The following is a 72,089-nucleotide window of genomic DNA, read 5'->3' on the forward strand; positions in this document are numbered from 1 at the left end:
TGTAGGACAAAGAGCAAGACTAGAAGCAAGCATGGTAGAGAGATGGCTTGTGCAAGAGTCATTAGTATATATCACAGAGTTTCTTGTATCCCACAGATCCCGATATGCCGGAAGCTTGGCACAACAAGGATGATGATCGCATCGTTGGTGAGGTTCCCCAAGGAAAAAGGATTGAAAGAAAGATGAGTGAAAAGCAAATGGAGAAATTCAATAAGTTTTTTATCCTCAATAGCAAGGATATGCAGAAGTGGATTGAGAGATATGAAGCAGCCAAAGCAGAAAGAATAAATGCAAGGATGAGATTCAGTATAATGTATAGGCGATCGCAACCATATCCACGGGATCTCGCCCTTCTCCCCACTCACATGTTACTTGATTGGCTACAACTGGCTCTACGTAAAGCCGAACATGATGGAGAGACAATAAACAAGCGTGAGCGAGAGTTATCATCTGGATGTATGATGCATGTAAGTTTCTTACCTCTTGATGTAATTGAGTAATTATTTGTGGCAATATACGCTCTAGAATAGATGCTTCTTCATTATTTTAATGATGCTCTTTTGCAGTATAAAAAGTACAGTGCATTATGGTCATATGGATGACATTTTTGTGTGGAATGCTAATTTGACATAATGAGTCATCTCACTCGTTTAGGTAGTTAATGTAAAAATGTTTAGCCTAATGTCGTACTTTCGACATATCAAGTCATTAAAAAATACTATAACTAGTAAAATAGTAGGCCATATATATGGTACCTAGTTGTCGGCCCTTTGTCATTCATTCGGCAAGATGGGTCGTTCGCATAGTTACGTTACTCTCCTTGGCACTTGGTCATCTTTTTGGCCGTGTGTGTCGTTGAGACATAACACCTTCCTTTCCAACCAATATCTAGGTACAGTTCGGCACTTAGTCATTTATTCGACTGTGTGTGTCGTTCTAAGAAGTGTGCACTACTGGGTAGAAGTGGACTCAACACTTGGTTGTTTACTCAGCCATGTGTGTCGTTCTAGGTAGTGGGGAGTAATTTAGGGTTTGTTTAAGTTATGTAGGATTTTGACACTTGGTCGTTTATTCAGCCGTATGTGTCATTACACTAGGTTCATCTCTACGTGAGAGCTTGGAACTTTGTCATTCGTTTGGCATTTGTGTCGTCTCTCCTTGCATTCTTATTCTCGTGCATGCACTATAGAGATGTCAAATGCACATTCCATCTACAATCTACATCTACATGAGCAATTTGTGCTTGATGCTCACGTGCATGCGAAATGAACTCACTTATGTTTTCTTCTTTAAAGAATGATGTGACCAACTAACTTTCTCTCTCCGCATGCTTTGTATCGTGTACATGTTTTAATTTTTATATAGTGTATGTGTATGTGTTTACCATGCTTATGTTTTGATATCCTTGTTTTCTCGCCTACAACAATCTTATTATCAACAAGAAGCATGCTCTTTGTCTCATTATCAATATGTCTTGTTTGCAGAATGGGTGATGTTAGTTACGGGAGAGATGAGAGAAGGGATGTGATGAGAGCTCTTAGATTGGAGCTAGTCAATGAGATTAGTCGCATGTTGTTGACTGCTATCGAGAGCACCATTCAGAATACCGCATCGCTAGATGACTTCACTCATGCAATATTTAGTGTGGCAAAGATGCGACTTCAAGGAGAGGGAAAAGGAAATTTGATGAAGGCAAGATTATGGCACCTAGAAGTGGTCAAACACATGTGTCTTAGTGTCATTGGAAATGTCACTAAGTGTGTCACATTGACCTAGGACTCCAACAACCAGCTGAAGATATGGAAAGAATATACTTATGGGACACTCAATGGGCAGAGGAGAATCGTAGGAGCAAGAGAGAAAAGGACATTGAGTCACAGTTGTCACTGATCAAACGTCAGTGCAAAGCATTAGATGAATCTGGTAGAGGTGGCGAGAGAGAGACTCATGTTGTAGGAGCATCATCAGGTGATAAAGGGGGGTTTGGACACTTGCAACAGATGACAAGAAACAATGAGTGTATGGTGATCATTGTAGTGCCATACGATGCTATAGTATGGCAAGAAGAGATTGGGAAAGGTGCATATGGAGCTTGTCACAAGGTCCAGTTTGCTGGTAGTCATATAACATACTGTGCAAAGAAATACTCAGCAAGGTCCATAGGGAAATAGTTTGAGGCTTTTGACATTGAACAAGGGATGCAAAGACTACACCCTTGTCTCATTCGTTGCATAGGTAAGACAGGCGAGACTCCATGGGTAACTATCTTTCTATATTTCAATGGCGGTACCCTAGGGAATATGATGATGCAATTGCCTTTTTGCAAAGGTACATATTGGCATGCACATCTCAAGGTGAAGCAAGGAGGAGTGATCAAAAACCCGAGGGAGGATCCAAAGATTAAAGCTAATGACATGGCCAGATTACAGGGGTTTCTAGACTATATTCCCTCAATTGTGTACACCCTTGTGGATGCTGTGTATGTTGCTCCAGCAAGGATCGTGCATTGCGATCTACATGCTAAAAATATTGAATTGGACTTAACGAGAGACCACTACCCCAAAGTAGGTGTCATTTATTGGGGTCTCATGCTAAAGGCCAGTGAGGCTAGACCGGCTTTTAATTTTATTACTAGGCCCCAAGGAATGCATGAGGTAGAGTTTGAGCTGAGGAAAGCTGAAGCACAATAAGGGAGGGAGAGACTGAGAGAGTGGGTGGCTCTAGAGATTTTGGATGCGACATGCTCCAATGCATACTCCAAGGCCTCCGATGTATACTCTCTTGGTTGGATCATCAAGCAAATGTTCACTTTTTGGAAAGAGTGTATGTGAAAGGAGACTACCGCTTGCATACAAATTTTGTTCGAGCGCATAGTAATTGGTTGTCATGTTAAAATAGTCTTGGCATTTAGGATATAAAGGTCCATCATCGACAAAAGTAATACACACCAGAATGGTAGAGGGTTTTCTGACACCCAGGACCACAAAATTAAGATCCAAGTTACAAACATGGCCTCTATCTTCAATATGTTAGAGTGTGGCCTATGCATCTCGTGCTTGTTAACAATATGCACTGGAGATGCGGCATTGCTCCTCGTATGCATTTTTTATGTCTTGCCTGTGTCCAAACTGCTGGAGCAATGCATTTCAGCGATTCAATTCAGCAAGGAGCCGCTCGTTCTCTCATCAGTCATCACCCATCGATATTCAAATATATAATCATGAACTATCATGTGTGGAAATGTAAAATCTTCCCTTTCTACACTTTTCAGTGTTGGTTTTGGGCCATCTTACTACAAGGCATAGGCCATTTTCTGACGGAAATACCGACGCTTTTTACATTAATTTTTTTTTCACGGGCGCAAAGGTCGCTATAAAAGTCGCTAAAAGCGTCGAAAAAGGAGCATCGCTATAAACCGTTGCTATATAGCGACGCTGTTAATCATCGCTATATAGCGACGATGCAAACGTCGCTATATAGCAACACTGTTAATCGTCGCTATATAGCGACGATGCAAACGTCGCTATATAGCGACACTGTTAATCGTCGCTATATAGCAACACTGGTAAACGTCGCTATATAGCGACAATTAACAGAAGTAAAAAAAAAGGGTTAGTGGGGCTAAACAGGGCTTCCTTTTGGCCCTGTTTAACCCCACTAATCCTTTTTTTTTTTTGTAATTACAAAAGAAAGTTTTTTATAATAAAATTTCCCTTGCTTGCAGGGTGATACAAAATTGTTCTTGTGAAATGATGAGGAAAAAATGCATATACATATACAACAGTGTTTGTAACAAAATTACCCTGTGAAAGGGCGATACAAAATTGCTCAAACGAGCGGATATACAAAATGCTACTACCACTACTCATCCAAATTTGAATCATCTTCGTCTTGTTGGCCTGTTCCTTGGTCCTCGATACCTGTGTCTTCTCCCTCGTCCTCGGCACCTGCATTCGATCCTTGCCCCTGTTGATCGCTCGCCTCCGATGATGGGACGCTTGAGCTTTGACCCTAAGAGTGAACCATATAAATCGAAAATTAGATTGGAACTTAAATTAAAAAGTGAAAGAGGAGCTTATGCGGAAAAAGAGAAGGAGCTTATGCGGAAATAGAGAATGAGAGAAGCATAAGCTTCTCTCATTCTCTATTTTTGCATAAGCTCATGCATAAGCATAAGCTTATGCAGAAACTTAAGCATAAGCTCATGCTCATGCATGAGCATAAGCATGAGCTTATGCTCATGCGGAAAAAGAGAAGGAGCTTATGCATAAAAAGAGAAAGAGGAGCTTATGCGGAAAAAGAGAAGGAGTTTATGTGCATAAGCTCATGCATAAGCATAAGCTTATGTAGAAACATAAGCTCATGCTAATGCTCATGCAGAAAAAGAGAAGGAGCTTATGCATAAAAAGAGAAAGAGGAGCTTATGCGGAAAAAGAGAAGGAGCTTATGCGCATAAGCTCATGCATAAGCATAAGCTTATGCGGAAACTTAAGCATAAGCTCATGCTCATGCATGAGCATAAGCATGAGCTTATGCTTATGCTTATGCTTAAGCATAAGCATAAGCTCATGCTTATGCTCATGCGGAAAAAGAGAAGGAGCTTATGCATAAAAAGAGAAAGAGGAGCTTATGCGGAAAAAGAGAAGGAGCTTATGCGGAAATAGAGAATGAGAGAAGCATAAGCTTCTCTCATTCTCTATTTCCGCATAAGCTCATGCATAAGCATAAGCTTATGCGGAAACTTAAGCATAAGCTCATGCTCATGTGGAAAAAAGCTTATGCGAATGAGAGAAGGGGGAAATAGAGAAGGGGGAATGAGAGAAGCATAAGCATAAGAGAATAAAAGGGAAAGGAAATAGAGAATAAGAGGGAAAGGAAAGAGAGAAGGGAAAAGAGAGGAGGGGGAAAGAGAGAAGGGGGAAAGAGAGAATAAGAGAAGAGGGAAAAAAGAGAAGGGGGAAAAAGGAGAAAAAGAGAAGGGGGAAGAAGGAAAGAGTGAGAGGGGAAGAGAGGGTTCCTACGCCCATCACTACAGCTAGCACTTAAGGCGCTAGCTGTAGGCCAATGCAAATAACAAAAATAATAAATGGAAAAAAGAGGAAGCACTTACCTATAAAAGTATGTCCCGCTCGGTGTAGTGGAGTGGCCCTACAAAAGAGAGAGTATGTCCCGCTCGGTGTAGTGGACTGGCCCTACAAAAGAGAGAAAACAACCCATTTTTTCAAATAAGATGTTAGTGGAAAGAGGAGATTACAAAAGCAACTTCTTGAAGGGAGGAGATTGAGGAGACAAGGAAAGGAGGAGATTGAGGAGACAAGGAGAAAGAGAAGGAAGAGAAATACAGAAAAAAGAGGTGAGTTTTCTTTCTTTCTTTCTTGAAATCTCGTTTTTTGTTTTAATCCTTTCAAATCAAGCATGAAAACTAGTTTACAGGTTTAGCAATACAAGAAGAAACACTCACAAAACTAAAGCTAACAAACAACCAACCTACATTGTTGAAACAAACTCACCTCTTGAAGAACTTTCTTTCAGGAAACCAAAGAGGGAAAAGGATAGAGAGGGAGTACAAGAGGTAGGAGAAGGGTGAGGAGCTCGTGAGGAGTGGAAAATAGAGTGGGAGGCTACTTGGAATAGATGGGATGTCATCGAAAATAGGTGGGAGGAGATTTTGGGTTACTTACTTGAGAGATTAGGGAATGGATTGAGCAAAACGCCGCGCGTTTCGGCGTTTCGGGTTTTAACCCACAACGTCGCTATATAGCGACGTTTTTAATTAAAAACGTCGCTATATAGCGACTAAACAGAGCGTCGCTATATAGCGATGCTTACTGTTCATTTTTTTTATATGGCCTCAAGTGAAGCTCAAACATGCTATGCTTATAATTGTCAATATCTCCTCTTACTATATAGCCTTATTATATCTCTATTATATAGGATTTTTTGTTTCAATCCTTACTATATAGCGACGTCATTCTTTTTATATGGCCTCAAGAGAAGCTCAAACATGCTATGCTTATAATTGTCAATATCTCCTCTTCGTGCTTATGTTGTGATTTTATAAGTGTAGATGGAAGGGACGAGTGGAAGCTCATCCGATGATGCGCCAATGCCTGGGAGCACGAAGTGGCTTACGGAGAGGTTATACTGTCATTGCACTCATTGCAAGCGAGAAGTACGACATCAATGTCGTATTATCATGCGCCACTTGCAGATGTATGGGGAGGAGTCGGAACCAGTACCCCCCATTGGTGTTGCACATGTTGATGGATTATCGGTAAGTTAAAGCTATTTAAGTTCGCAATCTTATTGTATATCAGAAAATAGAAGATCTTATATTTACACGAATGAGCTTATGACAAGATGAGGAGGGTGACGAGGGTACACATATGCCTTTTCACTTTCAACAAGACTATAGTCTCCCGGATGACGACGAGGGTATGGTCGACATGATGGAAAAAATGCATATACATATACAACAGTGTTTGTAACAAAATTACCCTGTGAAAGGGCGATACAAAATTGCTCAAACGAGCGGATATACAAAATGCTACTACCACTACTCATCCAAATTTGAATCATCTTCGTCTTGTTGGCCTGTTCCTTGGTCCTCGATACCTGTGTCTTCTCCCTCGTCCTCGGCACCTGCATTCGATCCTTGCCCCTGTTGATCGCTCGCCTCCGATGATGGGACGCTTGAGCTTTGACCCTAAGAGTGAACCATATAAATCGAAAATTAGATTGGAACTTAAATTAAAAAGTGAAAGAGGAGCTTATGCGGAAAAAGAGAAGGAGCTTATGCGGAAATAGAGAATGAGAGAAGCATAAGCTTCTCTCATTCTCTATTTTTGCATAAGCTCATGCATAAGCATAAGCTTATGCAGAAACTTAAGCATAAGCTCATGCTCATGCATGAGCATAAGCATGAGCTTATGCTCATGCGGAAAAAGAGAAGGAGCTTATGCATAAAAAGAGAAAGAGGAGCTTATGCGGAAAAAGAGAAGGAGTTTATGTGCATAAGCTCATGCATAAGCATAAGCTTATGTAGAAACATAAGCTCATGCTAATGCTCATGCAGAAAAAGAGAAGGAGCTTATGCATAAAAAGAGAAAGAGGAGCTTATGCGGAAAAAGAGAAGGAGCTTATGCGCATAAGCTCATGCATAAGCATAAGCTTATGCGGAAACTTAAGCATAAGCTCATGCTCATGCATGAGCATAAGCATGAGCTTATGCTTATGCTTATGCTTAAGCATAAGCATAAGCTCATGCTTATGCTCATGCGGAAAAAGAGAAGGAGCTTATGCATAAAAAGAGAAAGAGGAGCTTATGCGGAAAAAGAGAAGGAGCTTATGCGGAAATAGAGAATGAGAGAAGCATAAGCTTCTCTCATTCTCTATTTCCGCATAAGCTCATGCATAAGCATAAGCTTATGCGGAAACTTAAGCATAAGCTCATGCTCATGCTCATGCTCATGTGGAAAAAAGCTTATGCGAATGAGAGAAGGGGGAAATAGAGAAGGGGGAATGAGAGAAGCATAAGCATAAGAGAATAAAAGGGAAAGGAAATAGAGAATAAGAGGGAAAGGAAAGAGAGAAGGGAAAAGAGAGGAGGGGGAAAGAGAGAAGGGGGAAAGAGAGAATAAGAGAAGAGGGAAAAAAGAGAAGGGGGAAAAAGGAGAAAAAGAGAAGGGGGAAGAAGGAAAGAGTGAGAGGGGAAGAGAGGGTTCCTACGCCCATCACTACAGCTAGCACTTAAGGCGCTAGCTGCAGGCCAATGCAAATAACAAAAATAATAAATGGAAAAAAGAGGAAGCACTTACCTATAAAAGTATGTCCCGCTCGGTGTAGTGGAGTGGCCCTACAAAAGAGAGAGTATGTCCCGCTCGGTGTAGTGGACTGGCCCTACAAAAGAGAGAAAACAACCCATTTTTTCAAATAAGATGTTAGTGGAAAGAGGAGATTACAAAAGCAACTTCTTGAAGGGAGGAGATTGAGGAGACAAGGAAAGGAGGAGATTGAGGAGACAAGGAGAAAGAGAAGGAAGAGAAATACAGAAAAAAGAGGTGAGTTTTCTTTCTTTCTTTCTTGAAATCTCGTTTTTTGTTTTAATCCTTTCAAATCAAGCATGAAAACTAGTTTACAGGTTTAGCAATACAAGAAGAAACACTCACAAAACTAAAGCTAACAAACAACCAACCTACATTGTTGAAACAAACTCACCTCTTGAAGAACTTTCTTTCAGGAAACCAAAGAGGGAAAAGGATAGAGAGGGAGTACAAGAGGTAGGAGAAGGGTGAGGAGGAGGTGAGGAGTGGAAAATAGAGTGGGAGGCTACTTGGAATAGATGGGATGTCATCGAAAATAGGTGGGAGGAGATTTTGGGTTACTTACTTGAGAGATTAGGGAATGGATTGAGCAAAACGCCGCGCGTTTCGGCGTTTCGGGTTTTAACCCACAACGTCGCTATATAGCGACGTTTTTAATTAAAAACGTCGCTATATAGCGACTAAACAGAGCGTCGCTATATAGCGATGCTTACTGTTCATTTTTTTTATATGGCCTCAAGTGAAGCTCAAACATGCTATGCTTATAATTGTCAATATCTCCTCTTACTATATAGCCTTATTATATCTCTATTATATAGGATTTTTTGTTTCAATCCTTACTATATAGCGACGTCATTCTTTTTATATGGCCTCAAGAGAAGCTCAAACATGCTATGCTTATAATTGTCAATATCTCCTCTTCGTGCTTATGTTGTGATTTTATAAGTGTAGATGGAAGGGACGAGTGGAAGCTCATCCGATGATGCGCCAATGCCTGGGAGCACGAAGTGGCTTACGGAGAGGTTATACTATCATTGCACTCATTGCAAGCGAGAAGTACGACATCAATGTCGTATTATCATGCGCCACTTGCAGATGTATGGGGAGGAGTCGGAACCAGTACCCCCCATTGGTGTTGCACATGTTGATGGATTATCGGTAAGTTAAAGCTATTTAAGTTCGCAATCTTATTGTATATCAGAAAATAGAAGATCTTATATTTACACGAATGAGCTTATGACAAGATGAGGAGGGTGACGAGGGTACACATATGCCTTTTCACTTTCAACAAGACTATAGTCTCCCGGATGACGACGAGGGTATGGTCGACATGATGGATTCCATTTTTAGGGGCACTACATCCCACGTACACGTGATGTCAGAGTCTGAGGTCAAAATGCGAGAGTTGCAATCAACACAATTGTACGAGCGGATGTCTAAACTACGTGCTTGTCTCTCAATCTTGAATCTACAAGTACAATATGGGTGGTCAGATACAAGTGTCTCGGCCTTAATGAGGTTAGCCCTTGCATTAATTTGACTCATTATTTGGATATTGTTTGTTTTGAGAATCATCATTTGGATAGTGTCTTTGTCATAGGTTGCTCCAGAAGATGTTGCCTGCACCAAATACCATGCCCGCATCAAGAGATGAAGCGAAAAAGATGCTAACAATGGTGGGTATGGATTATGATACCATCCATGCTTGCCGTAATGATTGTATTCTCTTTCATCGTGAGCATGGAGATTTGGCTAGTTGTCCAAAGTGTGGGGAACAACGATATAGAGATGACTTGCAGGGTGAGCGGATACCAGTAAAGGTCTTAAGACACTTTCCCATCATTGCAAGAATACAACACATGTTTCGATGCAAATCCATAGCGGAGTTGATGACATGGCATGCATCTCATCGGTCCACTGATCACACATTGAGGATTCCCGCAGATTGTGCAGCTTGGAAGCACATAGATAATCAGTGGCCGGACTTTGCGAGAGAGCCACACAACTTACATCTTGGGCTAGCCATGGACGGCGTGAATCCTTTCGGGTTGAGTTCGGGTTACGCTCGACATGGCCCATAGTCGTGGTGAATTACAATATCCCACGAGTATCCCACCATGGCTAACAATAAAAAAGGGACACCTCATGCTTGCACTACTTGTGCCAGGAAAGTACAAGGCAAAAAATATGGACGTGTATATGGCACCTTTGATAGAGGAGTTACAGATATTATGGAGAGGAGTGCAGGTCTTTGATATTTCCAGAGCTCCTAGGCATACCAATGATATTTTGGTCAGGGGTATCTTGATGTGGACCATGCATGACTACCCAGGATATGGAGAGTGCGCAGGTACGTGGTTATGTCTTTACATGTACAATGAGGGATTATGCTTTTTTAACTCTCTTTTGCACGCATGTCTTGTACTAACATATTCATGCACGCGTGCAGGACTTGTTACAAGTGGGTACCATGCTTGTCCTATTTGTGGACCCGCTCTGAAATCGCTTGCACGCTACTCCAAACATATGAGGAAAAATGTTTATGAAGGTCATGCTCGATACCTTCCGCTCGACCATCTCGCACGTGGAGGTCAGCTTGATCCATCACCATCATATTTGAAAGCAAGTAATTGGATTCAAGCTTGGAGGGCGAATGGAGAGGAACCTCCTCCTAGTATGAAGAGGCTATCGATCTTTCACGAGATTCTTTATTGGGGTCAGTTACAAATCAATCATCTCTTGGATCCCATGCATATCTTCAAGAATGTGGGGGCTACCATTTGGGCACACTTGGTTGGTTCCAAGGACTCGAGAGGAGTGCGAGAAGACTTGCGTGCTATGAATAGGATGTCTCGTTTGTGGCCCCAAGTGCATGCTTCGGGAAAAGTTGTCCTCCCGAAAGCAACGTGGATCCTCTCTACGAGGGAGGAGGCAGCGATCAAGGCAGACATTGCCTCTTTTCAAACACCGACAGGGTACATGCGTTGCTTGAAAGGAGCATTTTCAAAGGACAATAAGCTTAGTAGCCTCAAGTCCCATGATTGGCACAAGGTCTTACAGGTATTCTAAGTAGAATTAGTGTACCAATAATAGTGATGCGTTAGCGTAATTATTATTATGTTATATTGTTGACATGATTTCATTGTTGCTTTGATAGTTCATCCTTCTAATTACAATAAAAGGGTGCTTACAAGAAGATGTTAGAAATCCTATATTCAAGATCTGTGGTATTGTGAGGTATGCTTACTATCAAATCGCATTATGTATTTTCTTAATGGACATGTGAAATAGGTGGATATCTCAAATATCTTACATATGCATGGACATGTGAAATAGGTGGATATCTCAAAAAGAGATCTCTATATCGAGCATCGAGAAGGCTAGGGTGGAATCCATCGAAGCCGTATGCTTGCTTGAGAAGCACTTTCCCTCAAGCATTATGACAACTCAAGTCCACTTGCTTGTGCACATAGTTGATGAGGTGGCTATAGCAGGTACCGTTCATAATCGATGGATGTTTTTTCTCGAGCGGTTTATGAAAACTTTAAAGGGGTTTGTAAGACAAAGAGCAAGACCGGAAGCAAGCATGGCAGAGGGATAGCTTGTGCAAGAGTCATTAGTATATATCACAGAGTTTCTTGCATCCACGGATCCTGATATGCCACAAGCTTGGCACAATAAGGATGATGATCGCATCATTGGCGAGGTCCCCCAAGGAAAAGGGATTGAAAGAAAGATGAGCGAAGAGCAAATGGAGAAATTCAATAAGTTTTGTATCCTCAATAGCCCTGAGATGCAGAAGTGGATTGAGAGATATGAAGTGGCCAAAGCAGAAAGAATAAATGCAAGGACGAGATTCAGAGTAATGTACAGGCGATCACAACCATATCCACGAGATCTGGCTCTTCTCCCTACTCATATGTCACTTGATTGGCTACAACTGGCTGTACGTAAAGCCGAACGTGATGGAGAGACAATAAACGAGCACGAGCGGGAGTTATCATCTGGATGTATGGTGCATGTAAGTTTCTTATCTCTTGACGTAATTAAGTAATTATTTGTGGCAATATATGCTATAAAATAGGTGCATCTTCATTGTTTTAATGATGCTCTTTTACAATACAAAAAGTACAGTGCATTATGGTCATATGGACGACATTTTCGCGTGGAATGCATCGATTCAAAGAGAGTCACGTATGATTATGGAGTCATGGCTAACTTCACACAAGATAGCCGAGCAAGTGCTTCGGATACCAATCTTCTCTCCTCACAGTTGGATTATTGTGGAACCATATGCGACATCTATGAAATTGATTTCAGACGATTTACTATTTTCATTCTTGATGTAAAATGGTTTAGAACTACTTACAACGGTTCCCATGCGACAGTGAGAAAACATAGTAGCGGTCTCTTTGCAATAGACTCCACCAAACATTGGACCGATGAAAGTGATACTTTTGTTCTTCCCGAGCACTGTGAGCAGGTGCATACTAATGATTTAATTAGTCGAAGCTTTCGTTTTTAAAGTCCATTGATGTATATATAATTGATGACATTTGGCACCCATCTTCAATATAGGCGGTTTTTCATCCGGATCGTTCTGATCCAAGATGGTGGTACGTGATCCAAGTTGCACCACAAAGTAAGCAAATTTTTGAAGATCGAGATGTGGATATGGAGATGCCACTACCAATGCCGGATCCAATTGATGAATCTAGCGAAGAAGATGTAGATCACCATATGAGGCAAGAGGAAGATGCGCATAATGACATCGCACGGGAGGAGGATGGAGATCACGATATTGATGAGGAAGACAACAATCATCAAGATCAATCACCACAGTTAAGCTTTATTGAAGAAGATGATCAAATACTTTTAGGTGAACGTACGATACTAGAGTACGATGATGATATAGGAGATCAACTCGGTATAGAGTTGGAGATAGACTTGCTTGGCGCCTTAGACTTGGCTCAAGATGAAACAGTTGATGTAAATGCTCTTATTTGATTTTTCTCATCTCAAACTTGGACATGAATATATGAGCTTCAAAGGCTTGATGTACATGCTCTCATTTTTTTATTCTCTATGAGCTCAAACATGTATGAAAATTTAAAAAATTTTGTCATTGGAAAAAACTAACTTTTAAGGCCTAAAAAAAAAAAAAAACCTCTCTGTAAAAACGTCGCTATAGTATTTTGTCTCAGTGTCGCTATATAGCGACTTTTAAAAGTCACTATATAGCGACTTTTGGCAAAAGTCGCTATATAGTGACGATTTACGAAACCCGATTTTTATACCGACAATTAACGCTAAGCGGGCGCTAAACGTCGGTATGGAAACGTCGTAATAGGATACGTGTGTAGTAGTGTCCCCCTCTATACCTTCATCTCCCTCAGCTGCACACATGTTTATAAATAGTTTGGAGCGTGTCACAAAAAGTACATAGACACAAAACATGGCTAATGAGTACATTATATACGATATAAAAACTATGAGCACAGATGGAACAAATTAGCATGTACTTTAATCAACTAAAGTTGGGATTCCCATGTTAGTGGGTGGTGATGCATCCTCGGTGATAGCAGTGGCGGCGGCTATCCTTGGCTACAATGACCATTTGTTGCGTGTCTAAGGAGAGGGGGCGAAGTCTACAGGCACATCGAGCATGAACTTTGCATATAACATCTTTGCAAAGTAGAGTGGCATGGCTCCGCTATGAGGCTTATCAGATTTGATCACACAATGAATATAATATACGTTCTCCCTCATAGCTTGGTGGCAACAATTTTTGATGGGCCACCATTTGTGTGAAGCATCGCTACAATCCCACACTACTTCTACATTGTTGTTTGAGATCACGGTGTTGATGTGTTCATAGTTCCAACCATTTCATTCATGAGACAGTCTTGCGTTAGCAATTGTGAAAGCCTCAACTTTCCTTGTTAGTAGGAGGGTAGCATCAGCCACATCCATTATATGTTTCATGGCTATCTTCACCCTCACTTTTTGGTCTTGGGACTTGTATGCATCTTGCATTGACCTTTACAATCAAAATGCCATTGTGAGTGAAGATATAATAACCATGCCAATAACGAATGAGTGACATGTTGCTGAAACATTTAATTGTAACATACTTATTCAAATTACAAGATGTGAGAATTTATCTAACTATTTTTAATTGTGGATTAAATTGAACAAATAAAACAAGCAAACTCTTGCAAATTCTTACAATCGAGTTGAAGATACATGTTATAGGAACATTTTAAATCCATATGTACAATCCAAGGATGCTACATATTTGGCAATCAAAATTGCAGTCATGTGGGTCAAGCTAAAAAAAGTTGCAACCTATGTTCAATGGCATGTCTTCATTTCCTCAATGGGTCGCATTGTCACATTCTTGTTTACATTAAAACTATGCATTTTTGTCAAATTTTCTTTCATGGTAGCTCACTCCTTTGGATCAATCTTGCATAGCAAGCTCCCACAATCAACCAAGAGTTTGATTGCAATGTCTCCTTTCATCAAGTTGTCACCGAGAGCTCCTGCAGCTTCTATGCGAAAGTTGGCAATTTCTCTAAAATGCAATTGACCCAAACCAATGTGGTTGAAAAAAAATAAACAAAAATTATGTTTCCAATAAAAATAATTGATGATTCGCCCAGTGGTTGAAATGGGTATGTTTCCTAGTAGTTAAATTACTTTATTTTACTAGTAGTTAAATTAGTTTAATTTAATTATTGTGCTAGTTTCAGTCATGCTTGGACTGTGATCGTTTTAAACCAACCCGATTATTGGAATAGTAATTGGGAACCTATTTGTGATTACCAACTACCCACATCATGGAAATATCAATTGTGCCTACCAATTGCATCTATCCAAAAAGAGAGACTATATGATGTGGCGAAAATTGCCAGGTGGGTCTACTAGGCAAAAGAAAGGGCCTTGACTAGCTTCCAAAAAGAAGGGAGACTTAAGCAAAGAAGTCCAAGCTTGAGCTTGAGGAAGAACTGGTGATACCCCCAAGAGGGGAATATGTCTAAGCTCTAGCCTCAAGAAGAAGGGATGATACCCCAAAGAAATAAACCTGAGGAAGAAGTCTCGATCCTCGAGAAGAAGGGTTGATCTCCCCATGAGGGCCGATCCTCCCATTAGGGAGCAAACATATCCCAAAGAGCTCAAAGCAACTTGATGAAGGGATCTCAAAGTAGAAAGTAAAATGGGGAACCAACCATTGAAGGAAAGGAGCAAGCAGGGACCATCCTCCAAGCAACCAAATATACCTAAAAAGACCTCCAAGCAATAGGATGTAGCTAAAAGACCTCAATGTATGAGATATATCTATCCAATTATTAATGAAACCACTCTTTAGTCACTGGAAGAGTTGTAAAATGTTTGCATCCATTCAAATACACCTTTCAACAAGTTGTTCTAGGATCGCAACCAGCACGGTGGTAGTACAACTGTAAGTGGTCTCACAATTTAGGATTGCAACTAGCAAGGTGGTAGTACACGATACCGGTGGTTGGTTACATATAATATATGGGCCCTTGAGGGTCCCCTTTAGGGTGAAGGGCCATATAAACATGACATTGGATATATAGAGAATGTCAATATGGGCCTTGTCCCTAAAGGAGACCTCTTAATGGCATATCGACAATTGCATTTATACAAGTTTTTTTAGGATCGTGGGGTTTTCTTTAAAATTATTGATAAATTATTACAAGATGAATATGGTCACTGGCTCAGTTTTCATAAGATAGGTGGCATAAATTTTATTTAATTTTTTAATACCTTTGTAAGACTAGAATACATCCAATCATTTGGGAATATTACCAAAAAAACACGGTGCATTTGCGATTACTATAAAAACCAAGTGCAATGATTTAAAATAAGCACATTGGGGAATTATTTGGGATTTACATTTAACAAGTGCAATGGTTGCAAAAAAATTGCGGTGCAGATTTACTCTTTGGGATTTACATAAAACAAGTGTAGTGGTTGCAAAGCAAGTGTGGTGGGTTTGGGATTTATCTAGTTTTCGAAATAAGTGGAATACATTTTCTTAGAATGCATTTTCTTTTACTGTTGTAGTCATCTGGACTACTCCATGACACCCCATGATGTGCTCATGTGTGTCTAAATCCATTTTGAAGATACTCTTGCCTTATTTCATCTAGGCACATCTTGCAACTAGAAACTTAATAACTCTTAGTAGATGAGAGTACACAAATGTTTGCGGATTCTTATGTATCAATTCATCATTGTGGCCTCTATTGGATGTCTTTTTGTATTGTAGAGCTCCAATGACTACCTCACCCTTCTTGTAGCTTGTTCCCCAACGAGTTTGCATCCACAAACACCGCAAATCCAAACAGATGTAGAGTGTGGTTGCGCGCACTGGGTCCATCAGATCATGCACTCATCTATGATGTGCATACAATACTTGCTGCTCACTCACTCCAATAACTCTATCTGATTCTATCAACTACTCTTGAACCTAGTGAGATTATGTAGCAACTTCTCTGTAGGCATGTTCCAAGAGATCCATGCTTTGTTAGGTTTTATACATGATAGAGGAATACTTGTCAAAACTTTCAAGAGCCATGGAAAGCCCTTGCAGAGCATATCCTTCCAAAATTGCACATTCTCATTGTCTCCCCCATCATGGATTCTCTCTGCTCAATCTGCATGATTCCTTACTTGTGACTTAAATCTCTCTCATAGCTCCTACATCAATGCTCTAGTTTTTGCATTCTACCTTTGAACAGTTCCTTTATCATTTTATGTTTATCAATGTTCAATGCATTATGCATTTTGCAAAGCCATTCGTAAAAGGCCTCCTTTTTAGCTCTTTGATCTTTTAGAAATTTTTTTATCCCTACTATCTCTTGCTCTACTTTGTCCCCATCCATTATAACATCATCAACCTACTGATGAAGTAGCTTGATGCACTTCTCTTCTTCTTCTCTTCTACTCTTTCCCATCGCCATTTTTTTAGTGAACTCAACTTACTCTTGTGCCTACAAGATCTTCGCTTATGCCTCCTCCACCTTGGCTTCAATGCCTGACATGAGAATTCTCTCACATTGTGTTGTCTTCTTTGCATTGGTGGCTTTCATATGTAGAAAATTTATCTTCCTATTATATTGCTCAAAAAATGATTTGAGAGAAGTCCCCATCAGGTGCATATAGCAACTGCGATTGACTGAGATGGCTAATTGGATTTGCCATCCTTGCAATTCTTCAAGTTAATGATCATGCTCTTGGAGATCTCCTTTGAGAAATAGACCGTACATCTGATCAATTGCTCTACTGCTACTTGAACATGCCAAAACTTCATGGTTCCTCTCGTATCAAGAAAGTACTACCTTGTCTGTTTCAACACATCTTGAACATCAATTGGCAAGCTCAAAACCTTGACTCCACTATTTGCACTAATTTAAGTGTTTCATTATAAATCTACAATATTTGATCTCTTCCATGACTTATCCAAGAATTGTGCTTGCAAATTGGCTCCAAGAATGCCTAGCATGTCTTCAATCATGCTTTTGCTAATGTTAATCTTTTGACTTTGACAGACATTGTATCCATCTTTCATGTTCACTTCATCTATCAACTTGGTGAAGTTGGAGAGAGAATACAAATTAGGCTTTCTAAGAGTGTGTGAGGAGCTCTTATATGTCACAATTTCAAGATTAGGGGAGTAATGATTGTGTGAGGATATCTCGCATGCACAATTTCAAGATTAGGGGAGGAAAGATTGTGTGAGACGCTCTCAAACTGTGCAGAGATAGAGGAGCAAGATGAAACATCTGGGAGGGATCCATTGTACGAGGGAATAGAAGTTGCACAAAGAGAGAAACATAGAAAGGCCAAAGAGAGAAATGGAGAAGGGAGTCAGAAATGGCAAAGGAGTGAATTTATCTCATGAATAAGACACAGTTATTTTCTATTTAATTTGTGAACACGCCCTTTATATGATACCTTTTTGTACATGACAAAAGTATAAAAACAATATCTAAAAAACTCTTTTTGTTCAACCCACTTTTCTACATTTTATATTAAACGAGCTAGCTTGTGAGGAGAAACAAGGACTCACCTGAAGCTTTTTGACATGAATTAAAACTAGTACACATTCCAAGAGAGTCTAAGGAGCATGAGGAGCATAGAGAGAGATGCACATATGGGGAAAAGCCAAGGTAGATATGGAGAGAAAAATAATTTTTGAAAAGAAGCAAAAAGACAAAGTGACAAGTCATAGAATGCCACAAGAATGTTTTACATAGGTTAGGCAGGACGTTGGTATGTGATGTGTACTTTATTTGGGACTTACCAATGTCAGAGAAATGACATTTTGAATGCAAAAGCAGGAGATGCCAAATTTTGAGAAAATTTGGTAGCCATGTTTTACTTGCTTCGGTTGTACATATCACCAACTCATGCCACTAAACACGTGCAAAGAGGCCCAAAATTATTGAAAAAATGAAAATATTAAATGGCTTCTAGTGGACTAAGAGGCACAAACATCTTTGGCATGCTTATAGTCTTCATTGTGAGATAGTGACTCAAAAAGAAGCCGATGCTAGATGATTGGAGTTCTCTAAAGAGCATTGCATATGTATCAATTGAGCTTTTTCTTATGTATCCATTTATGGGTGAATTAAGGTACAAATATCAACAAATATCAAAATTTAAAGATGCCCATGCAATAAATCCATAAGTATGGAGTACAATTTTTCAAAAAGATTGCCTTTCCAACTAAATTAGAAAAAATTATCCAGCATGGCCTCATATGTATGCATACAATTCCAACACGGTATTGAAGACCCTCTAAACCATAGCAAAGGTGCTCAATTGATTGCCTTGGGTAGTTTCTGGGAAGCTCAAATAGTGCAATTTTAACTGAAAAATTGTTTACATATATGCACCATGCAGAGTTTCATCTTGATTAAACATCATTAAGCCATCTTAAAATTAGCTTACCCTGTAAAAGTTTTGGCACTTTATGTATAATATGATATAGAACTAAAGGGTTTTAAATGGCTAATGAATAGCAGTGGTGCTAGGGCATTGCACGTGCCACTATTTGTGTTGTGTAATATATTTATATCAAAAAGTAGCCCATCAATGAGGCAAAAGATTAAGTCCAAACAACATGTTTAACCTATGAGGATAAAGTGACAAATGCATAACGTCACATGGAACCATAGGATAATAATTTATATGGTTCTAAATTTTCTCTATAATAATAATGGGGACGTGCTTATATTTTACTTTTCAAAAGAAGAAAACCTCTTTGCAAAAGTGGTGTATGCTCTTAGAGTACATCAGGAGTGGGAAAAGATTCTCAAAGACAATGATGAATGAATTGATCAAATCACTAAGAAACTCAAGCTAAATGTTGCTTTGCCTGTTTTATGCTTGCTCGCTATTAAAGACATTTGGAAACTACATGGAGACATTCATGTTCTATCCCAAAAGAAATATTTGAATTTTTACGTAAACAAGAATCATGTGCCTTGTTGTTGTTAGTTTTCTAGTTACTTTGATCTTCAGTTACTAGACCAAATGATTTACTATCATTGCTATATTTTAGGTTACATCTCTTGTTTCTGGAAAATCTAATTCAAGTTAGCATTGGATTTCATCAGAGTATATTATCTAGTTTTGTTTAAATTATCTCAGATCGTAGGAACCACAGATAGAAATGATCTAGACTGAATAGAAGGACGTGCGTGCAACCATTGAATTTAGTCAAATTAGAAGAGCTACTCTATTCAACCATTTTAGAAGAGCCTCTAAAATTATAGGGGCCCCTCAATTCTATTCAATATTCATGTATTGAGTGGATTATTGTACTTAGAATTGACATGTGCATGTATTGAGGATTCATTGTTTGGAGTACTTAATAGTTTGATAATTGGAAATGTATTTAGTATTCGCTTGTATGAGTCATAAATGGCATATAGTATTGGATTGTTATAATCTTTAATCTATTAACCACAGACACACAAAAAAAAAGAGGACATGTGGCAGTTTGGAGGAGAAGAGCCTACCACGTGTCACAAAGAAGGAGCACTTAGATGGAGGCTTGGAGGGGGGAGGAGGTGGAAAGACAAGAGGTAGCTTTAGGGACAAGGAGGAGATAGAAGGTCAATGGAATGGAGGAGATGGCAGGTCACCTTCAGGAGAAAGGAGGAGATGGAGAGTTAATGGAATGAAAGGAGGAGATGGAAGGTCTCAGAGCCATGGGTTAAGACTTAGACAAAATTTAAGAATCAAAGAGTGGTTGAGGATGGTCATGCATCTTTGCCTGTGCAAAGCACGAGTTCAGTACTGACGTGGAGGCTTGGAGGGGGGAGGAGGTGGAAAGACAAGAGGTAGCTTTAGGGGCAAGGAGGAGATAGAAGGTCAATGGAATAAAGGAGGAGATGGAAGGTTAATGGAATGAAAGGAGGAGATGGAAGTCTCAGAGCCATGGGTTAAGACTTAGCCAAAATTTAAGAATCAAAGATCCACCTTCAGATAGAGAGTGGTTGAGGATGGTCGAGGGATGGTCATGCATCTTTTCCTGCGCAAAGCACAGGTTCAGGACTCGTATTGAGTATTCATTGTATGGAGAAACTAAATTGTATTTAGGATTATCCTAAATTTTGGCTCGCTTGTCAAAATCCATTAATGTGTTCGCTACACTCGCCTCTTCTATTCAATATTAACATAAGCATCTCCCTATTATTAATCTACGCCCTACCTTTCCCCTCCGCCTCGCTGCCCTCTCCCTTATTTTGCCTCACTGCCCTCTTCCTCCTTCCATCTTCCATCGCTCTACCCCCTCCTCTTAGGCTCTCCCCCTTCCATCACTCTCCCCCTTCTCCAAGGCTCTCCTCCCCCTCTCTTTCTTTGCTCAGCCATATCCCCCTCCCTCCCCTCTATATACTCGCTCGAGGGACAGCCAAAACCTTTTGGATAGAGAACTTTCTAGAATCGTAGCTTCTTGATTAATGTGAATTCAAATGCATTAATCGCCTCTCACCTTACTTTATCGCCACAAATATTAATATCCATTTTTCAATATCATAGGCACCTATTTTAGGATTATCCTTGTGAGAAAACTCTCACTGAATGGGGAGAGTCTCTCTAATGTCAAGGTCCGCGGTCGGTTGGAAATAAATTCCAGCTGTCTGATCATTGGCTCTTCCTTCGAGGAAGACTTCATTTGTCGACTCTCATGTCACAATCACATTGGAAGAGGATGGATTGCTTCGTTGGCTATTGGTTAATGTACGATCATGGGTCACTATCGCGCTGGAAAATGATGGAAGTACGTTTTCTTATCGCTGTCACTGCCTCTCGCGAGACCCTCGACGTCCATGAAAATGCCTCAGGTTCGCATTTCCAAAAAGGAGATTTGGCTAGTGGCTGCCACCACTCGCCATTTTCCTTTTTGGAAATGCCTCCCTTAGGCATTTCACTAAGGACTTCTCAAAAAGGGCTACATATGAATAGTGTCTTTGGTGAAGGTCTATTAAAGAGGCACTTATGATATGAGTGATGAAAAGTGTTTTGCTCTCTCTACATACATGCCGCCATTTTTCTTTTTGGAAATGCCTCCGAGGCATTTCACTAAGGACTTCTAAAAAATGAATAGTGTCTTTGGTGAAGGTCTATTAAAGAGGCACTTATGATATGAGTGATGAAAAGTGTTTCAGTGTTTCGTTGTCTCTACATACATGCACTAAATGCATAGGGCACTTCTATTGTGCATTAATTACGAGCGGCCAACATCGTTGTAAAAATTATATGGATGATCTATGATAAAAGATGTGAACATTATATAGCCCCATACAACACCACTTGTGTCGAGCATGAAGGGGGAGGGAAACTTATTTAATGTAGAGAAAATTGCAAATGAAAACGTAGCAAAAGCTCTTATTTACTTATTAAAAATGCAACCAAATTGGAATTTATTGCCCCCCTCTCTCTCTCTCTCTCTCACTGTCTCTCACTCTATCTCTCTCTCACTCTCACACACTCACATATATTATATATATATATATATATATACGATTTTAGGAGAGTTTACTACGCGTTTGCCTTCTTAGATATTTGCCGTCGGACAGCTTTGAGTGCGTCGACAGGCTACGGTTTCCCACGTGCGACCTTTCGTATCCTCGTTTCAACTCGATTAGAATCTGAGATGCTCTGACCAAGCACTCGTTTCATCTGAGCCGAACCTCCCAGAACTAAGGACCACGAGTGGCCCGGGAATGCCATGAGTCCATGACCAACAAAACATGAACTGTCGCACAGAGGAGAATCTTGGAAGCCTAAAGATCGACACCCTTTTATTGCGGGAAAGGTCACAAGTCTTACAAAAGAATGACCCGAATAATTCCAGCATCTAAAAGACGTCTAGTATGCAGCCGGCTTACCATGGTAAATCATGAACGCAGGCATGGAATTAGTTCACAGCTTCTGTCCCCGTGAAAATATACATTCACGGTTAAACTATTTACAGTCTATATTGCTAAAATCAGAGACGGCAAAGATTTCGAGATTCCCTTCCAGAGCTGACTCTGCCAGATCGTCGGACAAGATGCGCTAGCCTTCTTCCCGTTGTATGAAGCAGGCTTGAGAATAGTGAGGACCGTGTCAAAGTATTCCCTCAGCTGAGTGAGCTTGCCACCTTTGACAGTCCAAACATGCACCCAGCATCTCCTTTCTGCAGCTTTTATATCCCCGGCCGTAGCATTGTCTCCTTGCCCCTCCACGCAAACCCTCTTGTCCACAACACGAAGGTGGACTGGTCGGAAACAAAAGCCGTTGTGCGCTACAACACCTGTGAGAGAGCGCATCAAGTGCTGTTGAGAGGGAGGACCATGAAACCACCATTCCAGGTCGGGAGCCACTAAGCTCTGAACGGTCTCGCCGTCGCCTGCTGCGAGAGCCTCGTAGAAGTCCAGCACTAGTTTGCAATCCAGCTCAGCTGTCGGGAGAGCGCTGCTGGCGTTCGCCAGCTCGACGATGCACCTATATATGCAGCAGCAAGGTATTCAGTAAGAAAATAGCCGATGGTTAAGGAAAGGAAACAATCTAATAAGAATACGATCTTATGCTGTGGGCTTGAATTTCGCACCAAGTTCATACAATCCTTTGCCATGGCAACGAGCAGACAGAAAAAGACAAAGTACTCAATTACTCTATTTACAGAACAAGCTACCAGCTAAAAGACGAAGTACTCAATTACTCTATATACAGAACCAGCTACCCAACCAAAAGCAAAACGCATTCTGCCCAATGCCAAAACTCTAGGCAGGCTTCTCACGGTAGCCTAGCGATGGATTACTGAGGCTGTTCCACGAAACAACTTGACAGCTTCGTGTAGTTACCAGAACGAAGCAGATGCACGTTTGTGAGCAACTTACGACTTACATCAAGAATGAGGAGACCAAGGCGAACGGATGTCCACCAGAACTCTGAACTGAAGGGCTGACGGAACTCTGAACTCACGAGATTGTGAGAAAGTATGATTTATCGAGCCTCAAGTGATATGTGAGTGTGGGGCAGCTAGATGAGGAAGCTGCGTGATGTGGAAGACCTAGTGTAGGGTTGTGGCTTCGTAGGCAAGCTGACAAGTATTTTATACCCATGCATAAAGGGTGTCATCCACAATCTCATCCCTAAACAACGTGGTAATACCGGCAAGCCATGGGCTATATTTGCATGGTAAATTGCAGAATGGAGCACATAACAATGCTTGAAATGTTGACATTCATTTATATATGTATTTTTCAAAAAAGTAGAGCAGATGCAATGTTGGAAATGTTAACTTTATACATGTGAGGACATATTATTTCAATTTCTAGACATAGTAGAGCACATGTAATGTTACAAACATTATCTTTTTTCAATGGACTAATGATCATTTTCAAAAGTATATACTGAGTATCTTTTCATTTCTTACATGAGCATTTCACTAACTTTACTTTCAAGATCACTAATTTCACTACTATTAAGATATCAATATGCAATCAAGTGCTTAGAGTCAATCAATTGTTCTTCATTTTTATTAATTATTTTGCCTATTTTCTTTACTTCTAATTAATCTCAATCACAAGAAGCATTCTTGTAAATCTTTAAAGATTCTTTATCTACTCTCGTAATTTTAAACATGGACTCTGTTTACTATCTTCTTAATCATTATGCTTAAGCTGATATGCAATGTCTTCTTGGTGCCATTATTGAAATTGTTTGAATATAACTTTCTTACATCATTAGTGTAAATAAAAATGAAATCTATTTAGAGAAAAAGTATTTTTGGGTGAACACAACACAATTTCTTCATTATCCATTGTTCCCTAAGAAGTAGTGTATTTTTTATAATCTATAAAATGTAAAAGAGATTAAGACATTGCAAGTGAAACACAAAGAGCAATAAAACTAAAAGAAAGTTATATAAAAAAGATAGTCATGTTATTTGGAATGTTTTAATAAGAATTCTTTGTAGACTATGTGGTATAAGCATACACGATGCACAATTTTTATGTTCTTACACACCATGCATGCTTCAAATTGGAAGAATGTGCATGTTACACGATAAAAATGATGTCCAAATATTTTGAAAATATGCAAGTAAAAATTCCATAGTCAATGAAAGGTCTCTCCAATGTTTCTTAACCATCACACACATAGAGATATGATATACAGCAACGTGGAGTTTTCTATAACTACACATTCTGCATGTTCAAAAATGAGAAGATATGCAAGTCCCATCATACAAACAATGTAAAATAGTTATGAAAATTTGTAAGTATAAGGGCCTTACTCATTTAAAATTATTTGCAAAAGTGTATGCCATTGACAAAACACACCTATGGTATAAGCCTACTAGTGCACAATTTTTTGGTACTTACACATTGTGCACGTTCGAAAATGAAAACATGAACCAGTCGCACCATGCAAATGATGTATGATGCGTATGCAACTTTCCAAGTATAATGGTATTACTCAGTGAAAGCTCTTTACAAAGTATTACTACCATTCGCAACATACCCCTATGGTATAAGCATACTGATTCACAATCTTTTACAAATTATGCATCATACATGCTTAAAATACAAAGAATGTGCATCTAACACCATACAAATGAATCTTATGAAACGTTACAACTATAAAGCCCATGCTTATTAAAAGGTCTTTGCAAAATTTTCTTGACCGTCAGACATATTACAGTATGATGTGAGCATACTGATGCACAATTTTTTGATAATAATGCATCATTAATTATGGTAAAAAAGGACAGGATGTGCATGTCTTTACATACATATTATGTTCAATTGTATGATTATTTGGGCATTATTATTGAAATATTTTTGCAAAATGACCATTTCCACCCATCATAGGTTCAGAAGGAGTCGAGGCTGTTGTGGTGGCATGGGAGATGTAGATGAGTTTGCACACTCCCATCACTCTAGCTCTCCCCTATATCATGAGATATAGTACCAATCTGGTCCCTTGCCCTCTCTAGCTCTGCTACTCCATCCACCATGCATCCTTTGGACTTTGTTTTACCCAAGGACATATCCTTCATAGTGAACATCATTGGGCAAGTTATATAGGATGATGACGGGGAGGCGGTCACAAGATACATGAGGAGGTTGGTGAGCACCCAATTCCCCTAGATGCCCTCAAGAGACAATTTCCAAATCCTAAAGGGTATGAGTTTTATCAAAATGCCATGCTTACATGCATGGGGGAGCTCCTTAAGTCTCATAGATACAAATTATGGGAGGCTACTAAGAAGGGTAAGCACAAGCTAGGGTGGGCAAACCCGAAAGATTGGAAGAGAGCAAAGAAGGAACATAAGGATAATCCAGATGTGTTTGAGTCTCAACAGAGGTCAGCAAGGATACGCCTAGAGACCCTAGGTCCTTTGCACCTCGGGAGCAGTGGTAGACTCGGCAATGAGGCATGGGTGGTAAGTATATATTTATCTTGTACTGAATATCTAATATGTTCAATCATTCAAATGTTTTGTCATTCATATCTAACTAATTCAAATTTGAATCCATAGGAATCTATGATTGGAAGGCCTCCAAACAACAAGAAGTAAAGAAGGGCATTTAGGATTGGAGCCAAGGCATGGTTTAAGGAGAAGGAGAAAGGAGTCCACATTGACTGCACCAACCCAATTGTCAATGTCACCATTTACTAGGTCATCTTCATCAACATGATTCTCCAGCATCCTCTTTTCTCTTGCCTTTGTCGGGCATCAATAGAATTCTCCAATTTGATGTTGCACATCATCGTCATATCATCTTTGCTAATCTTATCCTTCTTAGGACTAGAAAAATACATTTTTTGATGCCTTGTTTGTGAAGTGTATCTTTCAGCAATTGGTATAAAGCATGATATCCTTTGGTGCTTATACCCACTTCATTACATGAATTCTAAACCTCCTCAATGCTTAGAAGATTAGTAATGTCATTTAGTATCTCATCTATGAGTACATGTCATATTTTCTTACAATGTGGGTCTCGAATGATGAAAATAATGTCATGTTTCCTCACACAAGTATGCAATAACTCCCCAAAATCTTGGGACCCAGATTATCACCACATGCTTCCCTCAATAAGTTCCTATCACAAAAGATGAAGATTAGTTACAACAATCAATAACAATTTCATCAAAATGACCATAACTTTTTACTATAACCAAACCTTATTGCATGGACTCTTCGTTTGCGAGCACCACCAATAGTTGCAAGTTCCTAAATGTTACTGATTGGCCTTTTCCGCTCTCTTTCTCCTAAGGGGGTGCACTTCATTTGACAGATTGTGTCCTGTAGCTTCACAACGTATGCCTCTTTCTCCTTGTCTAGTTTCTCCAACTCCAAGATATTATTTTGTGTAGCTTGTAGTGCTTATTGCATACCATTGAAATTATGTTGTAAGCTTTGTATGTATGCATGGAGAAATGGGACTATAATTGCATTACTTACGCTTAGTCTTTTACCATACCCAAGCAAGCCATTGTCACCCTCACCAACAAACTGAATAAATGATGGAATATCAGTAAAGGGAGGAGGACAAGTTGAGGAAGGATCCTTCGGATATAAGTAACCATCAAGCCAAAGATCCACATTAGTATGAAATCGTTGCCTTTGTGCGTGCTTCTCTTATGCACTCAAGCGATCATTTTTTTTGGGTGCATATTCGTTCAATATGCGAATGTGCAAGTTCACCTTCCGTGATCCTTCCACGTTCTTGTTGAGTTAATAACGTTTGTTACTTATCTGAGTGTCATTCAAAAACGAGAGGAGACTATTTTAACAGTTTAGGAGTACAAATGAAACCATGTTGTATTCGTAATGGGAGATGTATGCGATCATGGTGAATAGAGAGATCTTGAGAGAAGATGAAAGAGAGAATCTTGACATGCTAGCTTCCTGTATTTGCAATGGAAGAGGAGAGCATGGTGAATAGAGAGATCTTGAGAGAGCGAGAGTACTCACTTATAGGCTGTATTCACAATGGGAGAGGCGAGATTAGTAAATAGAGACATCTTGATAGCGGGAGAGAGAATCTTGACGCACTATCTTTGTGTATTCGTAATGGGAGAGGAAAGCTTGGTGAATGGAGAGATGAGGGTAGAATTTTTTGAGAAATTTCAATGAAATATAAACAATGGTGGGAATTTTGCAATGGGAGAGAAGAGCTTGGTGAATAGAGAGGAGATCTTGAGAGACTCATGGGAGATAGTGAATCTTTGTATATTTTGAGGATGTAAATGTTGATAGTGGTTTTAATAGTAGCAAGAAAGAGAATATTAGGAAGAAATTCAAGCTCTAAAGCTGTGGGGACCCCCTCCTTTAAGGCCCACAAGTGGGCCTCTTTATGAGCTTTGTCAGACTATTCCTATGATAATTAGTCTTAATCCCATGAAATTAGGAATTCTTACAAGGCCCTTTTTATGCTCAAATGGTTCCTAATGATGGGATAAGAGTTCTTTGTGTGAATGTGATATCATGGGGATTTTAACAAATAGGAAGAAGGATCATATAAAGAAGTGAGCCTCATGTTTTATGTGTGCTCAATGATGTTAGAGAGACTACCTGCCAAGTGTGTGGAAGGCAAGAGGAGGTGTGTGGGATCAAGTGGAGGATGTTAAAGTATGGAAAAGTGATGACCCCTATGGGCTCCATGTGAGAAGAATCTTCAATTTCTTATTTTAAAAAAGTATGAGGATATTGTGATGAGACACATGTCAAGGCTAGCCAAAAAAGACATGGATGGTGATGTACTAGCTTATGTGATCAACTTTGGGGACATAAATCTAGGCATAGCAATTATAACTAGGTGAACAAGGTTAATAAAATATCTATAAAAGGATCCCTTCTCTCCCTTTTCATGTAAGTATTCTATTCTTAGGCCACATGCTACTATAGCTCTTGTCTTCTTAAGCCTCTTGCATGAGTCCTTCCTCTCTGTTTTGCACATACTTCCGTATATACGTTTTTTAGTGTACTTCTCTCCCTAAGTTTCTTCTTCTAGAGTAGCTTCGACTTGCTATTGGATGTATGAAATCTCTTCTCCTGCCTTGTATCTATAGTACATTAAGTAGCATTTGAGTGGAATCACACCTAGTGGCAACATAGGTCACTTAAGGTCACTTATTATTATGTCTCTTGGGTCTCCCTTCTCTTTTTCATTCCCTCATTCTCCTTCAAAGCATTCAAAGTGATCTCTACATAAATGCTCACTGTACACACATGGACCATTCATTTCCCAAGCCATAATGAGGGGTCCTTCTGGTGACATCTATGGGCATTGGATCATTGAGAAAGTATTTGCCTAGCTAGAGTACTTTCCCCAAGCAAAGTTTGTGTAATAAGAGAGCATTTCCAAAATTGTTCGACCCTCTCTCGACCCTTATTGGTATAATACTTATAGCTTCCTACTTGGTCGTCCAATTTCCATGGAGCTTATATAGAAAAGGTAGGAAGTATACTTCTCGTAATGTGATGGATTTCATCTCCTAAGATCTAGAGTCAAAACAATGAGAAGCTAGTACACCATGTCCCTTTACAGGTTGATTCTTCATACATGGTGTTGCAATAGAAACATTCTATCCTGGCAAGTACATCTAGTGAGTGTCTAGCATTGTCATGTACATTGTTCTCATTTAGAAAAGTGACTATTTGATATTTTACCAATTAGACTTATAGCCTTCAAATGTCCAATCTCTTGTAATATAAATTAGTGATGTTTGACCTTATTTCTATCATTGTTAGTGTCTTTAGAGGTCTTATTGTGTTCAAGTTGTATACTTGCATTATAAACAATAGACACATTTACTTTAGCATTGATATGAGTAGAATTATGTTTTTGAGATGGTTATGGATTGTATGAAGCAATCCATCACTTGGTTGGTAGTAGCAGTTTGGCACGTCTCTAGGCATTTTATGACTTGTACAAAAGAGTTCGTGGGGGCCATCTTTTGTTGCCTCCTCATTGAAGGCTTGGAGATATCATTTTGAACAAAGATGCGTGGTGACTATGGACCCCAAGGCCTATGAAGAGAGCATTTTTCACATGTATTGGTATACAAGATAACTATAGTTATACAAAGGCCAAAAACAACTTAAAGATCTTTAGACAGAAAGCAGCTAGTGGCTCACCATTCCCACAATAGGTAACTTGAGAGAGGCGTTACATGGAAGCTTTCCTTTCTCCTGGTCATCAGATCAGATGACGACGTGAAACCAGATAGTAAGCATCAAAATCAAGAGCCGTGCGTGAGATGTTGACGAGGGTAACGAACAGATAGACGGGAAGTTTATGCGCTGAATTTAAAAAGAATCCTCCAGTGAGATCCCAGTGTGCGAGTTTGCAACGGTCGTAGCTTTGAGAGCTGAAAGGCCAGGTTCCTACAGGCGCACGCAACCCAGTTTGTAGCTGAGCATGCGAGTGAAAGATGACAGAAGTTGCGCATGTGCATCACCTTTAGGATAGTGGCCATGCACAAGCCCAGCTCGCTTTCACTTGATCTTGTATATATGAAGGCCGCCTGAACAAGTGGTCTTCCTGCTCACAGCCTATCGATTGCTCGATCCATATCTTTGTTGCCCTCCGGATGGTAAACCAAAACTGTCAAATGTTGTTTGTATTCTCAATAAGAGAAGAGATTGCTCATGCGCAGTAAGGTTCCTGATATAGTTTCGGTTTTCAGTTTCAATTTGCAGTTGCTCATGTGATTGTCAATATCATCAAGCGTTAAATCGGCCTGGATAATTCATTGTCTGTGGTTTAAGCTTCCGTGTCTTGTAAAATTCGATAACTACAACTGACTATCAGATTCCGGAACTCATCGGTAGAATAATATCTCAGCAGCTGCAAAGTGACACATGTTTACTATGAAAAGTTTAAATACAGAGACAATCATGCTTTCTTTACTTGTCTTCTCGAAAGCCACTTAGCTCGGTGCATTATTCCATCGCTTCATACTTTCATTATCCGTGACATCATGAAATATTATACTTTCTGATTTGCTTGAATACAGCATCTGCACTCCGCTCAGGGCAACCCCACAGTCCTTGTGATTTCTCTATGATTTCATTCTTTATTCGTATATAACGCTTTAATCATCACGCCTTTTAAGTTTAGTGGTTGCTCCACATCAAAGCTTAGTGCAATGCCACGCATCTATTCTGACTTGTCTTAGTCTTGGAACTTTCCCGTAGTGCAACTCCGAAAATTGACGTTTCTTTGTTTGGATTGAAATCGTTCAAATCATATTGGTTCTGTTGTTTCATGGTTACTGGACCTCCGTAGGCAGATATTAGTCTTGACTGAAAGCTCTGCAATCCTCATGTACATTTTTTAACAAACAAGAATAAAAGGTCTACAAGAACACATTTTGCCATACTGCTTAAGGCACCTGCATGACATTGGAAAGTTGAGTGGCTTTATTCACGTCCACTTTGAATCGGTATCCATGTAAATGAGACTTCCTTTCATGAAATGTGCCAGCACGTTACATCATTGCATAGTCTTTTTATAAAGTTCAGTGTCAAACAAATCCTTCTTTGAAAAACCTATTAAACGCATGCTAATTTCTTCTGTATTAAAGAAGGCAGCGTTAAGAGTGGAGGGGTATGTACACCCTAGGTTTCCAATGCATGTGTGTAGGTTGAGAAAAGCTTTATATGGGCTGAAGGGTGGCTGGTATGGTGTGATAAGATAAGCAAAACTTTGCTGAGATTAAATATTAGACAATCCAAGCTGATTTTACTCGACCTTATGTGTGCAACAAGAGCAGTAAAAAATGGTGATTATAATCATACTCTTACTCATACTTTTTAATAGAAATGTATTCTACATTAATAATATTTTCAAGGAGCACAAGCTTAGCCCACAACGGAAAACACCAGAGTAAGAGATTGAATCCTATAAGAAGCAAAAGGAGGTTTGGTAGATTGAAAACCTCACATATATGGCGTTGCTTTGATATGACTTATGATTATAGGTCATTTGGGAGTTGCTCTTGTAGGTGCCTCTTCAACATTGTTTAGGTCATCTAATTACGTGATTCTTATGTACTGATGACCAAAAGGATATTCAAATGGGCATTCCGACTACACAAAGCCTCTTATGTCATATCACCTTGCTAAGCTTTATTATTGTCAATCCCTATTTGAAATCTTAAGTTGAAGTTTGAAAATTCACCTTTTTGAGGCCATTGCATCATAGCTATCATTCACCTAGATCATAGGGAATGTCCCTAGTAAGAGTGGGCTAATGCTAAAAGACTTAATTGACTTCGAAATATAATATTATTATCCTAATCATCCTTTTAATGTGAAGTCTGCTTCTAATACACATACAAATTGATTCCTTTCTTTTTAAGCACACATAAATACATGCTACTTTATCTTATGTAGTTACTTAATGAATCTCTCTACAATCATCGAGTCTAAATACTTTAAATATATACCTTCTTTTAAAACACGACATATAAAATGTATGCCATTTTATCTAAGGTAGTTACTCAAGGAATCTCTCTATTTAAATATCAGTTGATGTTTTATAGATACAACTGTATACCTTCTTCTCAAACATGTGTAAAACATATGCCATTTTATCTTATGTATTTTGTACAATTACTTAATGAGTCTTCCTAAAGTGATCTTATGATGTGCCATGTTATTTTATCCCTCTTTAATGCTAGCATGAAACTTTTTCCTATTTCCATGTTAATTTAAAATTTTCAAGTCTATACATTTCTTTGAAATAAGTTTTGAATAATCACTCTTGTGTATGCAATGTTGTGTGCATATCTACTATACTAGGAAGAAAACAAGAAAATTAATAACATCTGCTCTTTGTACATGTATTATGATAGGATGACAAGTTGGGTTTGATTACACACTTAAGAAAAACCTTCATGTTCTTGCTACCGCTCATTGTCCCTATTTTGAGTCTATTTACCTATTGCAAATTTTGTGAGTTCTACAAATCATTTCATAGAATGAATCCTTACACTAGACAAGTTCATCTTATCATTTCCATACACCCATTCCAAATGTGGGGGTGGATTTTATTGATCCCCTTCTATTGATTGTCCAAAATTCAAAGATGTATTTGTTCTTTGCCACCTTGTATACCATAATTAAGGCAATGGGCCATGGCCATCCTAATGTAAATTGGTATGTGACTTCATCTTTTGATTTACACTAATCTTTGTATTCCCATGGAGATAATCTCAAAGCATGGTTATCATTTCATTGTGGCTTGCATCATAGTATTAGCTAATGGAGGATGAGGAAGGTTAAAAGGTTGTTTGATGTAGATGAAGAAGCTTGATGAGACAAATGGACCTTTCTTATTGGTAGAGGTCAAGAAATAGTAGTAGAACAATTAATAGATTATACATTGAAATCCATAAGGTATGGGAGTAAAATTTTAAACACGATGAATTTTGATATCTATCTTCATCATCAATTAATATAGGAGATTTTTTCCAATAATGATTGAATCATACAAAGTCATGGAAGAATGAAGCAATGGCTTTGTTCAAGTCCATTACTTTGAAGAAATATATGGGCCAAAGAATTTCATCAAGTATCACCATAAACCCTTCCATGTTTGAAATGACTCATAAAATTGAGGGAACATGGCTCATGGTTAGGATGGAAAACTCTTACTTATGCCAACCCTTCCATGTGGATATCCATGAGTGTATTACATAAATGGTTACACATTGTCAGGAAAGACAAGATAAGGTTACAAGACTCTTTGTTTCATATCTCCTACACTTACCCACATCCAATTATGTCAGGAGGGGGCAAGACAATTGGATGGTTTCTCTGTCTCAAGGTCTAGTACACTTATATTGTTTTTCGATGACATATTAGTGACATTGTCTTGAATTGCTGAAAACATATTAATTATCTAAGATGGTTTATCCCTTTTACATGGACAACAATAATGGCGGATAGAGAAGATAGGGTAGGACAAAATAAACTGCAGAATGAGGCTCATAGATGAGGGCAAAATGTTGCCAAACCATAGGATTTTATTACAGTGTTAGGTCATTAGAAGTGGATGTTCAACTTTTGCAACCAAGTCTTCATAGGACCTACCTTAAGGATAAGAAAACATTTGATTTGCAATGAAGAAAACAAAATAAAGAGATGTGAGGGACCAAGTGTTGAATCTATTGCTGCCATCCTACAAGGGATTAATCATGTAGAAAGCTCGCAAAAAGTAGAGTATCTCGTGCACAAGATGAAGATGTAATTGAGTGAACATTTAATATGTGTAACTAATCCAATGTAATATGACATTGATTTGGACCATGGGAATTGTAAATCAATCAATTGCTAGTTTCATACATATTCTGTTTGATGATATGTGTCTGAATATTTAAGACTATTTGTAACGTGATCAAATGCTTTTAAATCTTTCGAATAATTGTGTCATATGGTTGGAAATTAGTTGGTGTGAGTGAAATAACTATCACATAGATGTAAGCATTGCTAGCTACTTCACTAATGTGTGTGAAATACCGATGTCTACATATAGAGCATGATGTCACAAATGATCACATAGATAGATGATTACTCTAGAGAGAGTGGGACATGGGAAAACGCAATTTGCCATCCCATGCCTATGTCCATAGGTAGATTACTAAGTCTACAACCATCCAATCATGCTGGGAGGGGGCAACACTATTAGATGGGGTCTCTATCTCGAGGTCTAGCACACTTACAGAGAATTGGTAGAATAAGACTGAGTGGCATGATTGCTTTCATGTAAGATGTATTGTCAAATAAATTTCATCAAGGCAGGATATTGAGAAAGAAAATTTTTTCTTGTGAAACCTTTGCACATTATTGATCCATTGGTATGAATATACAGATGTGAACATGGCTCCAGAGAAACTAGGCCAAAAACCCTTGCAAAAGCACGTGATTATGTTATGCTCCTAACTACCACGAAGTGGAGGTGTAGCATCTGCCATAAAGAGTACACCGGTTCAGGTACTCGATCTCGGGGGGTGCACTACTAAGAAATCCTAGGTATCACGTGCATTCAAGGGGTATTTAAAAAATACCTCAACTAAAATTTTTCCCTCAATCAAACCACCCCTCTTTACTTATGAACTAATAGATTTTTTTCTAAAGTTGAATTAAAAAAACCCTCCTGTTATTATAATCCTATTAAATTTTTCTCAAAAGTGGGATTAAAACACCGCTCCTTTTGAATTCATGTGGTACATTAAAATTTTTGGAGGTGAATCCCCCAAGACTCAAATACGTAAACACTTCCTAGGCAATCCTCAAAGATAATTCGAAAAGTGCAGAGGGACGGACATTGAAAGTATATGGTAAAACATCTGCAAGTGCAGACACGATTGTGGATGACATAGTCACACGCCACCAGTCTCAACTTGTAATTGAAGAAAGAACCATGGGTCTTGGATCCCTAGGTGAGCATTCAACAACTATGGGAAGTTGCTCTCGCAAAGTGCAACTATGCATCGTAGTGGCACAGTCAGCAAGTTGCTCAAATGTGCATATGGAAACAGGACAATGCAGTAATGTGCCTCATTCATGAAATGCACGTGCACATGTGCCTCAGGGGGTGCACCACTAAGAAATCCTAGGTATCACGTGTGAGGGTTCAAGTAGTTACCTAATCATGGGCCTTTTTTACATTAATAATGTGTGTTAATAACAACTTCACATCATCATGTTATTAAGAGCTTGGTAACAAGCCGGTGTGCAGTTACCTGATAACCTCAAAAGCTTGTCAAGACCCATTGGGATAATCAAAAAGCTCGACGGGCTATTTATTATATATGGCAGGCCCATCGAGGGCTCCCTCACATTCATCTCCCTCCAACCTACTTGTCCTAGAGCCTTCAAGTAAAATTTAAACCTTTATCATCATGTTATTTTGAATTTCAATTTCGTAGTTTTGATTCAGCTCTATGTCGCTAATTTGACATAATGAGTCATCTCACTCGTTTAGGTAGTTAATGTAAAAATGTTTAGCCTAATGTCGTGCTTTCAACATATCAAGTCATTCAAAAATACTATAACTAGTAAAATAGTAGGCCATATATATGGTAACTAGTTGTCGGCCCTTTGTCATTCATTCGGCAAGATGGGTCATTCGCATAGGTATGTTACTCTCCTTAACACTTGGTCATCTTTTTGGCCGTGTGTGTCGTTGAGACACCTTCCTTTCCAACCAATATCTAGGAATAGTTCGGCACTTAGTAGTTTATTCGACTGTGTGTGTCGTTCTTAGAAGTGTGCACTACTGGGTAGAAGTGGACTCAACACTTGGTTGTTTAGTCAACCATGTGTGTCGTTCTGGGCAGTGGGGAGTAATTTAGAGTTTGTTTAAGTTATGTAGGATTTTGACACTTGGTCGTTTATTCGACCGTATGTGTCATTACACTAGGTTCGTCTCTACGTGAGAGCTTGGCACTTTGTCATTCGTTTGGCATTTGTGTAATCTCTCCTTGCATTCTTATTCTCGTGCATGCACTATAGAGATGTCAAATGCACATTCCATCTACAATCTACATCTACATGAGCAATTTGTGCTTGATGCTCACGTGCATGCAAAATGAACTCACTTATGTTTTCTTCTTTAAAGAATGATGTGACCAACTAACTTTCTCTCTCCGCATGCTTTGTATTGTGTACATGTTTTAATTTTTATATAGTGTATGTGTATGTGTTTACCATGCTTATGTTTTCATATCCTTGTTTTCTTGCCTACAACAATCTTATTATCAACAAGAAGCATGCTCTTTGTCTCATTATCAATTGGTCTTGTATGCAGAATGGGTGATGTTAGTTACGGGAGATATGAGAGAAGGGATGTGATGAGATCTCTTAGGTTGGAGCTAGTCAATGAGATTAGTTGCATGTTGTTGACTGCTATCGAGAACACCATTCGTAATATCGCATCGCCAGATGACTTCACTCATGCAATATTTAGTGTGGCAAAGATATGACTTCAAGGAGAGGGAAAAGGAAATTTGATGAAGGCAAGATTATGGCACCTGGAAGTGGTCAAACACATGTGTCTTAGTGTCATTGGAAATGTCACTAAGTGTGTCACACTAACCTAGGACTCCAACAACCAGCTGAAGATATGGAAAGAATATACTTATGGGACACTCAATGGGTAGAGGAGAATCGTAGGAGCAAGAGAGAAAAGGACATTGAGTCACAGTTGTCACTGATCAAACGTCACCGCAAAGCATTAGATGAATCTGGTAGAGGTGGCGAGAGAGAGACACGTGTTGTAGGAGCATCATCAGGTGATAAAGGGGGTTTTGGACACTTGCAATGGATGACAAGAAACAATGAGTGTATGGTGATCATTGTAGTGCCATACGATGCTATAGTATGGCAAGAAGAGATTGGGAAGGGTGCATACAGAGCTTGTCACAAGGTCTAGTTTGCTAGTAGTCATATAACATACTATGCAAAGAAATACTCAGCAAGGTCCATAGGGAAACAGTTTGAGGCTTTTGACATTGAACAAGGGATGCAAAGACTACACCCTTGTCTCATTCGTTGCATAGGTAAGACAAGCGAGACTCCATGGTAACTATCTTTCTATACTTCAATGGTGGTACCCTAGGGAATATGATGATGCAATTACCTTTTTGCAAAGGTACATATAGGCATGCACATCTCAAGGTGAAGCAAGGAGGAGTGATCAAAAACCCGAGGGAGGATCCAAAGATTAAAGCTAATGACATGGCCAGATTACAGGGGTTTCTAGACCATATTCCCTCAATTGTGTATGCCCTTGTGGATGCTGTGTATGTTGCTCTGGCAAGGATCGTGCATTGCGATCTACATGCTAAAAATATTGTACTGGACTTAACGAGAGACCACTACCCCAAAGTAGGTGTCATTGATTGGGGTCTCATGCTAAAGGCTAGTGAGGCTAGACCGGCTTTTAATTTTATTACTAGGCCCCAAGGAATGCATGAGGTAGAGTTCGAGCTGAGGAAAGCTGAAGCACAATAAGGGAGGGAGAGACTGAGAGAGTGGGTGGCTCCAGAGATTTTGGATGCGACATGCTCCAATGCATACTCCAAGGCCTCCGATGTATACTCTCTTGGTTGGATCATCAAGCAAATGTTCACTTTTTGGAAAGAGTGTATGTGAAAGGAGACTACCGCTTGTATACAAATTTTGTTCGAGCGCATAGTAACTAGTTGTCGTGTCAAAATAGTCTTGGCATATAGGATATAAAGGTCCATCATCGACAAAAGTAATACACACCAGAATGGTAGAGGGTTTTCTGACACCCAGGACCACAAAATTATGATCCAAGTTACAAACATGGCCTCTATCTTCAATATGTTAGAGTGTGACCTATGCATCTCGTGCTTGTTAACAATATGCAGTGGAGATGCGGCATTGATCCTCGTATGCATTTTTTATGTCTTGCCTGTGTCCAAACTGCTGGAGCAATGCATTTCGGCGATTCAATTCAGCAAGGAGCCGCTCGTTCTCTCATCAGTCATCACCCATCGATATTCAAACATATCATCATGAACTATCATGTGTGGAAATGTCAAATATTCCCTTTCTACACTTTTCAGTGCTGGTTTTGGGCCATCTGTAGCATCATCCCCCTCTACACCTTCATCTCCCTCAGCTGCACACATGTTTATAAATAGTTTGGAGCGTGTCACAAAAACTACATAGACACAAAACATGGCTAATGAGTACATTATATACGATATAAAAACTATGAGCACAGATGGAACAAATTAGCATGTACTTTAATCAACTAAAGCTGGGATTCCCATGTTAGTGGGTAATGATGCATCCTCGGGGATAGCAGTGGCGGTGGCTATCCTTGGCTACAATGACCATTTGTTGCATGTCTAAGGAGAGGGGGCGAAGTCTATAGGCACATTGAGCATGAACTTTGCATATAACATCTTTGCAAAGTAGAGTGGCATGGCTCTGCTATGAGGCTTATCAGATTTGATCACACAATGAATATAATATACGTTCTCCCTCATAGCTTGGTGGCAACAATTTTTGATGGGCCACCGTTTGTGTGAAGCATCGCTACAATCCCACACTACTTCTACATTGTTGTTTGAGACCACGGTGTTGATGTGTTCATAGTTCCAACCATTTCATTCATGAGAGAGTCTTGCATTAGCAATTGTGAAAGCCTCAACTTTCCTTGTTAGTAGGAGGGTAGCATCAGCCACATCCATTATATGTTTCATGGCTATCTTCACCCTCACTTTTTGGTCTTGGGACTTGTATGCATCTTGCATTGACCTTTACGATCAAGATGCCATTGCGAGTGAAGATATAATAACCATGCCAATAACGAATGAGTGACATGTTGTTGAAACATTTAATTGTAACATACTTATTCAAATTACAAGATGTGAGAATTTATCTAACTATTTTTAATTGTGGATTAAATTGAACAAATAAAACAAGCAAACTCTTGCAAATTCTTACAATCGAGTTGAAGATACATGTTATAGGAACATTTTAAATCCATATGTACAATCCGAGGATGCTACATATTTGGCAATCAAAATTGCAGTCATATGGGTCAAGCTAAAAAAAGTTGCAACCTATGTTCAACGGCATGTCTTCATTTCCTCAATGCGTCACATTGTCACATCCTCGTTTACATTAAAACTATGCATTTTTGTCAAATTTTCTTTCATGGTAGCTCGCTCCTTTGGATCAATCTTGCATAGCAAGCTCCCACAATCAACCAAGAGTTTGATTGCAATGTCCCCTTTCATCGAGTTGTCACTGAGACCTCCTGCAGCTTCTATGCGAAAGTTGGCAATTTCTCTAAATATCCAACCAACAAAAAAACAATCTGACCATGGTGCCCATGGCCCCCTTGGAATTGTATGTGTATTTGTACTGGCATACAATTTTGGTGCTAACCATGGAAATGCCTTTAGAGGAGTATAATCTGGGTCTTGCAGATACATGCTTTCAAACTAGTGGAGGTGTCTTCCCCAATCAATAATCCCTACTCGGACAGACTCATCATCCCTTGTGAAGTCCACCATATAGTTGGTTGCTTGTAGATCAATGTGGGCATATCTCTGTTTGTGGACTGCTCTCAAACACATGGTAATATAGTAGTAATGGACAAAGCATGGTGATAGAATAACCTTGCTCACAACCTTCTTAGTGGAGAGTTCTAGTCAAGTGAGGTTCTTCTCTTGGATGTATGGTCTTACCCCATCTCACATATGTCCCGCAATGCTATGGGAAACACATTAGCATATCGTGCACACTTCCACCATTGAAAAACAAAGTGATGACCCAAAGCTCTTGGGTATGTGAGTACCTTAATACGGGATAGATAGCTCTATGGACCACTATCATTGTCAAGTCATTCTTTAGTGCTAAATGAGCATGGGCATCACCTCTATTACTCCTCTTGCCAACACACCATGATGTTTGTTAGCCTAAGGACTGGGACACCCACAACCTATATCTAGAATACCTTTCCTTCCCCTCCCTTGCCCACCGGTTCATGCAAGGTTAGCACTTGCAACAATGGAAAGTGCACTGTGTGACAGCACATGTCGGCAAAATATTGTACATAGTTCTATCTATGCTCTCCATTTAGCTACGACTGGTGGATTGGAATTTTCTTCTAGCCCACTAGACATCTTAGTCATATGGACCAAGGCAATAGCTATTGCCTTTCCAACAGCCTCTTTCTCCTTCATGTTTTTTCTTTGAGTAGAAATCTGCGATGCCTTCCATTCAATTGTTCAGAGTGTAATCTTCTCCTCTCCATTGATAGGCAAGGCAACATTGTCTATATTTGCAAAGAGGCTATATCTTTTTTTAGCTCATCTTCAGGAACTGTAAAGAGGATATTTGCTAAAAAATTCATGATCTATCCAATGGTGAAAGGAACAAAAAGGATATTTGAAAGTCATAAAATAACTCACCACTTGGACATTATATATGTACATTATATAAAGGTATATTTATATCTATCTCTACATCAATATTTCATATGTACTTACATATTCCTTGAAACAATTTAAAATTTGTGCCCCTCAAAAATGACTTGAGACTATATATTTTGACCCCTCCCACCTTTTTTTTGCTCCCCGCTTGAGGGTTTTCACTTGGAAAATGGAAGCCCCTTGGTGTAGTTGCTACTGTAGTTGCTAGTCATCCATGTTGCTATAGTGCTACTATAGTGCTACTAGTGGTTGGTATAGCTACTATAGTGCTGCTAGTGTGGTTACTGTAGGTACTAGTGTTTCTACTTCTATTACTATTGTTAGTGCCACTGCTAGTCGTTGGTGCTGCTTCTAGTGCTATTGTTAGTGCTTTTGCTAGTGGTTGGTGCTTTTACTTAGTGTTGCTACTAGTGGTTAGGGATGTTGCTAATAGTTAGTGCTATTGCGAGTGGTTAGTGCTGCTACTACATAGCATTAGAAGATGATAGCTTGTCATGCTATGTGCATTCCAAGGACATTGTATGAATCATAATAACATTACACTATAATAGCAAAATTGCCTTGCTAAACAATAGCATTATATTGAAATAGCTTGAATGTAACATTGCCATGTAAAAGTGCGAGACCATTACATTGAAAGAACAAGGGCATTGCTCATACATTATATTATAATAATTTTGCATTGAGAGCACAAGAGAGTGTGCCCTCGAAGAGATCTGAGCTTGTAGATGAATACAACTTTTCACAAGGCCACTACAACTTCTTGTAGGCTCTAGGCTTAAAGTGGGGACCGGGTGGGGGAGTTGATTTGGCTCTTGGACCAGCAATACTACCTCATGTAGGCATCAGTGTGCTTTGCTTTTCTGTTAGGATATCGAAAGGGTTCACACTGAAACTTGCAGCAACTACAGGACTTCTTTTCTTTTGCTCCCTACTACTGGCACCTCTGCTCTTGGTCTCTGGGGTCCTTCTGCACCCTTCACATGTGAAGTCAGAGAATGTAAAGTTTAGTGCACATGTTCATCTTGTGACTCTAAAATTACTAAAAAACCAAAATTTTCATACCTTTTTCAAATCCGTCCATCTTTTTATTTTTTTTCTTTTTTACCAAGGATGCCTATGCAACAATAGGTCATCCTGCTCTGTAGGTTCATCTTGCCCTGCAAGCTCATCCTCAAGGTATTTCTCTTGCACTTTGGGCTCAGCTGGAGGGGAGATCCCCTTTACACTACTTTAAATTTCACTTGCAACCTCCTTCCCCATCTCTGCTTTGTCATCAAAATTGGAAATAGGAGACAAAGTGTTACACTCTGACTGCTTTTATGATGAATCCACCTGAGACATTTAAGCATCAATGAGAGTCCCATTCATGCAAAAGATGATAGAGATTAAAATATGCCAAGCCACAAGAGGACAGCAGAGCATCTAGCTGATGCACAACAAGCAAGACACAGTCAGCCAACTAAAACAGATGTTCTTAGGATAGATATTTAGATTCTTGCTCGAACCACATTGGAGAGTAATTACAAAGCAGAGAGCAGCACCAATAGACAAACAACAAAAGATTTCCAAAAGGATATGCCCGACATTCATGACAATAGTATGATCTTTGTGGACTTAGGGAAACCATCCCTTATACCTTGAAAGGTGGACTCCAAAAATTTCCTTGATAGATCTAGGTCCACCAAAATTCCTGTGTGGGTGGAACTCCCTAATTTCCCATTCTCTCTACACTACTAAGCTGCCAAGTTGTGCGGTAGCTTGGGTGAAGTTATAGGGGTAGAGAAATATGTATAGGTCCATGAAACCAAATGCAAGAGTATTTGAGGACATCATCTTTGATGGAGACTTTTGGCACATGGCATAAGTTGTATGGCAGCGTCATCACTTGTATGATTAGTGCTTGTCAAAAACAATCCATACGATGCTGCTGACCCTACAAGTAATAATAGACTTAAATCCAAGAAATATGTTACAAGTTAGTGCTCGTGCTAGTTGTTGATAATGAGAGTTAAAGGTAATGCTATTTAGTTCTAGTGCTTGTTAGTGCTAGTAGTAAGGCTAGTGATGGTTATTGTTTGCAAGTGCAACTTAGTGCATGTTACTGCTAGTCCTAGGTGGTGTCAGTGGTAGTGCAAGGAAGTGATACTTAGTTCTGTACTTATGATTATTAGTACTATGATAGTGCTTCTCAGAGCTGTGCTAGTACTTGCTAGAGTACTACTGCTTGTTAGTGCTCTAATAGTGATATTGATTGTTACCAGTGCTAGTAATAAAGCCAGTGCATGTTAGTGCTAGTGCTAGGTAGTGTGTGCTAGTGCAAGGTAGTGCTACTTAGCGATGTACTTATGCTTGTTAGTGTAACACTAATAGAGCTAGTCAGGGCTATGCTAGTACTTGTTAGAGTGCTACTACTTGTTAGTGCTCTACTATTGCAACTGCTTGTTAGTGCTAGTAGTAAATTTAGTGCATGTTAGTGCTAGTGCTAGTAGTGTGTGCTAGTGCAAGATAGTGCTACTTAGAGCTATACTTATGTGTGTTAGTGTAGCCATGATAGTGTTGCTCAGAGATGTGCTAGTACTACTACTTGTCAGTGCTCTAATAGTGCTACTGCTTTATAGTTATGAGTGCTTGGTAGTGCTCTAATAGTGTTACTACTTTATTGTTACTAGTGCTTGGCAGTTCTCTAATAGTGCTTAGTGCTTGTTGGTACTCTAGTAGTGCTCTAATAGTCCTAGTTAGTGCTGTACTTATGATTGTTAGTGCTCTAATAGTGTTGGTTAGATATGTGCTAGAACTTGTTAAAGTTCTAGTGCTTGTTAGTCCTCTAATAGGGCCAATACTTGTTAGTACTATAATAGTGATAGTAATTATTAGCTATGGTAGTGAATGTTGGTGGTCTAATTGTGCCTATTAGTGCACTAATAGTGCTGGTTAGTGGTGTGTTACTTGTTATGTGCTCTAATGATGCTGGTCAAAGATGTGCTACTAGAATAATAAAGCTTGTAATTGCTATGCTAATGCTCAAAATAGTGACCTAGCTAGTGTTGGTGTGAGAACTTACCCCCAAAGGCCAAAACATGTGGTTTGGGGTCCTCATGTGGTGCTCGATGTGCTCCTACCACCAATGACCTTGCAGCATTAGTAACTCATTGCCCACAACCATAATGCATGCAGGATTGATCGACGGTGCATCACTGGGCAAAGTAGAAAAGATGGTAAGGGTGTTTGCATGGTAGCATGCAAACACCCTGTACCTCATCATCATTGAGGCCAAGGCTACATCCAGCACAAGAACCTTCTACCACCAAAAGGATGGATTCCCTATTGCCTTGCAACTGTGGCATAGGGGGCAACAATATTTTTGAGGCTCTGCTCCATACATGTTGGAGCATATGCCGAGCAAAGTCTACATGCACCTCAGCTTTCCTCAGTTTCACATCCCTTTGTCACAATTCTTCCTACAAACACAATTTGTTGGAAATCATGTCCCATCTATTTGTAAAATTCAAATTCTTATAAGCAGCAAAGTTTGGGAATATGAGAGAAACATACCTTTGTAATATCCATGACAACCTAAACATTGCCGGTGCTATCATCCTCCATGTAGGAAAGTGTGGATCTCAAAGTTTCTATTTTGATATGTAGCTTCTGTTTTTCTAATTCATCAATTGTAGTCTCATATGCCTCCATGGTTCTAGCCATGTCCATCTTCACCTTTTGGGTTGTTGTGTTCATGCCTTGAGTTTCATGCAACTGGCATATTGCCTTTTCAAGTGACAAGATTGCCTTGTCGTGTATGTTCCTCGCCGCCGCAGCTAGCTTCTCTTGTTTATCTTGCAATAGTGATTCTGTAGATTTTGAATTCTTAGAGTTGTTATCTTCAGTGCTTGGGGTTCACAACCTTTGGCTTCTCTTATCGTAACAAATGCCTCCACTAAGAGAATAAGCACTTGATTGGAAAGTTACATGGTTTGTAGGTTTTTTGTCAATATCTTCCTTCAAATTCCTACTTACCCACTTTTCCATCTTTTGTTGGAGCTTGTTTTGATGTTGAACCAGGGCAATTATGCTCTCAAAAAATTCTTCCCATGCAATTAAGCCTCGGTTTGTACAACCATCCTATCCATACTCAGAAGCAAATCCTCTCGCAAACGAGAGGGACAAATCCATGTTGATTGGAGGTTCTTGATACACTTTCAAATGGAGTTCTAATAGCTGGGGATAAACTTGGGGCCTGATATTCTGGCACTTTATTTTATATTTCCCTTGCCCGAGTTGGAAAAAATTAGTCAACCAATACCTATCTAGAACATCAAGTTTCATGAGTTGACGTGGGTTTAGGCCCACCAAGCTCAGGCCATACTCTGAGTGGAAGTCCTCCTTGGTCTTGCAAAACACCTTCTAGCAAGAAGTCTCAATGTGGGGTAATTGTCACCTTGATGACATTGCATTAAAAAAGAAGTCAATATTGATACTGAAAAAAATACAGATACAATTTAAAAGCACACATAGTTATAGACACAGTTAGAGAGACATAAAATATAGATACAGATGCTGTAAAAATAAATATAATAGGAGGTCGTTCATAGGCTCAAGGTTGAAACCTCTACAATGGTAAACGTGGTTTTAACAATGCAAAAACTTAGAGCATAGCAAGTGATGCATGTACATGTATAATGTCCAAGTAGTGACTTATTTTATGACTTTCAAATATTCTATTTTTTAAATTTCACCATTGGATAGATCATGAAATTTTGAGCAAATATCCTCTTTACAATTCCTCAAGATGAGCCAAAAAAAGACAACCTCTTTTTCATAGACCCTGCAAGTGTATTCTGCCAGAGATCTATGGTTTAAAGATCTTGCCCCGCCGACCCTATTCCATTGGTGGAATACCCTTGGAGGGCATCCAAAGAAGGGGTCATAACTTTTACTCCTTAGCTCAGATTGAGGAGATGAAGAAATGTTCAAAACTTCATGCTCTATGCAATGGAAGGATTAAAAGTATAATTTTGAGAGGTATAGAAGAGATAAATTGGGAATTTCAAAGTTGCATATGAGAGCTACAACTTCTCCCTAATTCATATTATGGTAGGAAGAGGTTCAATAGGGACCACATTTCCTTCATAGTACTTAGGTTTGGAGAATTCGAAATATTTTGAAAATCAATCCCTTGCCTTACCATATTTGATAATGTACTAGAGATGAGTTTATGATTGATTATAATGGCTTCAAGTATGAGGGTTTTCAATATCTTTTTTCTACTCATCCAAGGAATATGGTATACATTGTTACATGAGACTTCTCAATACTTCAAATATGGGATTGCTAAAGCTAAGAGAAACCATTCTAAATCAATTGAATTACCATAATCCTTGAAAGAGAGTATGGCAAGGAGAAATTTATGAGAGTTTTTAAAGTGTTCACTATTCATTTATATATAGATCATGTTCTAAAAAATTGAGGGCTATAATGATAAATAAGTAAGTATATGGTTCCATAAATGAGAAATTAAGAAATAATTGTATATTCCTTGTAGAAATATATTAGCATCGCTCAGACCTTTTTGCTCATAGGTCTTTGCTCGAAAATTGTGCACATCCCCTACACATCCTGAGTAAACCCAGACAAAATCCATGGGCAAAAGCCTGTTACTTGCTCACATGTCACGATTTGCAGGCAACAATGTCTCAGAAAGTTGAAGGCAACTTGCACTAGATCACAATTGGCAAGGACTGAGGAAAGAGCTTATGCACAAAGGAAGTTGATGGCAGAGGCCTCACCTACCATAAAACAAACACTATGGCTGATCAAACGGGGAAACGAGGGAAAGTCTCTCAGAGGTGAGAGATACAATGGCTAGGCATAATCTCTCTTAGGAATCCAACATGCATGTTCTACATGCAAGTTGTACATAAGATTCCCACATGCAACTCCTACATGTAACTTCTATACATTGCGCATCCTATATGCAAGTTCTACATGTAAAGAGAGAAAGTATTACAATTTCTACATGCAGAGAGACAAGATCTCCAACTTGTACAAATATCCCATAATGGCTTTAAGCCCACACTCTTTTGGCCATTGTTTGAGTTCTACTTTGGTTTTTCATGAAATTGTCTCCCAGTGTCCATGCTCCCTTGCACTCCATGTCCAAAAGCATGTCCTAACCTTGCCTCCTGCTCCCTTCTCCTCCAACCGTGCAACTCCTCCTATCCCTCTCCTCCTCCCTCCTCCTTCTCTCCACCCCCATGCTCTTACACCTTCTTCCTCTCCCACTCCAATTCTCCCCCTAAACCCTTACCATCTTAGATTAGTTCCTCAACCCTTGACCTCCATGATCTATGAGGGGAGACAAGTTCTCCACCATGTACTCTACTCTAAACCTTGGATTCTTCTTCTAAACCTAAAAACCCCTCTAAACCCTGGAACTCCTCCTGAAACCCTGAACCTCCTTCTAACCCTTAAATGCTTTCTATACCTTTTAGCCCTCGATGGAGGCAAATAACCCAACCATGTTTATGAATGTTCCTTTCACACAAGCATGCACAATGTTTGCTTCCCACACTTAAGGCCTACGTCTCTCATTGGAATATGATCGGAGGTCCTAAGCTACACTTATACTACAAACTACGACACTGATATATCTGTAGTTGACAAAAAGCCTCAAAATCCTATACACCCTGAACACCCTGCTCTTTCTGCAAAAGCCATGGGAAAGAGTCAACAACCTCCCCCTTTCCTCCCTCCCACTACAGTAACCACATACATGCCTCCCCCTCTCTTTCTCCCCTAATTTCCTCCCTCGCATCCCACGGCCACATTTCTCCCCCTCTTGTCTTTCAACTATTTGCAAAAAATTGAGATCTGTAAATATTCCAAGACTAGTTGCTTCTCACTATTGGTTTCGCATGATTGATTCCACTAGCTTTGATGAATTCCTCTTGTTTTCTTGTTGTAAAATGAATGAAAGAGAGAGTGTTTTTATAGGCAAGAGCCATAGTTTAGGTTTTATTCCTCTCTCTTATTCTATTTTCTCTCTCCTCATTCATCTCCCTCGCTCCCCTTAGCCATGTTTGCGGCTATGGTCCCCCCTACTTTCTTCTTTCTTACTTATATCCTCCCATCTCCTCTCTCTTATTTCACTGCCATGGCCATGGTTCCTTTCTCCCATCACAAAGCCTTCGTGATCCTCCTCTCTTGCTTGCATGTTCAACGATTCGCATCAATTTCTATCCATCTTGTCACTCTCTTTTCCATTCGCATGTTAGCTCCGAGTCCTAAACAAGCTGTGGCAGGGAACCTACATGTCGGTATTCTTGATCCCTATGAGGGCATCAAATTTGCCATTCTCTTATGCTCTTGTAGGAGAGGCCTTTGGAAAAACTTACTAAACACATAGTAGGAATTTAAAGGGTGTATTCTCGTGCATCGAGCAAAGTTTGGAAGATGCAGGTCTATCACCGGAAGAGGTATGTGATGACGATTTGAGCCCAAATCCTATCAAAAGGCATCGGTAACTCAAGCTCATTGTCACCTATGATGGCAATTCATTTTGCAAGTAAACTACATCAATTGTCATGCCACTTCCACTCTCGTCGGAGACCATTTGGCTGAGGTGAACACAATCAAGAAATTTTTGGAAGAGTCAGCATGCATCAAAATCAATGGATAAAAGTGTCAAAATCGACAAGTTTTGAAACAGAAAAATTATGATTATGCATGATGGATATTTTCAATTATGACAATGAAGATGTAAAATATTGTAGTTGATGGTTCGCATGGCACTGCTAGTGGAATTCTCATCAGTGCCGTGCCTTCATTTTTAATCATGAAACTATGTAGGAACATCATCTCAATTTGAAAATCATTGTAGAATGAATACGGAGCTGGCACTCACTCTTCTAGGAAAGTCCAAATTATATTGTGAATTTTTCTTCTTCCATCTCCATGGCTTGCCACATACTCTTCCCACTAGTTTATATGGTGCAACATCCATTTTTCTTAGTTTTCAGCATGTACTATGCACAGTGTCAAAAAATTGCATTAGTAGGCTTATATCATAAGCATATGTTGTTGATAATCATGAAAGTTTGCAACGACCTTTAAATCATTAATTGCCTTATACTTTCAAATATTTATAGTAATTGAACATCATATGTATGGTGATACATGTAGATCCTATTATTTTCAACCGTGGTAGATGTATCACTATTAAAAACTATGCAGCATTATGCTTATACCATTCCTCTATGTGTTTGATGGTCAAGAAACTTTCAAAAGGCCTTTCAATGAGTATGGGATTGATATTTTCAAGGTGTCGTTAGATTTGGAAATCATCTTTATGGTGCAATACACACATTTTTCAAATTTTAAGCATTTATAAGCATACCACCTCATTTTTCATGGGCATTATGCAAAATTGAAAAAAATTGTAAAATCTACATCCTTTTACATACGTGTATATATGATATCATCTTGAGACTGAAAATAATAAAAGATTAAAAAAGAATGTAACTTATTTAGTATTTTTCTTCTTAATGGTGGTGGTAATGGAAGAGAAGGAAGAGTGAGAAGGTGGTGGTAATGAAGAAAGAGAAGGCAGAGAGGAGAGGATGAGAGTAGGGAGAAAGTTGGAAGGAAGAGAGAAGGCGGGAGCACATCTATAGGCAGGGGGCTAGAGGGGGGAAAGTAGAGATGATTGAGGAGAGAGGGAAGAAGAGAAGAAGACAAGAAGATACATTTGGATTTTGGAACTTGACACGGGCTTAAACATTTGAATTTTGCTTCCACTCTCCATTGATGTGCTAACCAAGTTTTACCTTGCGGAAGGTATTGTTAATTCCATTTTTTTGCCTTCCGTGCTCCATCATTTGCTAAAGTAATAGCTCTTTTGTAGACATCCAACGATAACTTGCTCAACGGCATGAACCAATCCTTGGAGACATATAGCAAGCAAAAGAATAGAAAAGTGGAGAAAGAAGGATAGAAAACATCAGATAACCCACATCCGTTGCAATTTGTTGCATGCAAAGTGTTTCCCATTTCATTTATGGTCGAAAACCTTTTCATTTTGGTCAATCTCTTTCATTTCGACTTCTCCACCTCTTATCACTTTGAGGAATGGAAAGACCTTTGAACGTTATAGTATCAAAATTTAGTTATGATCAAAGCAAGCAAGCAAGCTCTTGAGATCGTATTGGAAGAATGAAGAAGTATAATTGGAGGTATATTGGTCATCATCAACGAGGGAAGGATTGACAGAACGCATGGAATTCCAGCATGAAATTTTTGTTGACAACCCAAAATAATTGGAACCACATGAATTCCCGAGATTAAGTCGTGTCGAGACAAGCACAAAGATAGCAACATTCTTCATTGTGACATTCTCTGTAGTTAGCGACTTGAGTGACGGCATTCTTTTGGCAGACGCAAGGAAAAGAGAAGGCAAACGAGGGAGGGTACCTCAAGGAATAATAAGCAATGGAGGTCATGGAAATCGAGATCCATGATGTTGCTGTGGTGGTCAAGTGGTGGGGAAGGTATGATCAAAGGGGAAGGGAGCAAGAGAAGGGGAAGGAGAGGAAGCGAAAGGCACAATGATTGTCATAGCCATGATGCCCAAGTCTCCAATTGTAAACAGACCAAGATGGAAGATGGGTCATGAGACCAAGATGGAAGAGGGGTGAGACTAAGTACAAATGAAAGAGACCAATATGGAATCAGCCTCAAATATAAACGTTTTCCATCCAATGGATTATAGTCATCCATTTAAATCTAAGGGCTCTATTTTGATATTACATGGTCCTAACCGATTAGCGTAGTTAATATATTATAGATGATGTTCAACTTTTCAAATTAAAATTCCATACTCATTGAAATATTTCTTCAAATATTCTTGACCATTAGACACATATAGGTATGCTATAAGCATACCGATGCACAAGTTATTTTTACAACTACACACTATGCGCAAGTTATTTTTACAACTACACACTAGGCATGTTTAAAAATGAGAAGATGTGCATGTCCACTATACAAATGACGTATGGTCCTTACAAGATTTGGAATCAAAAGAAAATTACTCATTGAAATTCATTTCAAAGGTTTCATCATTATACAAAATATACTGGTATGATATAAGCATGTTGATGCATAATGTTTTGGGACTTATGCAATGTGCATGTTTAGAAATAATAAGATGTGCATGTGCCATCATACAAATTATGATGTACAATCCTTATGAAACTTTACAATTATAAGGTCCTTACTCATTTAAATGTATTTTTAAAATTTAATACACCTATATGAAAATTTTCATAAGGTTCATACATAATTTGTATAATAGGACATGCATAATTTCTCAAATTTGAGCATGTACTATTGTGTGTAATTGTCAAAAAATTATGCATTGGTGTGGTTATAGGTTCTGATGCTTTATATTATAGAAGAGGGAAGGGGAAAGAGAGGAGGGAAAAGAGGGGAGGGAAAGGAGAGGACGGAAAAGAGATAAGAGAAGAGAGGATGGAAAGAGAGAGAGGAGGAAAAGGGAGAAAAGACAGGACAAAGAAGGATGGAAAGAGAGGACAGAAACGAGAGGACAAAGGAGAGAAAGAGAGGAAAAGAGAGGGGAGAAGAGGGAAAAGAGAGGGGAAGAGCAGAGAAAGAATAAGAGAAGAAATAAGAGACAAGGAGATACGAGGAGAGAAAATAAGAGAAGAGGAAATAAGAGGAGGGAAAGAGAGAAAGAGAGGAGAGAAAGAGAGGAAAAGAGAGGGAAAAAAGATGGAAAAGAGAGGAGGGAAAGAGGAAAAGAGAGGAGAGAAAGAGAGAAAAAGAGGTGGGAAAAAGAGGGAAAAGAGAGTTTCTACACCCATCATTGCAAGTGCTAGATGTAGGCCAATGTGTTCACAAAAAGAAAAATTGGAAAGATGTATGCCAATGTATTCATGAAAAGAAAAACTGGAAAGAGAGGAAGCACATTCTTACCTGGAAATTATGTGTCCTGGCAGCAGATGATCCTGCTCGGAAGAGGAGGTGTTTTGTGTTTATTGCCCTATTAAAGAGAGGAAACATACCATTAAAAAAAAACTAATTAGTGAAAGGAGGAGTTTGGAGAAGCAACATTCCAAAGGGTATAGATTGAGGAGACAAAGAGAAGCCTACAAACAAGGAGAAATCATGTAAACAGTAGGTAGACCTTTCATACTCTTCTCTTTCATGATTGTTTTTCATGTATTGTTTCTTCCTTGAGAGAAAGGAAAAGAAACGAGGGGAGACACTTTAAAGAAAAAAAGAAAAAGTAGAGGAAGGGAAACAAGAGGAGACTAAGGTAGAAAGAAAGACAAAGTTCAAACCAAACAAACTTGAAATAGAAGTGGAAGAGAGTAACTCTTATCTTGAGGTGGAGAGGGAGCTGCAGTAAGACACTATAGGTGTAGAGGGAGAATGTAAGAGAAGATGGAGAGGTGGGAGAGTGAGGGAGGAGTGAGGAGGCAAGGGTTATGGGCAATCGCGAGCTGAAAGAAAAAGTGAGGGAGCCTGAATGCACAAAAAATCAAATGGCATCGCGAGATAAACAACGCGGGTTTATGGTTTCCAAATTCCATCGATATAGGCATCAGTGTAAAAGTGGGTATATAAAAGCAGAGTGTCGGTATGGAAGTCCGGTATGGGAGTCTCTATATATAGACTCCCATACCGATAAAACATGGATTCTGGGGGTTTGGGGTTTAGGGTTTTTGGGGGGACTTAGGTGGCTTGGGAGATTTTGGAGGGTGAGTGGGTGTTTGAAGGGATTTAGGGGGGATTTAGGCTCCAGGGTGTTTGGGGAAAGAAAGGGGATTAAGGGTTCTGGGGGGGCTAGGGAATTTGGGTGGGTTTAAGGGGTAAAGGGGAGGGGGGTAAGGGAGTTTGAGTGCATTTTGGGGATTTGGGTGTATTACTTGACTAGGAGGGATGGTTTTGGATGTGTTTAAGTGGAGAGGATGAGTAGTGATAGCTTGTTGGATAGGGTGCCACCTCCCAGGAGTTTGGCGTGGCTTCATGAGAGATTGCATTTTCCTTGCATGCATTGCAGGTGAGGGGTTCATCATCAGCACCATATTGTCATTCGCCACTTGTTGCAAATGTATGCAGAGGCTCCACCAGAAGAGGATATTGGTCGTCATGCTAGTGCATCATTGGTAAACCAATGGTACTTGAATGATTCATGGATATTTATATTGCTTGTCCTTGTTGCACACACTAAACTTGCATCATTATATAGGATGATGAGATTAATGAGGGAGCACATGGACCACCACCATAGCTCAAGCAAGATGATCTTGAGGATAATCTTCTAGACGAGGACGAGGGCATGACAGACATGATGGATTCTATTTTTAGAGGCACCATGGGAGATGGGGGTGAGATGTCCGAGCATGAGACCATGATGTAAGATTTGGCATCAACACACTTGTACATATGATGGATGACAAAACTACAAGCTTGCTTCTCGATCTTGAATTTGCAAGCAAAGTATGGATGGTCAGACACAAGTGTTGTAGCCTTGATGAGGTTTGGATCCTTCATCTTAGTATCTCGTTCCTAATTGTTTTAATTAATTAATATCTCATTCATAAGGTTTCTTGGATATGCAAATTGTAATAGGTTGCACCAGAAGATGTTGCCTATCCCAAATACCATGCTGAATTCTAGAAACAAAGCAAAGAAGATGTTGATGATGGTTGGGATGGATTATGACACCATCCACTCTTGCTGTAATGATTATATTTTGTTTCGTCATGAGTATGGCAAATTGGTTAATTGCTCGGAGTGTGGAGCACATCGCTACAGATAGAAATTGCTGGGAGAGACAATCCCAATGAAGGTCTTGAGACATTTTCCCATCATCCCCAGAATACAACACAGCTCAGATGCAAATCCACTCCACTGTGCAAATGATGACATGGCATGCTACACACCGGTTCACCGATGACACTTTGAGGATCCCTACAGATTGTGCTACTTAGTAGCACATAGACAACATGTGGTTGGACTTTGTGAGGGAGCCACACAATTTACATCTCAGGCTCAAAATGGATGGCGTGAACCCTTTCGGGTTATGTTCTACATCTTGGTTGACACATCCCATAGTCTCGGTGAACTACAATTTCCCGCCATGGCTAACCGTATAAAGAAGGGACACCTCATGCTTGCCCTACTTTTGATGGGGAACTATAAGGCCAAAAATATGGATGTGTACATGGCAGCCTTGATCGAGGTGCTATAGACCCTATGGAGGGGAATATGTGTCTTTGATATTTCTAGAGCCTCGAGGTAGCAGGCCACAGATATTTTCATCAAGGTAATTTTGATGTGGACCATGCATGACTATCCAGGATATGGGGAGTGCATAGGTATGTATTTTTCCATGCCTATTGATACCATTATGCTTTATTGTGGTGTGATCTATGCATATCTAATGACCTATTTGTGCATGCATATATGTAGGACTTAAAATACAAGGGTACCAGGCTTGTCCTATTTGTAGCCCTAGTTTGAAATTTACCAAATCTTTATTTGTTTATCCATAACTCCTTTATTTCTTGGGTAGTTTATCCTCCCAATTATAGTGAGAGGATGCTTATCAGAAGATGTTAGAACCGCTATCTACACAATTATTGGCATTGTTAGGTATTCTTACTATCATATCACCTTCATTATATTTCATACAATTTTAAATGATCGGTAGAAAATATTGAATTTCACGAGTGCATGTGGAATAGGTGGATCTCAAAAAAAGAGATATATGTATCTAGCATCAAGAGGGCTAAGGTGGACTCCATTGAAGCTGTGTGCTTGCAGAGACATTGGAGTGGTGTTGCTATCAACATTCCCAAAAGGAGTGTTACTTTCATGAATAGCATAACAAGAAAGCACAAGCAAGTCAAGTTGTAAGTTTTTTTTCTGAAATTGTGCCTTTTTCCTTCCCTCTTTTTTGTTTTGCAATATAATAGAGCTTGTTATTTTTACAGAGCATCAAAAAGAGCTATTGCTACTATTAAAGACATCCATCCCCATTTTAAATTTGGAGAATATTCTTTTCTCAACTGTCCAGTACCATTGCAATCAGATGCAACCTCTTGTGGTTGGCATGTGATTGCAAACATTTGGAAGTTTCGTTTATCAAAGTACAATGAGTTGGATAGAAATGTATGTTTAATCTTTCAAACTACATTCTATAAATTTAAGTTTTCTTTTTGTGATCTCTCTTTAATATCATTAACATGAGAATTTTTTAAATCCTACACACACTTGGAACCCCTAAATCTTGCTGTGGAGTACACATACAAAAGCCATACAAATTATTTTGGACAACTCTATTACTCCCCATGATCCAGACAATCCAATTCATCCATCAAGTAGGGTGAATCTTCACCTTCCAAGAAAAAGAAAAGACCTTTACATTCTCCACTAAACTTTTTTTGCATACAAACATGGAAGTCCAAAGAAAGACTCCAAGGAGAAAGAAAAAATATAAAAAAAAGAACTCAAGTTTGATCTCAGCAAGGAGAAGAAGCCAATTGAGTGACATCAAGGAATAGAGAAAGCTAGAGACTAGGAACAGGTTGAGATGCAAGCCCAGCCCTCAAAATGGGATGATCCAAATATAAAAGAACCCAAAGTGAAAACTGTAGATACAGAAGAGAAGATGGTGGATCCAAAGCTCTCACAAGAGGATGCTTGATTTTTGAAATATATCACTTGTAAAATTGGGGAAGACCATCCCCATGCTTTGTTCCTCTAAAGAAATATATAAATCTTCTTTCCGTTCAAAGTCCCCCCTTTCCCCCCACTTTATTTGATGTGTAGGATTTTATGTTTTTATTACTTTATAATCTATACTGAATACATTTTTATCTACTAAGATATATTTTTGGGACTTGTATATATAAAACCCTTCAACAAGTATGGGAAAAAAGCCTTGTCATTGCAAGACACATTGTGATCAAAACACTTCTGCATTTCAATTTACAAAAGATTTGGATTGAGATTACCAAACAATGATTTCTAATCATCCAAGAAGAATTACAAACTACTCCAATTACAAGGGATAACATGCCTACAAGGCTTATTTTTTTAAAGTCATGCATATACCATCAAAGTTCCCAATCTATCTCTACGAGGAACTTGAAGGATCAACAGAGGCCATAGTCTCACCAAGCTAGTCTGCACCAACAAAAGAGAAATACGTTGTTGAAAGAAGACCTTGTGGCTCATTATGACATGAGCTGAGGGGTTTGAAGGGGCTAACTGGGTCAGATGGGTAGGTTCCAGGGAAGCACCTCCTTCATAGATGCCTCTACAAGTAGCTCAAAGCAATCTGCAAACTATCATCAAACATTGAGGACTATAACTTCTAATAGAGACATGATATGAAAGAAATGCATGGAATGGGCTTCACCTTGATATGATTTTTGTAAGAAATAGAGAAGTGGTTGAAAAGTTATGGACATTTTATTGGAAGAGGTTTCAGGGAAACATTGCACCTCCTTCTTAGATGCCTCTGCAAGTAGCTCAAAGCACTCTGTAAACTATCATCAAATAAGAGGACTATAACTTCTAATAAAGACATGATATAAAATATTCAATCACATATAGAAATTCATCTTGAAATGGGCTTCAACCTAATTGATTTTTGTAAGAAACAGAGAAGTGGTTAAAAAGTTATGGATATTTTACTAGAAGGGGTAAAAACCATCTTGAAAATAAAAAGTCAAATACAGAGAGTCATAGCATTTTAGTATGAAATTGGATACCCAAACTAAAAACATAGAATTATGAAACTTAAAGAGATATTCATAGTGATATAAGTTTCATCAAAATTGGGACATTGAGCAAAACGTTATGAGAAAAATACTAACAGGGGGTCAAACCATCATGAAAAGCACCTACTGCTTGTATTAATGCCACCCTAGGAGAATACTCCCTCCATGCTCAGACTTCATTAAAGATATAAGTCCCATAGAGGTCACCTAAGAGGGAAGGAAGATATCCCTTCTTGGCTTGGGAAATGGATAAACCTTGTATGCACAACAATGAGCGACAGAATAAAGAGCACTTTTTAAGACTTTGGAAGAGAGAGCAATGGAAAAAGGGGAAGAGACACTCAAGAGAGAGAACCTGAAGTGACCTTCATTACAAAAAGAGTGAGACTCCACCCAAATGTGACCCAAAATACTACAAATACAAGGGAGAATAAGAGGTTTCATACATACAAGAGGGAGTGGGAGCTCCAAAACTACTCATAGAAAGAGAATGAACTAGAGAGATATGGACTCAAGAGTCTCCATAAGATGATATCTACAAGAGGGAGAGAGAGGGCTCATGGAAGAGGCTTGAAGAGACTAGAGATATAGAAGCATGAGGCTCAATGGTGGAAGAGATGTTGAACAAGGGAGAGGAGGGATCCTTTTATAGAGATTTTGTCACCCTACTTCACCCACCATTTACAATTGTTGCATGTAGATTCCTTTCCCCATCAATGGCATAAGCCCGTATGTCACCATCCATGTCCTTTTTGGCTACTCTTGACATGACATGTCTCATCAAAAAATGATCAAGAGTCCTAAAATATTGAGAATGTCAAATGTCTTCCTAGGGATATGTAGCCCATAGGAACCCTCTCTTTTCCAAATGTCCACATCCTCCTTATTCCACATGATAGGAATTTTAGAAGGATTCCTCTTAGCTCCACACTCCCCCACATGCCTTCCACAAACTTGGTAGGTGTCCTCTCTTACATTATTGGAACACATGGACATGAGACCCACTCTTTATATGACTCACTCTTCCTCTTTTCTAAAATCCTCATAATATCCCTTATGCAAATAGAGACTCACCCCATACCAAGGTATTTATGATTTATACACATGGTATTTACAATGGTTCATTCCACTCATCCTCTCAATCCCATACAATATCTTAGAAAATAGAAATAAGTGCGATCCACTAGGCTTTCACTTGACACTCACACTCTTATCAAACATAGAGAAAAGCAATACCAATTCCAGATAAAAGATATCAAATTATGGCGTCACAATATCCTTGGTACATGACCAACTGTAAATAGTCAAATGTGTATATGTGTGTTCTTCATATGAAAGGAATGCATAGTTCTAAAAACTCCATTAGAGGAGATTGGAACATGTCTCTAAGGTTTAGAAGGTGATTGTCAAGCCATTTGAACTATTGTAATGATCATATCCTTTATGTTTGTACTCTTGTATATGTTGTTGAATTGACAATGTCATTAAGAACAATGAAAATTTGGAATTTGATTCATGCATTAGTAACATGGTGTAAAGAGGAGTTAGAACTTTGAGTGTCTTTGATTATGAAAGTGGATTGGTAATAGTTAATGCATTGAATTTCTTTTATTATGAATCTAATGAAGGGTGCAATTACTTAAAGTTATTATGTGCACTACCTTTTGTGAGAAGAGTTCTACTTGATTGTGTTCTCCTATTTGATGAGTTAGTATAAAGTCATAGTGTAAAAATATTTGAGAAATTAATTTTTATTATGCTAAGTTAGTATTGGGCTACTAATTTGCTACATTCAAGTAGAGATTTTTAGATGTTTTGTGGCTGATTCTTTTCCCTTGTAATGGTGAAGATTCATGTGTTCTAGGGGATCTAAGGAGATGAACAAAAGTCTTATCTTTGGGATTTTGTCCATGGATCAATGTTGTATTAAAAACTATATTCAAATTTGTTGGACTTCAGGAATGTCCAATTTTGAACTAGACTATATAAAAATCCAAGTATTATGAATATCATAGCCACATGGTTTTTTTCCCATATACTTGGAAAACAAATATTGCAATATTGCTTGAAACTTTAGACACCTAGTTGTATAGAGTGATTTTGGTCCTTGTACAAATGGGAAGGTAAGTTTTCTAAGAGAGAGGTGGTGTACATATAAATCATTTTTGATTTGGTGTTTTAAATCACCCATTGAAAAATAGGTATTGCAATAATGCTTGAAACTTTAGATATCTAATTGTGTAGAGTGATTTTGATCCTGGAAAAATGAGAAGATAAGTGTTATCAAAATAGAATGGTGTACATATACAACCTTTTCAATTTCACCTGGAGATGAAGCACGTCTACACCCTTTTTGTGTTGATATTAAGGTGGGGCCGGGGGGGGGGGGGGAATTAAAACAACTATTTCACTTAGACACTATTTGGTCATTATGGAAACAAATTATTCAAACATATATTGAAAAACATCAAAACAATTTTTTTAATATGAACACCATCTCATCTTGATATTGATTATTGAAATATTAAAACAGACTATTCAGAAATATTCATACACATCATTAAAATAAAGTATATAAGAAGATTCATACACATAGTTGAGAAAGCCAAAGAGATTTCTTTATTTCAAAATAGGATTTACATATAAGAAAGACACTCTAGTTTGCATTCTTTCTTTCTTCACATTTCTCAAGATCCTCTTGCCGTAGATGCTCAACTTCTTCTTTTGCTTCTTCAACACTATAGCCTATATCCAATAGATTCTTATATATTTTGTCAAGTTCCACTTCTTGAGATAGTGCAATAGTAGCAACCCGGGCAGCCATATTGGGGGCTTACTACCAAGATCTTGACTAACAAGATGCTGTACACCAATCTAAGAGATTTCATGTATATGCTCATCACTTCCTAGTAGTATATCACAGCATCGATGTAAGGTATCAAATGCAAGCCCCTCACTACCAGGTAGTACACCTACCTTACCCACGTTGGTACTAGCTCCTTAAGTACTCCACTTTCTTCTCCTTTTAAAATAACCTCCTTTTGAGGTTTCATGCTTTGGATTTGGAGCTCCACTACCTTTCCATTCCCTAATGATGGAACCTCAATGGTCCTTTGCAATATCTCATCCATTTTTGCCTTTTTGTGTAGTTTTTGATGTGTGCTCTTTGATGTAGAGCTACCAATTTCAGCTTCCCTACATGTAGAGATACCATTCTTAGTAGTAGAGTATGAGTTTTCTAGAACTTTCTCACTTGAGTCCCCTAAGTTTTCCTACACTTGATCGATGGGGGGCATCTAAGTAATGGAATAGGAGCCCACTTCTATACGATGCTAATACAAGGTCCTTGATTATTTGAACTCAAAGATGCTTGCATTATGTATTCTCCTTTGGTCTTGATCATCTAAATGAATAATCTATTTGATTTGCTATAATTAATTCTAATGATGTACACCACAAGGAGGTGGATGTCACGTACACTTCAAGTGAAGATTTGATGGTATCACAAAAAATGGTTTCTTAAATCCACTCGCTTAGATGTGGAGATAGATGTAGCTTGGGTAAGGAACTCAGACATGCAATATCTACAACTTTACTCCTTCAACTCCCTACATTCAACAAGTTATGGGATACTGGAGTTTTGTGTGACATTTGGCTTGCTTGGAAGAATCTTTACTTTTTATATTCTTTATATTTTTGGAAGAATATTTATATATGTTCATTGTTTAGATCATGATCTGTCAATAGAGGATTACTTTTAGAGCATGCCTTTCACATTTAAGGAACACTTATGCTTTGCGTATGGAACATATACACATCAAGCTATCGATTTGGGACTCGCTTACATTTTATTCATTAACAATATATTGTACTTTTGATCAAGGAAATCCTTCTCTCCATCTAATGGTACAATTTGTATTTGATTGAGGCAAGGATATACCTAGATGCACCAATGAGAATTGACTCAATTTCTTGTAGGCTTGACCACCTTGATGGCTAATAAATCCACTCTATGTCATATGTGAGGATCATTTAGAGAAAAAATATGCAATAGAGAATTTAATATCTCTTATCCTATAATCGTATCATTTTAATGTGTGTTTCATAAGATTCTAGTAGCAATGATCAAGTAGTATCACTTTAGTCCTCATCAAGTTAGTCGACAAGGTGTGCTGGAGCTTCATTGGAGGGGCTATTTACAAAAGTTCATAATGTCGAGCAAGGGGGAGTGGCCATTGTACAGCATGTTTACATAGCACAAGGTATCCATCTTCCCCATGAAACTTGATTTCCATGCAATTGTAACTATTATAGGGTAGGAAGGAGATGTTAGATCTTTCATTTTTATTGATCTTATGATGTATGACAACATGAAGAAAGCATGTGATATTTTCTTTCCAACTTGATTGAAAAGAGACCATTTGATATTTTATTGATTCTATTATTTGGTCGTTGTAGATAGTTTTCCTTCTAACTCTGTAGAGGAGCAACCATTACAAAGCCTCACCATAACATTTCAAGAATTCCATGTTGACATTGGTCCAATGTTGTTTTGTGATAAAACTATTGTGGAACTTGTTAAGGAGAAGATATTCTTTTTTCGGCACTCTTATTTTGTTCCATCACATGATAGTGGGTTTGGCAGGCTACAAATCATTCCATCTCCTTCCCTCTCATCTATTACTGAATGCTCATCCCCTGATACCACAATTGTTCTATATATGAAATTGATTCGTTGTGAGTCACACAAATCTATGAAATTTCCAAAGCCATCTCAATCTGTGGGTCTCAATTGGGTGTGCTTGATTCATTTATTTTCTTCAATGTTCAAACGATTCACTATCTCACAGACACCTACCACGTTCGTCTGCAAAAAGATAACAAAAGAATCTACAGGGATACCCTACTTAGAGAAAAGTGGGATGTTGTAGAGGGGGAGCACAAGAAAGAGGAGTCCACTGTGTCATTCAAGTATGTAAATCCTCGTGTCACATTGTTATGAGTGCTTGATGAGAAAGAACAATTGTTGGATTCCATTGCAAGTAGATGAAGAAGATGTTTTGCCTCTCTAGATATGTGTAACACTGCCTAGGAGTGCAATGGAGATTGTAACTACAAGTACAAATTGGAGCCTCTTCAATATTAGGGAGAATCGGCCAATGGATAATATACAAACGACACAAACGAGATTCCTTCATTGCCATGCAACAGAAGTATACGACTAGGTCACATGCTACACCCATATATTTCAGCTAGAACATCTAACGATGTGTCAAATGCAAGACAATGAGCTACTATGCACACACATTTCTCCAAGTTCATACACATGCATTCAACCTTTACCACCCCTATGCATAAGAATGTAAACATTTGAACATATGAACTAAAGAAGATAAACCTATTTGGTTGTCTGAATGTATAAACATAGGCCCGAGCATATGAGCATTGGAATCTTACTTTAAAATGTATACATAAACATGATGTAAACATTCAACATAATAGCTTCATTTTCATAGAATATATTCCCAAAAATTTGATGGTTGCTTCATGCTTTGGAGCTTCAAAATTTAAAGATAGCCTCAAAATTGCAAGGATATTTTGTAATTACAAACTTTGATTCATCTATTGTTGTATGCTTGTATGTTCACTTACATATAATTCTATGCTTGTGCTTGGCTTATGGTCATGCATACTTATACAAAAGCATATAAAGTTTTTGAACCCTTGTGCATAAGAACTCTAAATGTATGCTTAACTATGAGAACTTACACATAATCATCTAAACTTTGAACTCCAATGCATAAGCATTTGGACTTTTGAATTCCTATGCAAAAGCATATAGCTCCACTATGGTCCTTACGCATAGCATTTTAGACACACACATCTAAATTATTAAACACATCTAACAAAATCTTAAGCATCTTCATAAACCATAAGCATATGCAAAAGCATAAGCACGTAGAGGTATTACCACAATAACACGTCAGCTTATGGACACATATACATAAACACAAGCTGAACTCAACCATACTGTTATGCACATAAGCCTATCGAACATAAGTATACATGCAGGCACAAAAGATTTTAAATTTTTAAACTCGCACGCATAAGCGTATTGACCATATGCATAACTATAAGAAATACGCATAAGCATAAAAACTTTTGAACTCCCATGCATAAGCTTCTAAACTTTTGAATTCGTACATGTAAGCACATTGAACATATGCATAACCATAAGAACATACATATAAGCATTTAACCTTTAAACATATGAACCAAAGAACATAAACATGAGTGTGTGTGTGAATATATACACATAGGCCCGAGCATATGAGCATATGATCATTGTAAATTTGGAAGCTTCATGCTTTGAAGCTTCATAAATAAAGAAAACTTGAAAACTACAAAGATATTCTCTAGCCAAATATGTAATGCTTGGCATCAAATTTGGAGTTCTTGGAGGAGCTGTATCCTCTCAACTTTTCATGCATGCATTTATATGAAAAGATCAATACAACAAATGAAAGTATTTCAATCAAAGAGAGTTGGTTCAATTACAATTCAAATGACCAATTAACAAAGAGTTCACAATTCAAATAATCAATTACAAAAGAGTTCATTCCCTAAAGCTAGCATATGTGTCCATACTCTAGTCACACCCTCGTATGCGTGACTACAAGCGATGCATGATTCCCTCCTCAGAGGGAGCAATAGCTACAACAGACCACGTCTGCAAGTCCACATAAGCCAATTCACCTAGCAGATCTAGCTTAACATGCTCGGCATGGGTGGACTCCTCCACTCCCTCTACTACATTCTTTGATGCCTCCTCTATCCCCTCTACTACATCTTGCATTGCCTCCTCCTGCCCCTTGTTAGTTCTCCCATTGCCTCCTCCTCCCCCTCCACATCATCCTTTACCTCCCCCTTCCCCTCATCTATCCCCTCATCTGTGTCATTATGTGGGTCTCGGCAGTGACTCACGTGTCGTGGAGATGTTGAAGAGATGCTGATGGGGCCTCCACTCCAAGCTACTCCTTGTGAGAGCAATGCAAGGCATGAGCCATCCGCAAGTGTCACTTAAGCGGCCTCCGGATTGTTGCAGTGTGTTTCCACGAGAGAAAGAGGGAAGGGGGAGAGGGGCGAAGAGAGGGGAGAAGGGAAGGAGAAGGAAAGAGGAGAGTGAAGGGGGATGGAGTGGCAAACACATGGGCACTACAATGGAAACAAGGGAACACCCAAAACACTCTCTTGTGCAAAAAAACAATGAAGACCAAAGTCAACCCTTTGGAATTTTATATAAGTCACCTTTTGAAGGGATGCCAACCCTTTTCCTTTTAGCACTCTCCCTCTCTTTACAATAAAAGGCTGTTGGGCTCGTAGGGTGCCAAGGCATATTGCCATTCTTTCCATCTCTCCCTAATAGTGGAAATAACGCTTGTGTTAACCATATAAGAGCGCTTGGGAGGACATGCTCCTAGCCGGCTAATAGCACTTGTGTTGCCTTGTGCCTCCAAGGATTAGGATATTTGGGTCTCAAACTCCCTGAGCGCCCTCAAGCCTTAAGCCATTTGTGGTTCGAACCCCATGCATGAGGCTCAAAACCTGGAGTGGCGAGGCTTAAGTTCCGTGAGATACTTAACCGAAGCTTACAGTAGCTGGAACATACAATGTGGCAGTTAGAACCTATAACTCGGTAGCAGCTGGAACATTCCATTTGTGCACATTGCTTGCAATCTTTGGCTTTGGGGTATTTGGGGCTCAAACTTCCTAAGCTTGTGCTGTACTCTTTCCATGGTTGTTTTTGTTGAAGTAAATCATGAAGCCTAATCACCTCTAATCATCATCACTGATTACCCTGCATTCGGCGATTGTACTATGTGGATGTTAACATGCCCCCCTTCCTATTGCTAATCTACCCTCGAGTCACCCATGCTAGATGTGTGTGGTGAGGACCGTTTGTAGGACTGCATAGCAGTCCAGCTGTCATGGAGTTAGGAGCCAAGTGAGGTACAAGTGATACTTCCAAAAATGGGTGGTGTGCATATCCTCGTACATGCAGATGTGGTGTTCATGGAGATTGCGGATGCAGAGGTAGAGGCAGAGATCCTAGAATTGCATAGGACCAATGTCAAGATTGAAGACAATCTATTGTGTCAGATTGTGTAAGCGATCGTCGATGGGGCGATTGTGGACACGGAGATTGCGAAGGAGTAATAGGAGAAGGTGATTGAAGTGGACCACTGCTACGACGGCGGGATCGAGAACTGAGCCGTATGCATCGTTGAAGGACTGGAGGTGGAAGCAAAATCCCTACTGAGTCATCTCTTTGGGAAAGTTGTACTTTGGAAAGTTGTGCAACATATTGGGGTCCTTTTGTTGGAGTTCTCTGAAGTATCACTAAAATTTCTCCAGCTTCAAGAAGGGGAGGCGCCATCATGGTTGTAGACAAGCATCTGCATTAGTCATTGGGACTAGAGCATTGGGGGTGAGGTTGTATCCTCTTGTGCGCTTTGGATGCATGCGAGTTGGCACTTCCAATGATGCATAAGCGCACTATCTAGTAGCTCTTGGAATGATTGCAAGTCGGGGTGCCATTGGACATCTTCAGGGGGGGAGGTCGGAGGAGCTGGCAGAGCTTCGTCATCTGCAATGGGCATGGGTTTCGGCTCTATTGTGCCTGTTGGCATTGTTGCTTTGACTGCTTGGACAAAATAGGCTGCTTTGAGCAATGTGTTGAAGGCCTTGTCAAGTTGGTCGATCGGAGCTATAGAGGAGATGGACGGGGAGGTCCCACGCTGTGCAGTGGTAGTGTTAGAGGCATTAGAAGAATACTCAAGTAGTGTTGTCTAAGGGAGGGGAGGTTGGGTGGCTTGTTGGGTGGGTTTGGGTGGGATCCAGAGGAGGTGGTGGTGGAATTTCAACAAGAGGGGCGGTAGAATTAAAGAGGGTGATGGCTTCTTAGCCTTCTTCCTTGATGAATTCCTCAGGGTATGCTACATGAATTGTTTCAAAAATGCTCACCAAGGACTCAAGTGAGTCTTGGAGAGCTTGTAGCACCCTGTTGAAGAGGATTATTATGCCGAGGGGGTTGTATGTGGTGGACTGGAATGCCGCAAGGTGCCCTTGAGATTGGATTGCGGAGGCTTAGCCGTAGGTCTACATCCAATTAATGTCTGCTTGTAGAATTTTGGGGGTGCAGACCCATGGCGTGAGTTCCTCGGGCTTTGCAATTTGCATCACTTCATCGTCCATTGGATAATTAAGGGACCCCATGATGATGCGGCACCAGGCCTAGAAATTGAGAAGGATAGGATGGGTGGCTAGAGTCTGGAGGTCAAAGGGACGGAGGAGAGAGAGAGAGAAGTGGGTTGGAGATATAACAATAAATATGATAGATAGGATGGGGCGACCGTGGGCGGGGTTATGGCAGAGGATGGTTTGAAGGGTGTTAGGAGGAAGTGGCACTATAAGGTCTAGGTGGAAGATGAGATTTTGCACATGGAGTGCATCGAAGTGCATTCGGAGAGTTTGGGGGATGGTGTGTGGTGTGAGTGTGTAGTGGCGAGCTGTGCGGATACCTCCCTATACATCCGAAACTCTTGTTGCTCCTGGTCTTCCAAACCTATACATTCGGAAATCCTATTGCACCTGGTCTTCCAAACCTGACTCTTCTACTTGGCCGAGGGCATGCTATTGTTCGTTCTCTCTTGGAGGGACACAATAAGTGCCCATTCTTATGCCACGCAATCCTGTGGAGATTGGATCCGTCATTCTTGGTGCTCCTATGTTTTGGCATACTATGCCTCTACCTATGCCTTTTGCTCCAATGTGGTTCACACGTGAGATTTTGCCTTGTTGACCTGGTCCATGAGAGTTTGGACCAAGGATTTGCTTGTGGCGAGGTCATCTTTGAGCTTTGTTAGGGCCAACTCAAGCTCTTCAGTATTTGCACGGTACTCCTCTACTCTATCTACGGCTGCTTGACCTGTTGCTTGGGCGGCGACCATTATGGTGTGAATGTCATGTGCAGAGAGTTGCGCATGAAGGAGACTTGCTGAGAGATCTGAGGCTTATTCCTGCCTCCTTTGCAAAATTGTGTGTGCGACCTGTGAAAGCTATTCCATGGCTTCAAATAGGTGTTGTTTCATCAGGTCCGCACTCAGTTGCTCGGCTGACATGTGGTTATAGCCACCTGGTGCCCTATATTGGGGTGCACTGTAAAACTGTAGAGCCTCTACTAGGCTAGCCCATGGAGAGGAGGAGGTGAAAGTGGCAAAGGAGGTGGCCTCCTGGGTTGTTGTGGAGACCGAGAGACTGAGACATAGGGCATAGCAAGTGGCCGACGTGGCTTTGGCTCCTGGATGGAGGCCAATGGTGACTGTTTCATCACCCGAGAGGTCTTCAATTAGGATGGGCTCTTGCTAAACCCGTTTGCCCTTGTTCTGAGGTTCCGCTTGTTGGAGTCATTGTTGGCTCATGAATTCTTGCATCTGGCAGTCCTCATATTGTGTGAGCAATTATCTTGGGTTCGGTTCTCATGGTCGGTCAGAGTGGCACTGGGGGCGGTCCTTTGGGCTTGACCTTTGTCTCTTCCGGCTCCGTCTAAGTTGACCCTGTGGCAGATTTTTCAGCCAAAACCTGTAGCCAATTGGTGGATGCTGGTGCCGCAAGTAGTATAGAATCGGCATGTAGAGCATTGGGTTGCCGATTGCTTCCCCGTATGTCTTGAGGTCATCCCTCATCTGGCTGTAGAAATAGTCTACCCAATTTGAAACCTGGGGCTCCACCAAGTGTAGCAAGATATTGGGCATGCCGGACTGATGGTGGTCCATGTGCTTTACTTGCATTAGCTATTGCAAGGCTCTTGCCGGTATTTCCACCTCGGTCTTGTGAATGGCAACGAAATGGATACAACCCTTACTCTTCTGTCAATCATAGTGGAAGACTGTGGTAAGGGCCTCCAACTTCTTCTTTGTGGAGTAACTTTTGTCGATGATCGGTAGACCAAAGGCGGCATGTACCACATCCTGATTGATGTGGTAGTGTTGGGGATTGATTGTTGCATCTTGCAGGATGCCAATGTTGGTGTTGTTGTTGTACGCCTGGAGGAACTCTGCCAAAAGTTTCATGTCCAAGTGGCATGGGAGGCGGTCTGCCACTCTGCTCAGGCCAATAACTTTGAGTGTATCCTACACCTCTGGCTCCTTAAGTGCTACCATAGGCCACCGCTATATGGTAATGGAGGGTGTAGTTGTGACCCTCATAGGCAAAGCACAAGTGCACAACACACACGTCCAATTTTTGGAGCCAAGCTTCCCCAAGCAGTGAGTGCAATTGGGAGCGCACGACCTTGTATTCGCCTTCTGTGGGAGCCGAGGTGCGCTTTTTTTATCTTGAGGGGGCATATTTTACATTGAGGAAGAAACGGATAAACTAAATGCAAAAATGCAGGACTATCGAAGCCGAAGCATCCCAACCTGATAGAGGAGATGGTAAGAAACTTATTGAATGATGGATGGAAGGTAGCAACTTATCGAATGGGTTACACTGTAGAAACATTGCTACGAATGGGTATTAATGTAAATGTCATTGGTACTCCCCATCAAGTGTAATTCTTTGATACATATTACAGTTGCACTACCTTCTTTGTAGAGGAAAGTGTTGAAGAAAATAGAGAAGATAGTGACTCAAAGCCTGATGACTCAGGACCAGATGATGATTCAGAGGAGGTTGACAGATCTACATTGGATGAGGGGACACCAAATGAAAGTTGCTCAAAGTTGCTTGAGGGGGGACCTTGAGGTAATCGAGGGGTGGGGCTTGAGCCCGCGAGCTCTAAGCTCTGTGTGTCAAGAAAAAGACGGTGATGAAGATGAAGAAGATGGTCACTGTGGAGTTTTCATAAATTGTGTGTATAAATGATAACATTGAACCCTATACATAGAGATCTAATACAAAAAAAGAACTCATACTATGTTCCACTCACCTAAACTACAATCGCTCTACTCACCTAAACTGTGGCCGCTTGCATGGGTCCACTAGCCTAAATTTCTTATTCATTGGTCCCAATATTTTTATGTAAATCCAAGTTTATCTTTGCATTCAGTTGGTGTTGTATTTCTGTAGAAAGGAGAGGCAAGTAGAATGCAATCCATCTACTATGCTAGCTGCTGTGATAGCTTATAGTGGTGGAAACAATGTATGAAGAAATGGAGCAGCAAGCTCTTTCTTTCATGTTTCCAGTCATAAAGTTTTGCTCCTATTTATTTCCTTGACCGTTCTTCTTTCTTATCTCTCAGCCTATGTTAGCATATCTATCTCACAAGCCTAATCTTGGGGAGAGATTTGCAAAATGGTTGTCAGAGCTTCAAGAGTTCTCTTTCTCTTTTGTCACTAAAAATACCACTAGGTCCACTATGGCAGATTTGCTCACAAGACGGGAGGATCTAGGAAAAGAAAAGAAATGTAAGGAGGACGTTAAGGATTCCAAGGGAGACACCACCAATAGCTTTTGTTTTTTATTTTGAAGGGGATTTTAGTCCTTCATGCCAACAAGGAGTTGGGGGGATGGTCTTGATGAATTTTGAAGGTCAAGATGTATGGGCAAGAGGACAAGAGCTTCTAGGTATCATAACTAATAATGCAGCTAAGTATAATGTTTTCATTCTTGGTTTGGATTCAAAGTTGAGTTAAAGAATTAGAAGTAAGAGGAGATTCTTAGCTTATTATAAAGCAAATGCAAGGGAATTATAAGACAAGAAGTCCTCATTTGAAGGAGGTTAATCAGAAGGATATGGCACTATGTAGTTAGTTTGATTTTTGCAAGTTTGTTCATATAAACAGAGTAGAAAATCAAAGGGGAGATGAGTTAGCTACTCAAGCCGTTGCACTACAAGATGGGGGGGTGGTTTCTTTGGTAGACATTAGATGGCCAGAACTGCAAGATGTTCAGCAATATGTGGAAGAAGGCATGTTTTCTCAAGGGTTAACTCCATAAAAAAAGCAGAGATTGGTAAGGAATACTATTGTTGATGACATAAGATAAGGTGCTCCATCAGATGGTCCATCCCACAAAACTAGGAGAATCATAGAAATGTGTCATGAATGCTCCAATCATTTTTCTTTAGCGAGCACAAATAGGAAAATTCTTAATGTAAGTTAATTTTGGCCATGCCTCCATAAGGATGTATATGAACAGTGTCAAAGTTGTGTAGTATGCCAAAATTTTGGAAGGCAATAGTTGATCCATGGGCCCTTGAAGCCTATTCTAGCATATGGACCTTTTGAGACGTGAGGGTTGGACTTTGTGGTACCACTCCCTTGCTCATCTCATGGCAATCATTATTTATTAGTGGCCACAAATTATGTAACTCGATGGGCAGAGGCCAAGGCCATAGTCAATAGCAAGCATAGTTGCAAAATTTCTCTTTGACCAAATTTATTCATGCTTTGGTTGTCCTTTGGAAATTATCATTGATAGAGGAACCTCTTTTATAAATGAAGTAATTAAAGATGTGCATAAACGAGAGATAAATCATAGCATGTCCACACCATACTATCCCCAATGTAATGGCTTGGCTAAGAAAACAAATGGATTGTTGTGCAATTCAATGGGAAATCTTGTAGACATTAAGAAAAGGGATTGGGATAGACACTTGACAAAAGTTTTATGGGCTTACAGAATGACATACAAGCTAGCTATTGGGTTTACACCATTCCAACTAGTGTATGGGATAGAAACCATTTTGCCCATTGAATTGGAGATACATAGTCTTTGCATTGATGTTGCAAGAATAGAAGGATAGGAAGATGCCTATGTCAACACTTGGTATAGATAGAAGCCTTGGATGAATGCATATTACATGCATTACAAGCCTTGGAATCTTCTCAAAAAAGGCACAAGGCCCATTTTGACACCAAATTACACAAGAAGAAGGATATTGCAAAAGGAGATTTGGTCATGAGATTTGATAGCCATTTGGACAAGCGGCTAGAAAAAAAGTTTATCGACCGATGGGAGGGACCATATTGAGTCAATAATAAGTTCACCAATGGAACCTATCCTCTTGAGGATGTTGACGGCATGGTGATACCTTGACACACCAATGAGTATCACCTTAAATTCTTCTATGCTTGGCCACCTTGTGGCCAGCAGAGCCTCTCTGTTACTAGAGAGGGTTTGTTGGGGGGAAGGATGTGATGCTAAAAATTGATATCTTTTATTTGGCATTGGTATTTCTTTTCTCTATTTTTAATAAGAGTGTGAGTATCAATTGATAGCCTAGTGGCTCTCACTTGTTTATTTTTGCTAAGATATTGTATGGGATTGAGAGGATGAGTGGAATGGATAATTGTAAATACGATGTGTATGAATGATAAATACCTTAGTATGGGGCGATACTCTATTTCTGTATGGGATATTATGGGGATTTTAGAAAATAGTAAGAGTGAGTCATTTAAAGAGTGGGTCTCATGTCCATGTGTTCCAATAATGTAAGAGGGATCACATGCCAAGTATGTGGAATGCATGTGGGGGAGTGTGGAGCTAAGAGGAATCCTTCTAGAATTCCTATCATGTGGAATAAGGAGGATGTGGAAATTTAGAAAAGAGAGGGTCCCTATGGGCTACATATAGGGAGACTGTTGACTTTCACAATATTTTGGGAGGCTTGAGCATCTTTTTTTTTAATGGGACAAATGTCAAGAGTATCCAAAAAAGACATGGATGGTGACATATGGGCTTATGTGATTGATGGGATAAGGAATCTATAGGAAACAATTGTAAATGCGTGAAGTAGGGTGACAAAATCTCTATAAAATTATCCCTCCTCTCCCTTGTTCAACATCTCTTCCATAATTGAGCCTCATGCTACTATAGCTCTAGTCTCTTCAAGCCTGTTCCATGAGCCCTCTCTCTCCCTCTTATAGATATCCTCCTATGTAGACTCTTGAGTCCATATCTCTCTAGTTCATTCTCTTTCTATGAGTAGTCTTGGAGCTCTTACTCCCTGTTGTATGTATGAAACCTCTTCTTCTCCCTTGTGTTTATAGTATTTTGAGTTGCATTGGAGTGGAGTCTCACTCTATTGGTAATGTAGGTCCTTCAGGTCTCTCTCTTGAGTGTCTCTCCCCTTTTTTCCATTGCTCTCTCTTCCAAAGTCTTTAAAAGTGATGTCTATTCTGCCGCTCATTGCGTATACATGGTTTATCCATTTCCCAAGCCATAAAGGGAGCCCTTCCTTCCCTCCTAGGCAACCTATATGGGGCTTGAAATGTTGATGAAGTCTAATCATGGAGGGAGTATTCTCTCGGGTCAGCATCAGTGGAAGGAGTAGGTGTTTTTCATGATGGTTTAACCCCCTATCAGTATTTTGCTCATAACATTTTGCACAATCCTTCCATTGTGATGAAGATTAGATCAACACAAATATCTCTTTAGGTATCATCATCATACATATTTAGTTTGTGTTCCCATGATAGAACAAAATGATATGACTCTCTGTGTGTGACTGTCGATTTTCAAGAAAGTTTTACCCCCTTCCAGTAAAATGTCCATAGATTTCGAACTGCTTCTTTGTTTCTTACAAAACTTATGTTAGAGAAAAGCCCATTTCAAAGCTCATTTTTATATGTGATTGAATCTTTCATATTATGTCTTTGTGATAATTTATAGTCTTATGTGTTTGATGATAGTTTGTAGACTATTTTGAGTTACTTGTAAAGGCATCTATAAAGGAGGTGCAATTTTTCATCGAAACTTACCCATTTGACCTAATTAACATCTTCAAACCCCTCTATACATATTACTTATGTCATATTGAGCTGTAAGATCTTCTTTCAACAATGTATAACTCTTCTCTTTAGTGTAGACCAGCTTCGTGAGATTATGGCCTTCGGTGATTCTTCCTTCCTC

At 39.5% G+C, this 72,089-nt stretch overlaps 1 protein-coding gene across 1 annotated transcript; it reads right to left on the minus strand.

The window, feature by feature from the left end:
* Positions 1-22,345: 22,345 nt before the first annotated feature.
* On the minus strand, positions 22,346-23,330 carry LOC147896991 (wound-induced protein 1-like). Its single transcript, XM_087381048.1, has 2 exons — positions 23,259-23,330; positions 22,346-22,856 (listed from the first exon to the last, which is right to left on the minus strand). Coding segments are annotated over exons 1-2 (513 nt in total). The 5' UTR covers positions 23,261-23,330.
* Between the last annotated feature and the right edge of the window lie 48,759 nt (positions 23,331-72,089).

The sequence above is a fragment of the Dipteris shenzhenensis genome, chromosome 11 (genome assembly GCF_047967505.1).
Source record: "Dipteris shenzhenensis isolate YYH24624 ecotype China chromosome 11, Dip_SZ_1.0, whole genome shotgun sequence".
Lineage (NCBI taxonomy): Eukaryota > Viridiplantae > Streptophyta > Polypodiopsida > Gleicheniales > Dipteridaceae > Dipteris > Dipteris shenzhenensis.